Raw genomic sequence first — 72089 nt, 5'->3', positions numbered from 1 at the left:
CATCATGTTTTTGAAATCTTCCCAGTTCATAGCATTTCCCAATTCCAACCCAAGAATCTACACATTAGAGTTCCACCAGGTGAGGGCGGAATCTTGCAGTGTTCCAGCAGCAAACTTAATCCTACTGGCTGGTGGACAGTTACACATCTCAAAAGCTGACTCTGCCTTCCCGGCCCAACGCAGGAAACCTATGGCTCCCTCAGTGCCCTTAAATGAATTGGGTTTACAGTCCAGGTAATTCTTGAAAGTACAAACTCCGGCTTGTCCTCCGGTTCTTCTTCGGGTTCCTCCTCGGCATCTTCTTCAGATTTTTCCTCAGGATCTTCTTCAGATTCTTCCTCGGGATCTTCTTCAGGGTCCTCTACCTGTCCTGCTGCGTTTGGGGCAATTCGTGCCTCTAGTGTCTCCCAAAGAGCTAGGGCTGCTGCAGCAAGGTTTCTTACTTTCCAAACTTCGTCTTGCCAGTCTATCATCTCTGATGGAATTTTGGTCATTACTTTCATTTGCTGCACATGAGCATCCTGAACTTCTTTCATAGCTTCAGTCAGGTAGGAAATTCTCTTCCTAGCCTCAGCTCCATCTCCTATCAATCCAGTAGCATTCGCTCTCGTCGAGTGCATAATGCCGACTTCACGATCCAAACAGGAGGCGAGAGCTGCGAGAGTTGCGAAAGCATGCTCCATCGGTATGGTTAAGGGTGGTAGCGTATTGAAGGATATAGGACAACCCGGGAGAGGTAGCGGAACTTGCTCACGGTAAACCAAACGCTCGATCAGACTCGGGTACCAACTCCAGTTACCGTGGTCTTCGTACACGTCTTCGGATGGACGATGTCTCTTCGGTGCACGGGCTACTAGTGTCGAGACTACTCGAGGTGGTGATGGGTTGGGTAGCTGCGGTTCCTTTCCAGGGGCATGAGACACCGGGTCGGATGATGATGATAGCGTTGACATCCCTATAGGATAAGTCGTGTATGGTTTACGCGCGTATGAGTGAATGAGGTAAAGAGATAAAGAAAACGAATAACTAAATATATAATACATATATATATGCGGTACGTAAAATTATAACTAATGGGTCGTTGCGGTTATAGACTAGTATGAATGCAACTCTAGTTCGCTAAACCAATGGATCTGATACCAATCTGTCACACCCTCAAAATCCACTAACGAAGTTTTACCGTCAGAGGATGTGAACTAACAGGATCGAAATCATTAGTTATAATCAAACACCATATTTAAAGTTTTCAAAACCAACAAGACATCAAGTATTAAATGAAATGCGGAAGCGTAAATTGTAAACCAAAAAGTTGCGCCACACAGGACGACATAAAACCCAAGTTATCAAGATAAAAATTAAAATAAGTTTTTAAAGCAATGGTGTTTAGCGAATGCATGTCCTATATCGCGCGTCCGCCTCGGCTACCTGAGATAAACATAATTAAAGTGTCAACACAAAGGTTGGTGAGTTCACAAGATTATACAAATAAAGCGCTTACGTTTTAGCGTTTCCAGATAGTGTTAAGTCAATTATATATCAATAGGTAGCTAACCTATCAAGCATGTATTACTAAGTGTTCGACACCGAAGCTGACTGTTTATCAATTGCCTTGCCACCATGTCAACCACGACCATGGTAATGTGTTAGCCATGATTACACCCACTCGACCTACAGTCGAGTTTAGAGTTGGGTGGGGTTTGTCAAACCCAGTAGTACTACTCAACAGTGACTCGCTATTATACAAATATTAACCGGTTCTATGTTATGAAGGACTTTGGTTGGTTTGTTTGCCACTTAGCCTTACAAGTGATATATAAAAACAAAACAAAATCTACAACGTTGGAGTATGTTATCTCCCCCTAATAAAAGCGTTTAAAAAGAGTAAAAAGGGGACGTGAAACTCACTGTTTGCAAAGATAACAAAAAGATCCGAGAAAAGCGTGCGTCACAGAAAACCTCACTAGTGCTCTAAAAAATGAGATTTTCTAAGTATTTATACTATGAGTGAGTCCCTAGACCCAACACATAAAACTTATGCAAGAGATACGTTTCGTGTTTCGTTTGTGAAATAAGTGCGACCCGACTAACACGTTGGTGATAAGCTACGACTCGTGAACAAATATCGTGTCAAGTGTTACTATTGTAAATTTATTAGTAAACTAACTCCCACAAGGGCAATTAAGTCATACACATTGCAAACATCGATCAACTATGCACTATTCATGTTAACTTAAGTAATTTAGCAGCTATTTTATCCAGGCAGATTTTCACTCGACAAGATTACTCTATTTTATAAATCAATATACGTCCAATAAATCACCAAATATCATCATAGAAGAAAACTTGAGTTAGGTTTCTAAAAATATTTTTATTATATTTTTATCATATACGGCTTTCTCACAATGATTAAAATATCACAGTAGACACACTGCAGACATTATCATGCACAACAGAATGTTATTTGTTATTCCCGTTACATGGCCCGTTACATGGCAAATCCAGTTAATGCTAGACCAATTGGGTTAGATTCCTAACTCAAAATATTTACTCCTAGAAGTGGAATCAACCCCATTGGTCTTGTCATTTTTGAGATATCTTAATCGCAAAACATCCTACCAGCAGGCTTCCCGAATCAAACTTGCACAACATATTTGTAAAATAATAAAAACTAACTTTTACTCATCCAAAAATTTCAAACTCAGATTCTTTAGAAACTAGACTCGATTTACTACATCATAGAATTAACAATCACTTCTAAATACAATATTAACATCGAGTTACAGTCGTTTAAACACGAATTCAAGAATTTGTCCAGCATCATTTTTCATCAAAACTCAACATATTATTAACCTATGAACTAGAAATCATGCATACAACCCTAGCATATCAAAAATCAACATATATAACAATTAGGGTTTATGCTTAACATGTTTAATCATGCAATTAATTGGTAGAATAGATTAGATATGGTGTTTATATTACCTAGTAAGCTTCTTGGATCTTCAAAACAACTTTTAATCACCTTGTATGTATGTGTGTGTGCAAAATCGGTCAAGGGAAGGGGGAAGAGGGGGCTGCCGTCGAGTGAGAGTAGGGTGAGAGGGAGAGTTAGGGTTTTATGATAATTAATTTGTTTAAATATTACATAGTAAGCTTCTTGGATCTTCAAAATATTAATTTGTTTACAAAACTCATCAAACTCTTCTATATTTTCTTTTGCATACATTCCTATATTTTATCTCTCTTACTAACCCTCGCACTTAAACCCAAATCTTGGCTGTTTTTTTAACTTTCAATCAAATGGATTTTCTTTAAAAATGATTTATTACCTTTATTACTTTTATTATTATTATTATTATTATTATTATTATTATTAACATCATTATTAATATTACGACTGCCATTATTATTAGTATCATTATCATCATCATTATTTTTATTACCACCATTATCAATATTATTAATAATATTATTATTATTTGTATTATCGTCACCACTTATAATAATGTAATTATTTATTCAAACCATATTTAATGTAAACGTTTTGTTCCAAACAAGTCTTAAGCCCTTTAAGGCTATTTTTCATTCAACAAGTCAGATACCTTGACAATCATTTCTTTCCTTTCTACCTATGCCGCAGGCCAAAAGAAAACATTTGTCTTATGTGAAAGTGTCATAAAATTTGCAAGTCTTTGCGATAGCTAAAAACTTTTTGTCTAAATAAATTTTATTTCACAATTAGATTTAAAAGCATCACGATTTATAACCGATTTTCGTAAGATTAAAGTTCTCTTTTCATTCCCCTTCATTAACGCCAATGAGTTTCGGCTAGGAAAGCATGCACCACCTTCAACGTCAACCTCTCCTACCCAAATAAACCGACATTCGAGAAGACAAGCGTCACAAGCAACATTTTCGTTTCTTTAACTTCTCCTTCACGTATTTTGTTTTTCTCGGACATACCCAAAGTGATTTTTCATTCACGTATTTAGAATATTGTTTACGAAGTTTATTTTGATTGTTCATTGATCTTTCATCCATATTCGTTTGTATTTTACGAAACGTAAATTCGTACATTATTCTTATTCGCTTTATTAAATCGGTTTACGTTTGTTATTTCGAATTCTGTGATATATGACCAATTTCACATCAACGTAACCATTAAGTGGAAATTGGGACTATGAACATGTGTGTGTACATAGTTTCCTAATAGAAACCGTATTTTCATTTTATTTCTACATTTTACTATTGGTGACCGGTTCTCTCCAAACGAATTCGTTTACTTAGAACCGGTACTGTGTCCCATGTACATGCCGAGTTTATCTGATGTTATATTTTTACACAAATTGTTTTCTTTATTCTTGTACTTCTCTTCCACTCAATGTTTTATTTGAACATTTTATTATTCTTGATTTCATCAATTTAAGACAATTACTTTATTTTAATTTCGAAGTTCTAATTATATACTTGACAAGCACAAAGTTACTATTCAAAATTTTTCTTTTCACAAACTTAATCGATTTAAATATGTTAATATTAAAATTTCGTTTATCCATTTCATTTCAAGTTATTATCAATTTACATGTTTGTAAGATATAATTGTTTATTCATCTCAATGCTGCCATCGGTCACATCAATGTTCTATTGGAGATTTTCATTTTTTTAAACATCATGATATTTCGATACTTAAAAGTTTCGTTCATTTAAACTATTCTCGAACCCAATGCGTTAACAAATTACATGTTCATATTTCGTGGGTTAAATGCTACGTTTACTTAGCACGTTATTCTCAACCCTATTATTTCAATTACATGTTACGGTGTTCATAATTCAAATGTTTTCATTCTTTAATTTCATTACCTCTTTTATTTTGTTTTCAACATCGTTTACTTGGTTCAGACTACGATGATTTCATTTATTTGACTTAGTGTTTTTGCGTTATCCTTGGCCTGAATGGTATAACAATGTGTTTTGTAATGTTTTACCCTTTTAATTCATTATTTTTTTTTATTTTTAATGATATATATGAGAATATTATTTATATATCTAAGGTCTATGTCTTAAAACCACACAATATGAGCACATTATATGGACCATCCAACGATAGGGGTAATTATGGGTCGACACGTAATTATCAAAGTCCTCACATGGAAAATATAATAAGTCTTGTTGTATGAAATAACTCGGAAGTTGAAATGATTTTGGGGAACGGGACAAATACTATATGATAAGAGCATGGTGGATACGCCGCGGGTACATCCTATATATAAGTGTCATTGTTATATTTTCTATTTGTGGCGTTCTCTTGAGTCATTAAAAGATAGGCGTTATTTTATTTTTTTATTATGTATGCATAAAATTATTTAAACTTCGAACAACTCCGTATATTAGTTGTTCTCTTTTAAAATTTTATTTTTAAAACTAATTTCGGGACAAAATTTTCAAAAGTTGTAAGTCCTGTAACATTCGTTACTTTTCAAACCCGAAAATCCGACCCGTTTAAAATTTTTGGTTTATTTATAAATAAATATATGTATATATATTTCAAGTTTCGTCTCATGTATTTTTATTTACATTCGTTAAACCGACAGGTTATGACGTTTCGATGCCATCGTAATTTTCGTTTATTATTTATATAATATTCTAGAAAATTCAAGTAATTAATCAATCGTTTTCTATTCAATTCATTTAATTTATTAAACTCCGGAATTTAATGTTATACTTAAACGAGACCCGAACTATCCCAAGTATAATACGAAAAATATCTAACTATATAAACTTTTATTTCATTTATAAGAAAGTACAAGGTTCAATTTGTAAACATTCTATAAGTTCAGTTTTAATATAATATGAAAGTACAAGGGCTGAATATGTAAATTATATATAATATAATAGTAATAATAAAAAAAAAAGATGCAGTAGCAGCCCGTCCCTTTATCCCGTATTTCCGGCGGCCGGAAAACGGCGCCGGAGATAACGCAAACGCCACTTTTAATCTCCGTTGGATCCGTTAATCCATCCCAAACGACATCTCCATTAATTCTAAACAATAATCTACGATTTATTTCTTCATTAACAATCAAATTAACACTAACGAATCCTCGGAACCGTCGGCCTTAATAAAAGTCGCAATAACTCGAAATAAACACGAAACGATTCAATTGAACATATAAACATTACCTTAATCGCCATCTAAACCTGTTGCAGACATAAGTTTGCACAAACATATTCACTATAACCAATAATTTGTTCGATTTATTCCGAGTCCGGCCAACCATGGTTCCCCGTCAATTCGTAACAAAACAAGGTAACTTTTATATTAATTGTTATAGTTTTTACCCGATTAACAAAACCCCTAAGAAATATTGAACAAACAAAGAGCGGATTGGGTAATTGAATTTCTAGGGTTTGTGAGGACCAGGGTTCAAACCCGGGTCAGAATGTTTTTACTTGTTTTATATTTTTAAAAAGCCTTTCTCTCTCTTTATTTAATTGAAATCCTCATAATAAATTACTACATGATATAATGTTAAGATAATAATAATAAAAAGTCAACTTACCATTAACATCAAAAGTCCCGTAAACATTATTATATTCAAATTTAATATTAATCTCGTGGGTAATATTATATTAATAACTATTATTTCGTTAAACTTATAACACACTAACATAATAATTTTCAATGCTAAATTCCTAAGTATATTATCAAAAAACTCCATAGATTGATAAAATATACATTAAAAACTTATAATTCCCGACAACCCAATTTATCTACTTTTTATAAGTCGTTAGTTAATATTGATTTTGTACTTTTAATTCTAGTTTGTGAAATTAAATTGCTTCGGTTTCATTTACGCACTTTCAGTTTTATTTCAAGTTTGTCTTCAACTTCAAAGTGAGTTTCTCACACACTTTTTCTACCCTTTTTAACTATTATGGGGGTAACATATATATCCTATCAACAATTCAATTTCGTTTATTCATTATCTACAAACTACAATTCGTTACATGGACTTATGTGTTTACTTATTACTTGCTACAAATTACTTGCTCATGGATTACTTCAAGATAGTATGATCATACGCCCCCCCTTGCGCTCAATACATTTGTTGTTATGAGTGGAAAATGGCCTCATTATCCGAGTACGTTGGTGCACAATACCAACTGGAAAGGACCTTATTTGCGCTTATCTAAGTACGCTGGTGCACAATCCCAGTTGGAAAGGACCTTATTTGCTCATTTATACTTGTTCATGGAATTGTATGATTTTTATGTACGTAAATCAAAAATTTGAGTGAACTCACCAACTATTCAATTAGTTGACTTTATTTTATATATATGTTACATGTACAATTATTAGAGGATGAAACGAAGAAGACACTAGAAATTAGGTTATATTAATAAATGGACAAGTTGTTAATTGCTCTTGTATTTTCCTTGTATTTCTTGTTATAAACTTGTGTACTTGATGTTTAAATTAATTAATGATAATATTGTCACTTAATAGTGTCACAAGTGTTTTGGGCAATCTGTACGTCACACTCGGGCGTATTCCGCTTTAGCCGGAGTGTTACACTACCCAATCTCTGGCAACCACCATTACCTCTCTCCCGGTACTGAACCACTACCATAGTCACATTGTAAGGCCCCGTTACCGGTGCCCTACATTTGGTGTTGGATTTACTCATAAACGCAGTTCTAAATATCAGAGTTAATTAAAACCTTCGCGGAATAATATAAAACATCAACCATTCGTTACAAGTATCCATAATTTGTCTTTTAAAACATAAAATAAAACATAACATTCAAAACATCATGACGATCTCCAGATGTCAGCCTCTTCAATCCTGCCATGGGTCCATCTCAAACCAGCTGTCTAAATCTGTTAACTTGCGTGCATACTAAAAGTCAGCTACGCTGAGTGAGTTCTAGTTAATCACACGTTATACCATACATGCACTTACCTTCAATTATGCATCCGAAGACACATAATAATTACTTTACTATTTTACTTTCATTACATAAGTACATACATACGTTCATACTTTATTACTTTCATACTATATAAATTACTGTCCTTTTCTATCTCGGATATTATTAGGGTCCGATCCCTTCCTTTTCTATCTCAGATATTATTAGGGACTGATCCCTCTTTCCTTTGTCTATCTCAGATATTATTAGGGTCTGATCCCTTTCTTGTCTATCTCATATATTATTAGGGTCTGATCCCTTTTTACTTCTCTATCTCAGATTTTATTAGGGTCTGATCTCTTTCTTCTCTATCTCAGATATTATTAGGGTCTGATCCCTCTTTCTTCATCTTCGTGCATACTGTCTTTACATACCCATAACATGCATACTTTCTTTAATCATTCATACATTTTCATATATTGTACATATATCTATCATACACATTCATCTATCATATAACTACCTCTCTTGATAGCACGTTCAATATCCGAAGATCGTTCACATACCGACAAGCTTTCATTCACAATTAAGATATATGTACATAATATATAAACCATACAAGACATACACTCACCTGAATGCGGTTACGTTCACCGTTAATAGTTATTCCCTTCTTGAGCTGCGCACGGCTAACTGTATAATATTTACATGTATCAATTAACTAGTACTTCTCATATCATATTTCTATCTTTATATAACCCACAACGAACGGAGGTCCGGGGGGCAGCGCCCCTCGCAGCGGGGTTCTAGGGGCGGCAGCCCCTAGCGGGGTCCAAGGGGCAGAGCCCCTAGCTGGGGTTAAGCTGTCTTAACACATTTTCCATTAGGATTTTAAATTATTTTCTAATTCGTTAATCCATTATCTATAACGAATTAAGTCTAATTCGTTAGCTAATTCGTTACTTTTCATCACGATTCGTTATCCTTGTTCGTCTTTGATAACTCCCCATTCGTTAACCTGATTCATCATCGTATCACCATCTGACTGGTCTGATTCGCTACTCTAGTTCGTTATCTTTAACGTGGCCTGATTCGTCACCTTAATATAACGAATGGGCAGCTAACGAATTAAAGGTCCATTCGTTATCAATTCGCACGAATGAGTCCCATTCGTTATGCACCCGTAACGAATTGGTCCACCATAACGAACTATCAAAAGTTCTTATCCCGATCTTTGACTCTAGGGTCAAAGTCAAAATTTATAAGAACAAGAACAATCAAACTTCTTCAGATCTGCGATTAAACCTTCGATTCTCAATGAAACAACAAGAAATTGGTATCAATGGATTCGTATTCATCTCGCCTAAAAACCCTAGGTGTCCAATCAACCAAACATATGCGTTTAAAGGGTGCGATTTGCGTATATATACATACGGCTCGTTTATCCAATAATTAAACCATCTAATGCTATCGAATTTCAGTAAGGTTTGATGTATTGGGTTCGTTTTTACCATGTGTATACAGATCTAAGATTTCCTAGATGAATCTGAACCTAGATACACGATTTTCAATTATAAACGTACCTTAAACGAGTCGAACTACGAGCACGAGCTGGTCTTTGATGTACGCTCGGTTCGTCACAACGTTCTAGCACCAACAAGCTCGGGGTTTCGCCTTCGGATCTTGGTTCAGGTTTGTGTGTGTTTTTCTAGGTGTAGGCTCTGGTGTAGAGATAGATAGAAATGGAAAAGATTAGGGTTTAAGGGGTATTTATACTCCCTTAAGCCCATGGACTTAAGGCCCATTCCATCTTTTACTCCATCTTCTAAGGTCCAAGCCCACTCTCTCAAATTTTATTATCTAAACTGATGAACGACACACTATCAAATAAACGAAATCATTTTATTTATTCTTATAATCGAAAACAGGATGTTACACGCATAATCGCGGAACCCTAGCTGCCCTAGGATTCTTTGGAATCAGCTTCAAATGCCCCGACGTGTGGCTAATATGCATAGCCCTTAAAAGGTCGGAGCTTTAGAATGTTACCACCGTCGTCTAATCTTGATGTCGTCACTGGCGTCGTTGCTGTTAAGGCTAACCTTAGCTGCCGCCTTTGTTGTTAGGGCTAAACCCTAGCCGTAACGATTAACACCACCGCTATCCCCAAATCTTAACATCGGAGCTCTCAGTCATCGGATTTTATGGCCATTAAACATATAAAAAGTTGAAGGTGAGCGATTACCACCACTGTCACCAAATCTTAATATTGCCTTTTTCCTAATTACCACCATCATTGTCGATTCCACTGTGGTAGAGGCTCTTCTGCTTTATTTTTTGATAAACCCAAATTAAATATTAATGAAAACCCCTAATTTGTAACACAAAAGCAATCAAATCGAGTATTTTGAGCTTCATTACATTATTTTATTTACAAATAACACTCTATAGTTAATGTGTAGGAGATGGTGGTGGTGGTGGTTGTCGGAAGTTGGTTGGTAGTGGTGTAGGGGTGGGGTGGTGATGGTGGTGGTAGACTTTTGGTAATCTGGTGGGTTGGTGGTGGTGATTATGTATAATTATTTTAGTTTTAATTTGTAAAAAGTTTTTGTTAAAAAATACTAATTTGTCCTCATGTTCAAGGAATGAGAAAAACTAACTGAGTTAGTGTAACAACTCGGATTTTTTTTATATTATTATTTTAATAATCGTTACCTGACCTGTATATATGTTTGAGAAAATTTATCAATAAAAATTATCGCGTTTATCGAGTAAGTTAATTATTATAATACTATTTTATTTACTTGTGTAAAATATATATATACCTTAAAAGATATGGCAAAAACTACCCTAAACTAAACTTTAATCTCATCCTGTATCCATACATAACATTCAAGGACTAATATGTAATTAAACTAAAATATTATATTATACCCTTAACCAAACCTGGATCCATTACAAAACCCATGACCCATATCGTATACCTGTTTACCCAGTTACACAAACCCGACGACCCGTTTATCAAGCTTGCACCACAATTATCGTCCTAAACTTGGAATCGATATCAAGGGATCATCCTACGCGTTATAGCGACTCCACCGACGTTCTTAATTTAGAAAAACCAATCTCGTTAATACTAAATTGCTAACAAACGGCCTGTCAAGTATCGTAACATTAATATCCTATTATCTAATGTTAAACAATACAATTAATCACATGCACACCTCTTAATCAAGACGACGATCGTTAACCCCATCGTCGATTAAATCATACTGGCCTGCAATTATCGATTTTTGATGTCGAGTTGCCGTCGGGTTTCGTTGCTGTTGTTCACCATCAATACCTCATCGTTTCGGGTAGTTCTTTTATGTCACTGGTTCGTCTTCAGTCACTGATTATTAGCCCTAACATCAATTAAACAATCAATTAACGATTTGATCAATTGAATCATCTAGGGTTTTATAAATTGAATTGGGTTTGAGAGGCTGTAACATAAAAGATTTTGTTTTCGTGTTCTATACATCACAGTCGCTTGGCCTGGTGGTTGTGTGCGTTGCTGTGATTTATTGTAACGGCTAGGTCTCGGGTTCGAGACCCTGGATGCATGTTTTTTTTTCTTGTTTTTGCAGTTCTTTTCTTTTCCATTGTTTTTGTTTAGTTAAGGATTTTGTATATTATCATAATTAATATTTAATATAAAATAAACATTATTTTACTTAAACCGACCTCATGAAATTACGTCTTTGGACAAGATCTTGTTACAAGCTTTCGTTTATGTATATATATATATATATATTTAAATGAATACATATAAATATGTAAGTATTATAAGTATATTATAATAATAGTAAACCTTATTCTTTTTATTTAAAGGCCGACACTTTAATCCACGTTCTTCGTCGTTGAACATTTTTACGAATTAGATTACATTAATTTTGTGCATAAATATATATATATATTATCTATGTATCATTCTTTAAAAATTGTAACAATCGTATATTTAAACGTTTTAATTATATTTATAAAATTTGTTTTCCTTTAAATATTCCAAGATATAAATTGTATAAATATATATTTTATGTTCGTATTAAATTATTTAATATATTATAAGTTATATTTATATATGTACACATTTATAATTGTATTGTATTTAATTAAATATTATATAAATAATCATATAATTATTTCAACTCATATTTATTTATTTCAATATAATGATTTCACAATAACAATAACCGTAGAGTTCAATCGATCGGTTAATAACCATTCTAATCCCAAACATAAGTTAATCACATCGATATCTTAATTCATTAAATTATGTTATATTACTTATAATTAATTCATATTATTATTATTATTTAACTATGAATCCTTGTCGATGTATCCCGAAGGATTTTTCTTTCTCACACCATCACTTGTTTTTCGTTCATCCGATCAGGTGAGTTATCACCCCCCCCCATTATACTTATATCTAACCTTTTTGGAGACATATGCGTATCGTATCATATTTACCTATTATCTAGTATTCAAAATCTCAACCGTTTAATCCTTTTGTGTACATCAGTTTATGCCTAACTTGCTATTTGCTTACTTGCTTTATTTGAACCGCATTCGGAGAGGTCCAACATATTCTCATTATAGTATGATCATACGACTGTCGTAGTGGCCGGCGTCCGACGCATTGACAATGGTTTCACCGACACATAATTTTTTGTAACCAATGCCCATTCGCATGGCAATGGTTTAGCCCTTTCTTTATGTTTGATTGTTTGGTTGTGCTATGGTTTAACTGCTTATCTCACAGGAATAGTTTGTATCTTTCTTTATATATTATATATACTATTACTGTTGTGTCTTAAACTGGTGGTTTTACTCACTCAACATGTGTTGTTGACAAAAATATATTTTATACGCATTTGCAGGTTATCATCTTGGTTGTTTAGCAAGATGAAGATCACGTAGAGATGCTTTTTAGGTTACAAACTAAATTAATCAATGTTGTAATTTAGTTATACTTGATGTACTTAACTGTAATTGTTTTATTTGAAATTATTAAATAGGTATTGAAACTTATAATGTTGCATGATAGTAACCTTGAGAGCCGTGACAATCAGCTCACGCCCCGACATTTCCGCCTTAGGTTTGGGTGTGACAGATTGGTATCAGAGACGAAGGTTTAAGATAGGTCGTTAGTGGTGCCTTAGTAACATGCTTAGGAGCCCCATACGTGCTTACTTGTTTACCTGATGTGTTCTATTTTATTGTTTACAACTTACGTAATTACTTGCTAGATTAAATACTTATTTAACAGTTTAATTAATTGTTTATTTTATCTGCCATGCACACACACACGACTCCGAAGCTATGTTTCACACACAAAATATTTATTACTCCGAGACTATGTCTCATTCTCAAAATATTTTTATAACTCTGTGGCTACGCCTAAATATTAAAATATTTCTATTTAATTTAGTAGATTGCCTTTTATTGTCGTAAATTTCTTTCCGAATTTCCTAGCTTTGTTTTTGCTCCTTTTTACTTAAAACTAGGGAGTGTGACAAGATTCCCCGCCATAGTGGAAATTGTCATGCGACCGACACTTTAAGCGTTTAACGTAATCGGCTAAACGATTACACCATTTATTGTGTTTTATTGTTTTTAAAATGTCTAGTTGGGTGTAAAACCCATGGGACGCCATGGACATGCCAACTGTACATTTGCACAATTCGTTATACTTGCGATATTTTGTTGGAACATTATCATCCGTGGTGATACACGAGATGTTTCAACTATTTATGCTTGAGTTTGTTTATTCGTTATTTATTTTGGTTGGTCAAATCGCCATGTAACACTCATGGGCCGACAAACTCAATTGATTAGTTTATTAGGTTGGGCCATTCATATTGCCATGTAATGCTCATGGGAGGCCGACTAACACATTTGTTTTGGTTTTGGTATGCTAATAAGTTGGGGAAACTGTTAGTGCACGGTTTGCGTCTAGAGTCTTTGTATTTATCGTTAACGTTTTTGTTTATTAATTAATGTAATAATTAATGTTTATTATTATCTAGTTCGTTAAGGTTAAGTCTAGTTCGCTAGGGGATGTTAGCGAACTAGCTAAGTAATGTATACCTTCATGGTTCGTTAGAAATGTTAACGAATCAGGGGGTGCTTCGTTATGGTTATTTATGTAACGAATGGGAAGCTGGTTCGCTGGGGATGTTAGTGAACCAGATCACCTTCTATATATAGTGAACTACTGTTCACTTTTAATGTAAGTTTTTGAAGAGAAGTTTTGAGAGTTAATTAACGAATTGTTGTCCAAACTCTCTCTCAAGCTTCACCTAAGATTATGCAGATAATATATTGATAATAGATACACATATTTATAACACTGAATCGATGTTAATCATGAGCTAGATCCGAAAACGTATTAATAGTATATACTCAGATCTGAGATCTGTTAGTTGCTAATTGTTATTGATACGGGATCAAACAAGTGGTATCAGAGCCGTTGGTGCTCGATTTACACTTGATTTGGTTTAATTGTTATCGTTTTATTAATTTTTTTTCTGTTTTATAGTTTTTGAATCGAATTTGGTTTGAATTGGTTGAATTATGGACGAATTGAATTGAATTCGTGTTGGTTAAGGTATTGTAGATGTTCGGATTAGAGGAATTGAGGTGTGGTTTGGATTTGTGTTGTTTGGTATTGATTTCGGTTTAAGTCCGAAACAGGGTTGTGTTTTGGTCAAAATTGGTTTGGCTATTGATGTTAATTGGTTACGAGATGATGTGTATTGGATTCGGAATTTGATTATGAGAAGATTGATAGGTTATTTGTGCATTTTGGTTGAGAAACGAAGTAGTATTACAAGTATGGTATTTCTGGGTTTCTGGGTTTGATCTTCAAAATTTCTGGAAAATAGCTTTGAATGTTTGAAGATTTGAAGATGAACGTAATTCGCTATCATCTGTATGGTGATTCGCTATATGTTTATCTGTGATTCGTTATCAATTTTGTTACTTCGCTACCTTGTTCGTTAGCCAATTCGTGTGAGTTATTGATTCGTGTTATCTAGTTCTTTAACTAGATTAACTGATTCGTGTGACACGTGTTCTTCTTGGAATTTGTGTCCTAACAACCTTTGCCACGTGGCATAAGGTGTCAGAGTTTGTTACAAACGGTTGTAACAACCTGATTCGCTATAGTGTGATTCGCTAATCCACTGTAGCTGATTCGCTAAGCATTCCTAAGTGATTCGCTAAGTTTATTTTGGCGATTCGTTACTGATTATCATCTGATTCGCTAAAACTAATCCTATCTGATTCGCTAAATTAATCCTTTGTGATTCGCTAAATTAATCCTTTGTGATTCGTTTGGTCAATTCGTTAAGTTGACTTGTGATTCGCTAAACCTTCATCTCATTCGTTATCTGTTTCGCCATTTGGTCAATCTTAACCTTGTTAAGAGTTGATTCGTTAAACACTGTTCACAGTTCGCTATAACTGTTCACAGATTGTTAAATTTTATTTGTTACACCCTTTAAATTTTTGAAACTTTTCAAAAATGGCCGGTATGTATGCATTAGCTTCTCAAAACATGTTGATGCAACAGATGTTGCAACTTGATACCGAGATAGGTTCGCATTCTAAATGTCCAAGATTGATGAAGTTCAGTGACTTTGCCAAGTGGAACCTCGGTTTCGTGCTCATTTGGGATCTGTTCATCCTGACTGCTCATATTGTCTTGATGAAGTTTATGTTGCACCAATGATTGGTGATGATACTATTGGGTATACTCCTAAAGCTGTTTCTCAATATTCACAAGAAGAGAAGAAAGCTTTAGAAATCGAAATAAAAGCCTATTCTACTCTTACCATGGCTTCACCCGAGAATATCTTTCATCAAGTTGGTAGTATCAAGAGATGTGCGTCTTTATTTCAACATCTGCGTATGAGACGCATGGGAAACACAACTGAGAGTAAGAAAGTGATGCTCAAGTTTCTGTTTCGAAACTTTAATCTATTAAAGGGAGAAACAGTTGAAGAGAAGACTACAAGATTTAGTCATTTAATCGCTGAAATGGACAAGATGAAAATAGAAATTTCTGAAAGGGATAAAATTGACACTATTAAAAGTGTACTTCCAAATTCTTACTCAACATTTCTAATGGTTTTGAAAGAGAATGACTATTTTGTGAATGAAGATTTGACGGCACTTGAATTTCTACAAAATATCGAAGATAGAGAATACAATCTTAAGTGTCAAAAATCCTCCAAAGAAAATCAAGATCCAGCTTTCTATGGTGGAAGTATGCCTCTTAGTTCAACGATCTCTCCAATCACTGCTTTTCTTACTCATGCTGCAAGTGAAAAAGAATCAACTATGTTTAATGATCCAAAAGTTTGTTTCTACTCTACTGGTAATTCGGGTGGTTCTGGAAGTTCAACTAATACAAATCCATTTGCTACACCACCTAGTGTTAATATGAAGGAAGCTGAGCAAAACTTTGCTTTTCTGACAGCTTTTATGTCTTCATATGAAAACTTAGTGAGTAGTAAGATTGCCACAAGTGATTTAACCGATGAGGACTATGATCAGATAGATCCAGATGATCTAGAAATCATGGATTTAAAATGGAACATGGCTATGAACGTTCGTAAAGTTAAAAGATTCATGCAGAGAACTGGAAAAGATCTTCCAGCTATAAACAAGAAGTTGGGTTTTGACAAATTAAAAGTAAAGTGTTATAATTGTCAAGAATTTGGGCATTTCGCAAAGGAATGTGACAAACCAAGGAAAGAATACACTGGTCCTCATGGTCAAAGTCAAAATGCTTCTACACCTCGAAGAAGTGATGCTGAAAAGAAACCATCTTCTTCTACAACACAAGCAATGTTAGCTGATGGAACTGATTGGTCACAACGGTTAATATGCAATGATGTTCAAGAAAATTTGGCTATGTTTGGGTTACATAAAGATTGTCAAGATGTAACTGGTAGTGAGATGTCTTCCGATAATGATTCTGGATCTGATTCTGACGACTCTTGCGACAAGCCTTCCGAATCAATGTTTGCTTGCATGGCCAAGATCAATGAGGTTAGTAACTCTATTTCTGCTACTTCATTTGTTAAAGCATCATGTGTTGACTGTGAATCTAACAAATCTAAGTTAGAAGCATTGAAAATCAAAATGATAGTCTAATAAGAGAAATTGCTTCTCTTAAGGATAATTATCGAAAATCTCTTGAGTCTCAAAGGAGATCTCGAGAAAATATTGAAGCATTGTCGACAAGTAACCATGATCTCAAAGCTGAGTTATCGGTGAAGATGACAATTAATGAACAAAAATTTCAAGAGATTTTGAAACATCGATCAAAGATAACTGAGCTTGAGAATGAGGTTCTTGAGTTGAAGAACAAATTGGGGAAATTTAGAAATTCATCTTTTCTGTTGAATAAAATCATTGAGGTATTTGGAAAACAAAAGGATTCCAAGAAAGGTATTGGTTTTGTTGAAATTCCACCACCTTTCCATAGTGATTATAAAATTAATCATTTTGCAAGAAAAGAAGAGGATTTGATTCAAAAAGAATCTGTGATTTCTGAAAAATCTAAATTGGTTAAACCTGAAATTGTCAAACCCCAAGTTGCTCCTCAAAAACCTCATGTGGAAAGTAAAAAGGTCTTTGTTGAAAATGTTGACAGAGTGATTATTGAAGATGTCTTTGAACCTGAGATAATACACAAGAATAAGAACATTCCTAGTTCTAATCATATTCTTTGCGAACCTCAAGAGTTTGAGGAAGCTGTGTATGGTTCATTCAAATCTCAAGTGAACAAGGAAGAAATCGTGAAAACCAAACCAGTGAGGGCAAAGAAGTCAGTTAAACCAAAGATTTCTAAGTCTTCATCGGCTAGAGTTTTTAAGTTAAAAGAAAAGGATACGATGTTCACTGAAAAAGATATTCCAATAAGTATTATCAAACCTGAACTTATTGAGAGTGTTTTTGTCAATGAAACTTCAAAAATTCAAGAACTTGAACGTGTGTATGCTCAAGCAAAAACATCAGTTCAATCTGACCCATTGACTAAGGCAAAACAACTTATAAAACAAGCTAAGAAACTTAACTTTGTGAAGTCAACTGGGACAGATACACTAAAAAGTTTTTCGAACTATTCTAATTTAGATTTTTACTTAAAGAAGAAATCTGAATTATCTGATGAGTTTACTAAGAGCATGACTAAAAATGTGAATCATCAACAAACTTCTGGGTCATTCATTCCAAATACCTCGCAACAACATCGTGTAGACATGCGAAGGTGTTTCTTATGCGATCAACAGGGTCATGTTGTGAGGAATTGTAGTCAGCAGAACTATCAGAATCTTCATCCTTTTATCAAGGAAAAATCTAAGCCAATTCCATTGGTCAAGGAGATCCTGAAATGACCTGTGTCGTATGCTGATGATACTCATAGTTTGTTCTCTAATGTGAATCCTCGGAAGGTTCTTCATGTCAATGAGACACATGGTCAAGTGAAACCAAAATTCATTCCCACTGAACCCATATGTCAGAACAAGAATTCAAACATTGTTCAGGCAGCTTACTTAAGATGAAAGTCTAGGAAGCCGGTAACTTATTCACAAGTGGCTGAACAACAGTTGAAATCTGTTCAAGTTAATGATCAAAGAGAAAACCAAAAGGTGCCCAAGACCGAGGCCTGGACTGCCTTTTTGAACTAATCACTTTTGTTTGTGTGTAGGGTTCATCCAATACCATCTCTGGTGAAAACTGGATCATGGATAGCGGATGTTCTCGTCATATCACTGGGAATCTCAACCTATTAACCAACGTAAGAAATATTCAAGGGGGTTATGTAGCTTTTGCTACGAATTCTGGGGGCATGATCACACAAGAAGGTGAAGTTTCAAATGGTCACATTATGTTTGAGAAAGTGAATTATTGCGACAAAGTTGATCATAACTTATTGAGTGTATCGCAGATTTGTGATAAAAAGTACACTACGTTATTCACTGACAAAGAATGTCTTATCTTGAAACCGGGTTATGTTATTCCCAAGGACATGGTTGTCATGCGATCACCACGATCAAATGATATTTATGTCTTAAATATGAGTTCTAAGGTATCCACATTGATCGAAACATGTTTTGTCTCGAAAGAAACCGAGAAAGACTCGATTCTATGGCATCCTAGAATAGGTCACATTCATGTTCGAATCACTGTATAATCAAAAGGTGAGGAGAATCCGAAGTGATAATGGTACTGAATTCAAAAACACTATATTGGATTTCTTTTGTATTTAAAAGGGAATTCACCGAGAATATAGTGCACCTTATGTACCTCAACAAAACGGTGTTGCTGAACAGAAAAATAGAACGCTGATTGAAGCTGCACGCACAATGCTCGCTGATTCTAAGCTTCCTGTCCAATTCTGGAATGAGGCAGTGAATACAGCTTGTTATACGCTTAATCGAGTTCTAACTGTGAAACGACTCAAGAAGACAAGCTACGAGCTCTTAAATAATAGAAAACCTAATTTAAAAGTATCTGGAACCTTTTAGGTGTCCTTGTACTATGTTGAAGAAGGATGTGGGTAAATTTGAAGAAAAAGCTATCGAAGGGTATTTCTTGGGATATGCATCTCCAAAGAAAAGGGTATTCAATTTTACATCTGGTTGTGTTGAAGAATGGTACCATGTGGACTGTCAAAAGTACACAACTCCTCCTCAAGGAAAAGGTCCAGCCTGGATGTTTGACTACGATAGTTTATTTAATTCATTTACTCCTTCGACTGAACACATTGACGAAGATCTGGTTCGAGCATACTTTGCAGATCATTTGACCATTCCAAGATTTTCAAGTTCTAATGATGTTGAAGCTCAACCAGATGCTCCAACTGAAGAATCTCAGGTTGTTTCTCTAGTTGCTATTGATAATGTTTCTACTTTTTCTGATGATGACCAAGCTGAAGATCAAGTTATTGATCTTGACAGTGATAATGTTTCATCTCCCGAGTTAGGTGAACATTACACTAACTTATTTGATAATGTTGTTGTTCCTGAGAATCCCACTCTTCGGATTCATGGATATCATCCACAGGAAAACATCATTAGAGAACTTGATGTGGGCTTTCGTACACGTCATCAAGTTGCTTCATCAAGTGATAATAACATATTGTGTGCTTACACTAACTTACATTCTTCGGGAATTGTAAATCTTGCTAAATTCTCTTGCATTCTATCTCAAGTTGAGCCAACAACAGCTCGTAAGGCACTTGAAGATCCTTCTTGGGTAGAAGCTATGCAAGAAGAATTACAGCAATTTGCACGTTTGGGTGTTTGGGACTTAATAGACAAACCTGCTAGAGTCAAGAAAGCCATTCCGACTAAGTGGGTATTTAAGTGTAAGAAAGACGATCGTGGGGTGAATGTCAGAAACAAAGCACGTCTAGTGGTGCAAGGTTTTCATCAGCAAGAGGGTATTGATTACACAGAGGTATATGCTCCAGTTGCTAGATTAGAGTCGATTCGAATCTTCCTGGCATATGCAGCATATAAGAATATCAAGGTCTATCAAATGGATGTTAAAAGTGCTTTTCTCAATGGTGAATTATACGAGGAAGTGTTTGTTTTACAGCCTCCTGGTTTTGAAGATCCTGATTATCCGGACCGTGTTTACCGATAAAACAAGGCCCTGTATGGTCTACATCAAGCCCCGAGAGCTTGGTATGGCACGCTCGCCGACCATCTGACTGATAATGGCTTCAAACGAGGGACTGTCGACTGCACTTTATTTCATAAAACTGTTGTTGACGATCTTCTCCTAGTCCAGATTTATGTCGACGATATTATTTTTGGGTCAACAAACGACACATTGTGTAAGGAGTTCGAGAAGTCCATGCACACAAAGTTCGATATGAGTTCGATGGGAGAGATGAATTCTTTTTAGGGTTGCAGGTTCACTAGTCTGCTCACGGAATTTTTGTTCACCAGACTAAGTATGTGAACGACGTCTTGAGCCGATTCAAGATTTCTGCCGGAAAAATACCTTCTACTCCTCTTCCGGTAGGGCACAATTTATCACTGGATGAATTGGAGGATTCCGTTGATCCTACCCTCTATCGTGCCATGATCGGTTCTTTAATGTATTAACGGCTTCTCGCCCTGATATTATGTTTGATGTTTGTCTTTGTGCTAGGTATAAGCAAGTCCACGAGTGACTCACCTAGCTGCAGTCAAGAGAATTCTTCAGTATTTGAGGGGAAATCCAGACATCGGGTTGTGGTACCCCAAGGATGATACTTTCGATCTTACTGCCTATTCAGACTCAGATTATGGAGGATGCAAGATCAATTTCAAGTCTACTATAGCGGGATGTCAATTTTTAGGAAACCGGCTTGTTTCCTGGCAGTGTAAGAAGCAGACAACGGTCTCCACTTCAACCGCCGAAGCTGAGTATGTTGCAGCCTCGAGTTGTTGTTCCCAGGTTTTGTGGATACAACAACATCTTCGCGACTACGGTTTGAAGTTTCTTACTACTCCTATCCTGATTGATAATTCTGCTGCTATTAGTATCACCAAGAATCCCGTACAACATTCTAAAACGAAACATATCGAAATTCAATATCATTTTATACGGGATTGCTATGAAAAAAAAATTAATCGATCTTGAGAAAATACATACTGACTTTCAGAAAGCCGATCTGTTTACTAAAGCTTTTGACAAAACGCGTTTTAAATTTTTGCTTGATTTAAACGGAATGAAGACCCTCGCTGATATCCTTAAACAAGGATGACTATCTTTATTTTCGGTCATATTTTTCTTTTAAAATTTATTTTGGATTTAGGGGGTGAAAATCTAGAAAATACAAAAAGAGTGTGTTTTTCGTTTGTATAGATAAAATCCAAAATATTGTGATTTCTGTGCTTTAATGGTTTTCTTTTAAAAATTTTGAAAAACCAAAAACATTTTAAAATTTTGAAAAACCAAAAAGAATGTGATTTATGTTTTGTATAGAAAAATCCGAAAATCCAAAAAGATTGTGAAGTTTATTTTGTTTATAAGAAAATTGAAAAAGACAAAAATATTGTGTTTTTAAAGTTTGTATAGAGAAAAACCAAAAAGATTTTTGCAGGCGTTTTTAGATTATTTTCTCGCTGAAAATTATGTCGGTTATTTAAGTTTGTGAAGCATTCTTGCATGTCTTGGTCCTATTATTCACTTGTGAATTGATGATTAGCCATTTATTTATAAACTTAAGTTAACTGGGGCGATTAAATTTATCTTTTCTTTATTTTATGCTCCTAAAAATTTTGAGTTTTTTGAAGCAAAAAGAGAAAATGATTGTACATTGATTATCTTGACTCCAAGTCAAGTAAAAAGTAAGCTTAAAAGACTGTGTGCTTAATTGCATTGGTGCATTGGTAGGTCTTAAAACAACCCAGTAGAGTAAAGTATGTGATATAAACATAAAGAAACGCCAAATTGAAAGAGTTGTTAGTCTCTAGCAAAAGTCTCGGTGAGGATGGCATAAATGTAATAACCAGTCATACTCAAGCCTTATATTTGTTGATCACCCAAAAATAAAATAAAGCAAATAACAAGTGTTAGGATTATGGACACTGTGAGTCTTTATGCGGCTTAATCATCTGGGTATTCGTATGCATGAATATTTCACTCGCTTTTAGAGCAAACCCAAAGTCATTAAACTTGATCACCGCTGTACTTCGTACAATTTAAATTACTGACTTGATCAAAATCCGTTGTTAGTCATACAACTGTTCCTCCCTTGTGCGCTTCTTAATACCATTAAGAAACGGACCCCAGAGGATACAATGTATGTAAGCCGACAGATGGACTCGTGCATACTCACTCACAGTAAAGGAAACTTGATGCATTGCTCAAAATTTTAAAATTGGTATAAAAAATTTTGATCAACAACATAATGGTTTAAGTCAAGTTGGGGTGATTTGGCAAAAATCAAATTAAGCTTGAACCGAGATTAGGGGCTGATAGTTTCTGATATTCTGTGCTTTAATTGAACAAACTAATCATATCACAAAAATACTTGAATGTGTGTTATTAGATTTATGTGGATAACAATACCAATGACCGACTTATCGCCAATCAAAATATCGCTGAAATATAAAACTGTGATGGAAGGGCACTTTGGTCAATATGATTCTCTGTTCAAACTCGACAAAAATACAAAAATATGTACTGTTTTTGATAAATCATTGAAAAACACAAAAAAATTGTCTATTTTTAATTGTTCGAATATTCTTTTGTAAATACATTCTTTATTTTTTTTTATTTTTTTACAAAATTCCAAAAAGATTTTTCTCTTTCTCTTTTCAAAATATTAATTTAAGTTATGTTTCGGAAAACTGAAACGTTTTTAAGGTATTTGGTTGTAGGGATAAAAAGATTCTCGATAACCTAATTTATTTATTTTATTTAATTATTTAATTCATTTAATTATTTAATTTAAAATTAAATAAAAGATTTCTTAATTAGAATCTAATTCGTTATTTATGGATAACGAACTAGGTGATTCTTTAGCGAACTAGCTTCTGGTTCACTCACCTAATTCGCTTCCGCACTCTGTAACGAATCATCCCTTCGTTATTCATATTAAACGAATTATGACACAAATCATGTCTTGATTCGCTACCTTTAATTTAACGAATCAAGTAGCGATTCGTCAACATAAGGTAACGAATTGAATTAGCGAATGGGCTAATTCGTTAACTTTAATTTAAACGAATCGTCTGATTCGTACAAGTTGTACCTCGAGTTGCGTGCAAGGTCTATATAAGACAAGAATAACGAACAGTCCTCCACTGTTCGCCTTCTTCCGTCACCTTAATGTAACCTTATTCAAAATTTTCTCTGAAATTTCAATCGTCACGTTTTGATATTTCTAAGACATCTTTGGATTTCTAAGGTATAGCCGATCATGGCGATCTAATTTTCATCAAAAATGGCTAAGATTTGATAGTTAAATTATGAACTGTTAAGGGTTTAAGGGTTTCCGAGTTTATAAACCCTATTTATTTATGATTTGTTTTGATAAACTTGATGAATTAGATGTCATTGTGATCGGAATATGATTTCGATACCCTTGGTGGACTCTAATCAACATTTGATTATTGTCTGCTGGGTTAATTGATGATTCATGTTCTCCGTGTTTATAGTTGGTTCGTTTAACCCTCAGTACATCTAGGTGTTGAGTCTCAATCTCATCCACCTAAGCTTACTAGTGTGATTCCGAGCTCAACGAGCTGATTATCTTGATGCCTCAACGATAGTTATGGCCTAATTGGATCTGTGATTATACTGTTGACTATTGTTGTTCATCTTAATTTTGACTTTGACCAAGGTGGTCAAAGAACAAGTCTTAATTATCTTGAACGTTCGTTAATCTTAGCGAATTGGGACTGTTTCGTGTCCAATTCGTTAAGATCATATACGAACTAGCTAAGCGAATAAGATGTTACATGAATCAGATATGGATTCGCTTAAAATATAACGAACTAGAGTTTAGTTCGTCAAAATTAAATAGTAATTCGCTATGTTCAGTTCGTTAAAGTATTTACTTGATAGCGAATCGCCTGATTCGTTATCTTATTGTAACGAATCAGTGTGATTCCCAACGAATGACATTTATTAATTAACTTAATTTCAATATTCAATTAATTTAATTAAAGAATTTAAAACGTCTAATACGCGTAAATATATTAATTATACATATTCTTTGATTACGTATATACACCATCTATAGATATGTTGATATATTTTAATATCTCTTCTCATATTCGATTTTCTTTATGCAGTAAAACATGGTTGATCAAGAACAACAAAATCAAACACCACCAGAACAACCTCCACAAGGACAATCACCACAACAAGATCAACAAGCTGAAGTGATCTTATTTCCGTTTGATAAAAAGCACAACATTTGTGCTTATGTTGATCAAGATGTATCTGATTTGGAAACATTTGGAGATCTGTTGACTTTCTTACGACGATCAAAGATATACTATGCTATAACTGCTAGACCAAAGGTGTATCTAAGTATAATCAGGCAATTTTGAAACACGGCGGAATATGTTGAGGCAGATAAATTGGTTCGAGCTACAATCAATCAGATTCCAATTACAATTGATGTTGAGGGCATTCGTCGGATACTTCAATTTGACGATAACGATGATAACTCGAGTGAATTTGACAGGACATTGGTTAGAGGTTTATTCACACGCTTGAACTATGGTGGTGATATTCGTAAATCTATGCTGAACAAGAACGGGTTGTGTCCACCATACAAGTATCTGTTGCATGTTCTACTTCATTGTATGAGTGGACGTCGCGGTGGGTTTGATGAGTGTCGCCTAAGTTTGCAGTCGGCGTTTGTTGCCCTAATCCTGAACAAGCCCTTCAACTACTCAAAACTCGTCTTTGATCATCTGAAAGAACAGGTTAAGCAAATTCTACAGTCAAAGAAGTTCTTAATGTACCCTCGCTTTTTACAGCTAATTATTCAGGATTTGATTCCAAATTTGGTGATTGATCGGACGTTGGTGAACGATGTTCTTGATATGGAACATATGAAAGCTGAAACGGTGCATCGTATGTTAATTTATAGAAAGGAAAAGCCACAGGACAAACGTATGATTGGTCATATAATCAATCCGGATTACGTATGTCCTCCTAATGAGCGCTGGATCCACGATGATTCGGATTCTGAGCGTGAAGGGGGAGAAGGTGGGAACAATGATGGTGGAGATGACGATAGTGATAATAATGGGAATGATGGTGTTGGTGGAGCTAGTGAAACAGCTCTTAAAGAACAACAAGATGCAGTCGATGCTGCGTTAGGTACCACCATTAAAGCTCAACTAGAAAGAAAACGAAAAGGGAAAGCGGTGGTAACTGGTGAGCCATCGAAAAAGAGACGTGTGTCTGAAGGAGCTGGGGTGGTTATTGGAGTCCCACCACCACGTCAATCAACTCCTCAACGCTCGGCAGTGCCGCCCACTACTAGCACTCCGATGCTTACGTTGACGACGACGTTGGTGTCACACGAGAGGCTCGGTCTTATTCCTCAAATGGCGTTAACCGAGATACCGAGACCTCCTGCTGCATTGTCTACAGTATCTCCTACTAAATCAATGAGACCTCCTCCTCCGCCAACAACTACTCATCCTCCACCTCCGCCTAGTGATGTCTCATTTATGAGAATTACTCGGCCTCAGGACCTGTTCAACCTGTTCACCCGTCCGTATACAACTTGCCACTAGGTCGTCAAACTGAAATGTTGTGGAATCTTCTCCACCTCTATGAAAATCAAATGGCAGCTGACCGTCAAAATCAAGAACGACTCATGGAGAATCAACGACGAATGATGAGTTATATTTCTTTCGGTCAGAAGGTGACTAAGTCGTTGCGTACGATTGTTGAGTCTCAGGGGGTGAAATTAAAGGAACAAGAAGAGTTGATATTACAATTAACTTGTAAAGAAGATGCCCTCAAGAAACTCAAGAATGACGATAATGATCCTGACGAATCTGGTGCAGGAGGTGAGCCTAAACAATCGCATGGTTCATCCTCTGGTGCTGGTATTAGTGGCGGTGATGATTCGAGCAAGCAGATTATTATTTATCAAGATCCAACAGCTGCCAAGCCAATTGTAATGATTGCAGCTAACACAGTGATATTTGTTGATGGATCAGGGGTGGTTCGTAGTGTGGTAAACAGATATGAGATAGAGGTTGGTGATTTTGTGGTTAGATCCTTGACATGGGAGCAGATTTCGATTCTGCTTGGGCTGAATGACGATCAGCTAAATGCTTTAGAAGCTGAGCCCGATGTTGAGGTAGAGAATGAGGAGGGTTTGAAAGTTGATCCGTCAATTCAGATGAATACGGAGTTTATTTATGAGAACGAGGATGTAGAGATGGAGGATGTGACTGCTGAAGAGTACCCGGACTTGTATCAACACGCAAACGTTGATCAAGGTGCTCCGGTATTTCATGAAGAAGTAATTAAAGAAGCTGAGGATTGTCTTGAAGTGAAGTCCAAAGGAAAAGCTTTTTATACTACTAAGCCTTATGATCCGACTGTTGATGAGATTAAGAGTTGGTTCAGGTTTAAAGCTGTGGGTAAGATTATTAAGGCACATTGCATTGTTGACCAAGAACGCAAAGACACAGCTGCAGCTTGGGTTAAAGCTAATCAAGTGACCACCTTCAAGACCGTTTTTAAGGTACATGGTGATATTGTCTCCTGGCTCTATGATTCTGACCTTAAAGTATGTATAGTCAAGTGGGAAAAGGGTGTCCAGTATTACGAGAAGATAATGGATGTTCTGACATTACCGCAGTGGGATGTTCGTACCCTCGCGAGACATCCATTTATCAATCGTGGGGGTTACCGAACAGCTGAGTGGTTTCACCAACACTTACTGTTCGAGGTCAATCATGAATTCAAATTCTTCAAGCCCCAGGTCCCAAGACGTAAGCGCATTGACGAGATTGATCCAAGGACCGGCTGGAAGAAACTTGTCTTGAAAGTGAAGCCACCAAAGACGATGAAAAAGGTTCTTGTGAAGACGATGCCTCAAGATATTTATCTGTCTTTCAACCGCTGGTACTATGAAAATCGTATTGGTGAGGCCGTCATTGATCTTGGAAGTGGACTGAAGACTGAACTCATTAAGATAATCGACCCGATGTGGTTGGTTAATTTATCAGAGACAGACAATGATGTGCTACACAGGAAGCAGATTTTGATCGAGCGCCGAGAAGATTACGACCTGGCTATGCAATTCCAACGAGTCGTTCGTGTGTGTCATGAACATGGAATTCATAGTTGCAGAGACTGGCAGTCAAAGCTCTTCAAATAACTTAAAGACAAAGAGCTCAAGACGAGGGGGGTGTCTGTTAGTGCACGGTTTTGAGTCTAGAGTTTTTGTATTTATCGTTAACGTTTTTGTTTATTAATTAATGTAATAATTAATGTTTATTATTATCTAGTTCGTTAAGGTTAAGTCTAGTTCGCTAGGGGATGTTAGCGAACTAGCTAAGTAATGTATACCTTCCTGGTTCGTTAGAAATGTTAACGAATCAGGGGGTGCTTCGTTATGGTTATTTATGTAACGAAGGGGAAGCTGGTTCGCTGGGGATGTTAGCGAACCAGATCACCTTCTATATATAGTGAACTACTGTTCACTTTTAATGTAAGTTTTTGAAGAGAAGTTTTGAGAGTTAATTAACGAATTGTTGTCCAAACTCTCTCTCAAGCTTCACCTAAGATTATGCAGATAATATATTGATAATAGATACACATATTGATAACACTGAATCGATGTTAATCATGAGCTAGATCCGAAAACTTATTAATAGTATATACTCAGATCTGAGATCTGTTAGTTGCTAATTGTTATTGATACGGGATCAAACAGAAACAAAATGTCATGGAAAGCTCATGGGAAACCCAACACATCGATGGACATTCGTTATTTGTTTATTTGTTTGATTTTTATATGAAACAATTTATGACTTGAATGAACTATTCAATTATTCAATTATTATATTATTACTCAATTCCTTACTTACTAAATCATTTTTGAATCAAGATCTATAGATTCGATCTATTCATACACTCAAAAGATTTTTATTCTCTTGATCGGATACAAATTCTTCATTCATTAAGCCACGGTTATCACAAGCCAATCAAAACAATTTACACTCTACTAGTTTCCACCTATTCATCTTATCACGTTATTATCAAAATATTCAATAATTTAAATAATATTATCGCACAATTTAAGAATCAAATGGCTTTCTTATACTCATGCTATCATATATATAACTTATTAAGCATATTTCAAGTATTCAACCTCAAATTTTAATTTGTTAAAACATATTAAACTTTGATAAAATTCATTCACTCCTCAAATTAACTCATTGATTTTCAATATTTATGAAAAATCATCAACATAGCCTATTTAAGTTTCATTTATACAATAACTCATATGAAATCTACACAACTATCCAATCTTCTCATTAAATCACATCTTTATTAATCATAAACTGTTTTCTCTAAATTAGACCACATTCATCATTTCTTTTCTATAACCGCCTCATGGCCACTTTTTTAGTCAAGGAGATAGCCTCATGCGATATCTAAAATATAAACTTAATTTCCACATAAATACAATCAACTAAATCTTGTTCATTAAACTAATTGTTGGTAATTAAATTCATTTACACTCATTCTCATAACAACAACAATAACAAACGCAAGTCTAAAAATCAATTGTACGCTGTTAAACAAATTAACAATCAATCACAACAAAATCCTAGCGTCTCAAACAAGGAAGTTTACGTCAAAATTCACTCATTACGCTTCACTTGCCACTATCACTACTCATTTCAATCCTCATATTGTTTTGTACCCAATGTAATCGTTCGATTATCTTGTTAACACTTGTCACAACTATGGAAATCTTAATCACCTACGCCATGTGTGTTCCCGATTCAAAAATGTTCATCAAGCTCAAAATCTTCCAACTTTTTCTATTAAACCCTACCTTGCGACCTAATCAAAGTATTTCAGTTCAATCAACTTTAATTATTCAAATTTTTATTGCACTATTTAATCAAGTTTTTCATAACTAAGTTTATTAAAGAGTGTGTTTTTGTCACTTTTATCTAAACATACTTTACCTTTCTCAATCGTAGATTATAACAAAACTTTATTCGATTTTTGGATTTAAACAAATTTCCATTTTAATAATTTATTAATTTTAAGAAAATATGTGCATACAATAAAAAATTTGTCTTTTCAAATGACAACCGCCTATAACACCGTACTCCTAATTTATCTTTTGTCCTCATTTATTCCAACTCGTTTCACTCTCAACCCTAAGGAATCATTTCCTTTTCGAACTTCCAAAATTTATATCAAAAGACGTTTTAGAAACTTTAATATTTTATTAAATCATCTCAAGGATTCAATTCGTTTTTAGCAATATTTTACACAATGACTATAGGCCTATTTATAAGGAATATTGGTTTTTAATACTCCAAACTTTCACTCCTTGGTAGATATCACTCCCAACTTTTTATTTGTTACTCACAACTCCAAACTTTCACCCTATTTGTTTTTGACACTCCCAAACTTAACGAACCCTAACTCCATTAGTTTTTTCGCTGACGTGGCATTGTTCTTGCTGATGTGGCATTGTTTTTGCTGACGTGGTACTTTTTAATAAAATAATAAAAAAATAATCTTAATAGTCATCACCAACTCTACCCCCACTTTGTCTCCATCTTCTTCCTCATGCCACTTCTATATTAATGACGGCAAGCTACCACCACAGACCACCAAGAAGGGCATGCTCTCCGACAGCCGCTAGAAAACTGTCAATCTTTCATCGTGTCCACCTCACCTCGCTACCAAACTCGCAGGCACCTTCTCCACCAAGTAAACCTTAGCTCCGGAGAAATCCATGGCGGCGGAGAAGTTAACAAAACCTGACCGGTTGATTTAGATTTCAGGAGCACGAGTTATTGTGTACATGACGACCGGCTGATTTCGATTCCACAAGCTCCATCAAACAATGGTGGAGCAATTATGGGTTGTTACCAAAACCCTTTGTTGTTAGAATCGTCGACGTTGATAGTAACCTTAATCAAGGTTTCAACAACATATCTAGAGAGAGATTATGAAGGTTTTCAGGTGGGGGTGGGTTATTGAACGACGATTTGCTGATGGTGGTGGGTGGAGGTGCAGACGGCGACATCGGTAGATAGGGAAGATGGTATGGGCCAGCCATGGTGGTGATGGTTTCCATCTGTGGTGGTTTTATGCCATGGTGGTGGCTGTTCACGGCAGTCTTCATCGGAGAATGTTGTGGTGGTTTGCCGGAGGGGATGGGTTATGGCAATAACAAAAGGGAGATGGGGAGGTGGGGTTGGGTATTTTTTTAATCATTTATATATATTAAAATGTTTTTAATTTTTACCAAATGACTTAAAAAAAATTTAAAAGGGTATTTCCATGTAAGCATGCCACCTCAAGCATAAAATGTCCACATCAGCATTTTCATTAACGGAGTTAAGTCCGTTAAGTTCGGGAGTGACAGAAACAAATAGAGTGAAAGTTGGGAGTGGTTGGTAACAAATCGAAAGTTGGGAGTGATATCTACCAACGGGTAAAAGTTAAGAGTATTAAAAACCAATATCCCTATTTATAACCAAAATATATTAAAATTCTTGTTTTCACTAAAGATCATGTCTTTCAAATGTTTGTAACCCACATGATGGGACGAGTTATGTGGACCATCCGACGATCTAAGTAATTATGGAGGCCTACATAATTACCAAAGTCCTCGCATGGAAATCATAATGCGTGCAATTGTGTGTCGTAATCTAGAATCGAAAGTAGTTGAGATAACGGTACAAAAGTAGAGATGATAAGGGTATGGTGGATACGCCGCTGGTACATCATATGTATAAGTGTCCTTATCGGATTTTCATTTAGAACGTTATTTTAACTATTCAAAGTTCTGTGTCATGATAAATATTTAAATTATATTTTAAAATTTTCCTTTCTTCAAAATTTAATGGTTTGTTATTGTATTCTTTAATTTCGGGACGAAATTCCCTAAAGTAGGGGAGACTGTAACAACTCGGATTTTTTTATATTATTATTTTAATAATCGTTACCTGACCTGTATATATGTTTGAGAAAATTTATCAATAAAAATTATCGCGTTTATCGAGTAAGTTAATTATTATAATACTATTTTATTTACTTGTGTAAATATATATATACCTTACAAGATATGGCAAAAACTACCCTAAACTAAACTTTAATCTCATCTTGTATCCATACATAACATTCAAGGACTAATATGTAATTACTAAAATATTATATTATACCCTTAACCAAACCTGGATCCATTACCAAAACCCATGACCCATATCATATACCCATTTACCCAGTTACACAAACCTGATATATCTCATACCCGACGACCCATTTATCAAGCTTGCACCACAATTATCGTCCTAAACTTGGAATCGATATCAGGGGATCGTCCTACACGTTATAGCGACTCCACCGACGTTCTTAATTTAGAAAAATCAATCTCGTTAACACTAAATTGCTAACAAACAGCCTGTCAAGTATCATAACATCAATATCCTATTATCTATTGTTAAACAATACAATTAATCACATCCACACCTTTTAATCAAGACGACGATCATTAATCCCATCGTTGATTAAATCATACTGGCCTGCAATATCGATTTTTGATGTTGAGTTGCCGTCGGGTTTCGTTGCTGCTGTTCACCATCAATACCTTATCGTTTCTGGTAATTCTTTTATGTCACTGGTTCGTCTTCAGTCACTGATTATTAGCCCCCTAACATCAATTAAACAATCAATTAATGATTTGATCAATTGAATCATCTAGGGTTTTATAAATTGAATTGGGTTTGAGAGGTTGTAACATAAAAGATTTTGTTTTTGTGTTCTATACATCACAGTCTCTTGGCATGGTGGTTGTGTGCGTTGCTGTGATTTATTGTAACGGCCAGGTCTCGGGTTCGAGACCCTGGATGTATGTTTTTTTTTCTTGTTTTTGCTGTTCTTTTCTTTTCCATTGTTTTGTTTAGTTAAGGATTTTGTATATTATCATAATTAATATTTAATATAAAATAAACATTATTTTACTTAAACCGACCTCATGAAATTACGTCTTTGTACAAGATCTTGTTAAAAGCTTTCGTTTATGTATATATATATATATAAATGAATACATATAAATATGTAAGTATTATAAGTATATTATAATAATAGTAAACCTTATTCTTTTTATTTAAAGGCCGACACTTTAATCCACGTTCTTCATCGTTGAACGTTTTTACGAATTAGCTTATATTAATTTTTGTAAGGCCTCGTTACCGGTATCCTACATTTGGTGTTGGATTTACTCATAAACACAGTTCTAAATATCAGAGTTAATTAAAACTTTACGCGGAATATAAAACTTCAACCATAAAACATTACATAACTTTCAAATCTTGTCTCATCAAACATTCACAGTCATTTAAAAACAAAACATAGTCTTTAAAACATCATAACATTTCCTTGAGACGCCAGTGTCTTCAATACAAAGCCATGTGTCCCCATCAAGCGAACTGCCTCATTCTACTCACCTGCGTGCATACTAAAAGTCAGCTACGCTGAGTGAGTTCTAGTTAATCACACATAAATACATACACTTACCTTCAATTATGCATCCGAAGATACATAATAATTACTTTACTAATTTACTTTCATTACATAAGTTCATACATCGATCATACTTTATTACTTTCATACTATATAAATTAGTGTCCTTTTCTATCTTGGATATTATTAGGGTCTGATCCCTTCCTTTTGTATCTCATATATTATTAGTGTCTGATCCCTTTTTCATTTGTCAATCTCAGATATTATTGTGGTCTGATCCATTTCTTGTCTATCTCAGATATTATTAGGGTCTGATCCCTTTTTACTTCTCAATCACAGATATTATTAGGGTCTGATCTCTTTCTTCTCTATCTCAGATATTATTAGGGTCTGATCCCTCTTTCTTCATCTTCTTGTATACTGTCTTTACATACCCATAACATACATACTTTCTTTAATCATTCATACATATTCATACGTTATACATATATCTATCATACACATTTAACTATCATATACATACTTCCCTTGTTAGCACATGCAATATCCGAAGGTCGTTCACGTATCGACAAGCTTTCATTCACATTTAAGATATACATACATAACATATAAATCATACATGACACACACTTACCATTTAAGGTAAGTGTATTAACTATCACATCGAGTATGCACACAGCCCCGAAAACATAACAAGAAAATGGGGCTAGAAGCTCACCTGAGTGCGATTACGTTCACCATTTATAGTTATTCCTTTCTTAAATTGTTCACGACTATCTGTATAACAATTACACGTATCAATTAACTATTACTACTCGTATCGTATTTCTATCTTTATATAACCCACAACGAAACGGGGTCCAGAGGAAGCGCCCCGGCAGTGGGGTTCTAGGGGCGGCAGCCCCTAGCGGGGTCCAAGGGGTAGAGCCCCTGGCTGTCTTAACACATTTTCCATTAGTATTTTAATTTATTTTCCAATTCGTTAACTCATTCTTCATAACGAATTAAGTCTGATTCGCTATCCGTTTCGTTGCACTGCATCTATGAGTGGGCATAAATGTAAGCCAACTTACATGTTAAGCGAATTTAACATTCAGCGGACTTGGATTCTAGCAAACTTATCAGTGGCGAACTTGTATGTAGTGAAGTTAACCACAGGCGAACTTGCTGCATGCGAAGTTAGCTGCATCGAGCTTGCTTGCAGGCAAAGTTGTCGCAGCGAGCTGCTGCTGCCAGGGTTAGTTTATCGACCCAAAACATGCGTTTTACCACTCTTAATCCGCTCGTCTATGGTTCGGCTTTAGTCCCAGCCATTCCCTAGTCCGATTGTGGCCCAAACTTGACCCGTTTGTAACATAAAGCATGAACCTTTAAGGCTAAATGTTTAATACTAGATCTAGGGTTCATTTTAGACGAGCCACACATGTTTACAAGTCCATCGAGTTCGTTTTAGCATCAAGTTCGCAACTTTACGTTTCATTTACACCCGATCTATTCTCGTTCTAAGTTTCAAGACTAAACATTTATAAAAACGTAAATTTAAGGTAAAAGACATACCTTTACGGGTTCGTTTGGTCTTGGTTTGCTTGTTTATGAACTCTAGATCTTGTATATAACTCGTATAATAACGATCTAATCACCAACTAGCGTTCGTTTGGCCTTTGATCTCTCCCTTTCTCTCCCGGCTGTATATGTGTATGGAGGTGTGTGTGTTCTTGAGTGTGTAGAGAATAAGATGGAAAGAAATGAGGATTTAGGGTTTTAGAGTGGTTTAAGGGGGTATTTATATCTCCTAAAGCCCATGGACTTAAGACCCATTACCCTTTAATCCATCTTAATTAATCCAAGTCCTTGATTCTTCTTTATTCAACACTAATTAATTATTCAACACACGACAATTTCACGCAACTCTCTTTATTTAATATTAAAATATTTAGGATGTTACAATTTTATGCATAAATATATATATATATATATATATATATTATCTATGTATCATTCTTTAAAAATTGTAACAATCGTATATTTAAACGTTTTTATTATATTTATAAAATTTGTTTTTCGTTAAATATTCCAAGATATAAATTGTATAAATATATATTTTATGTTCGTATTAAATTATTAAATATATTACAAGTTATATTTATATACGTACACATTTATAATTGTATTGTATTTAATTAAATATTATTTAAATAATCATATAATTATTTCAACTCATATTTATTTATTTTAAACTAATGATTTCATAATAACAATAACCGTAGAGTTCAATCGATCAATTAATAACCATTCTAATCCCAAACATAAGTTAATCACATCGAAATCTTAATTCATTAAATTATGTTATATCACTTATAATCGATTCATATTATTATTATTATTTAACTAGGAATCCTTGTCGGTATATCCCAAAGGATTTTTCTTTCTCACACCGTCACTTGTTTTTCGTTCATCCGATCAGGTGAGTAATCACTACCCCTTTTACTTATTTTTAACCTTTTTGGGGACATATGTGTATCGTATCATATTTACCTATTATCTAGTATTCAAAATCGCAACTGTTTAATCCTTGTGTGTATATCAGTTTATGCCTAACTTGCTATTTGCTTACTTGCTTTATTTGAACCGCATTCGGAGAGGTCCAACATATTCTCAGTCTAGTATGATTATACGACCTTTGTAATGGCCAGCGTCCGACGCACTAACAATGGTTTCACCGACACCTCGTTTTTGGTAACCAATGCCCATTCGCATGGCAACGGTTTAGCCCTTTCTTTATGTTTGATTGTTTGTGTATGTGCTATGGTTTAACTACTTATCTCACAGGAACAGTTTGCATCTTTCTTTATATATTATATATACTATTACTATTGTGTCTTAAATTGGTGGTTTTACTCACTCAACATGTGTTGTTGACAAAAATATATTTTATACGGATTTGCAGGTTATCAGCTTGGTGGTTTAGCTAGATGAAGATCACGTAGAGATGCTTTTTAGGATACAAACTTAATTAGTCATTGTTGTAATTTCGTTATACTTGATGTACTTAACTGTAATTGTTTTATTTGAAATTACTAAATAGATATTGAAACTTATAATGTTGCATGATAGTAACCTTGAGAGCTGTGACAATCAGCTCACGCCCCGACATTTCCGTCTTAGGTTGAGATGTGACAGTTAGGGCCAAAGGACAAACAGTGTAGTATTTGGAAACATAAAGTATAAATAATGTTACTTTTGAAGATAAATGATGAGCACTGAAATTCAGTACATGCATAAAGGACAATATTTGTAATTCTGTCTTTTTTTTTCTGGAAAAAAGTCATTTTGTTATATAAATAAAAAAATTATGCATAATGATACAAACATAGATGCAATACATTTTTTATATACATTATGTATTACTTTATTTGTAACCTAATTATTTAGATCTTCTTGTGCGTTACATGGGCTCTAAAGCTAGTAATGCAATATACATATGTGTTTTATCAAAATAAAGTTAAATAAATTTGATTGATAATTTTATATTGAAATCCTAATTAGCTACGGAAAATTGATTTCGTATTTTCCAAAAGTTTCACGTTAATAATTTTGTTGTTCAAGGACTCTGAAATAATGGCATAAACTAGTCTTTTTATTGACTATGGTGATCGTATAAACATTTTACTCTTGTATCTTATTAGTTAAGTGTGATCATATAAATTAGTTTTTTTTTTCGATTGTCATTTTCAGCTTGTGTTTACAATCTACAAGTCAATCATAAGTATATGCTTATGTAGTACACCCAAAGCATGTTAAATAATACATATATTATTGTGGTTAATCATATAAATTTAAAGTTTTCTTTGTATATAAATTGATATATATATATATAGGATTGATTTCTTTAGAGAACCACTTTGAGTTTTAAGAACTCAACGAAACAATTTTTTTTTCGAATTTTTTTTACACATGTGTAATACGTAGGTGTAAGTGATGTACAAAAAATTACGGTATTTTTTTACACATCGAATCGATTTTTTAAACATGTGTAACTAACGTTTAAACTTGTGTAATTATCAAAAATACTTATTCTCTCTCCTGCTTAATTTTTAATTAAATTTAATCTCAGCCACATATTTCACATCATTTAATTAAATGTATGGTTTAAAATTGAGTTCTTAAAACTCACAATGGTTCTCAAAATAACCGTCCCATATATATATATATATATATATATATATATATATAGGGGATGATTCAAGAGAAAAGTCAACTTAATGTGAGAAGTATGAGAATTGAATTATAACCATTGATTAGGTTTGATCTATGGACTATATTAATTGTGGCATTATTGTTATTATTAGGTTTTTGATTTTATGCATTTTAAGGAAAAAAGGGTAATCGTGTGATTTGTTTGTAGATCAAACTTTGAAACATACGAATCTTATTGGTAATCAATCCTTACAATATTTCCATTTTAGTCTTCCGTTAACAAATTACCTGTATTAAATAATTGTTACAGATTCATTTTGGGTTTTCGTTATTTGTAGTGCTCTTACTAACAAGATATTATATTACATTATGATTTAAGATTTTAACTTAAAGTTAATACTTTTTTTTTCAATTTGCCAATTTATATTTTGCATTAAATTCTTTATATTTTATTCCAAATTATCAAATGATAAACTTGCATGAAAAACTCTATTTTCAAGGATGTTTAATTTACAAACTTTTATTATTTACATGATTTAACATAAATAGCCTACACAATATTTTTACATCCTAAACAATATTTGAAAAGTTATGTACAGCTGAATGTTGCGTGAATAAATAGTTTGTAAATTCACATAATAATTAATCCTACATAGCTTACCCAATATATTTAAATCCTACACAATATTTGAAAAGTTGTGTAGGATTAAATGTTGTGTGAATATGTAGTTTGTGAATTTACACAACATTCAATCCTACATAGCCTACACGAAATGTATACTTCCTACATACAACTGGATTGGATGTTATATTTACATTATTTATTTAATATTACAGTTTTTTGTGTATTGATTTAGATGTTATGCTTGTGTGGGTATATGTGTTCATATAGTTAATCTGCGTGTATATATATGTGTTAGATTGCATGCTCATAGTTAGACTGTGTAGGATTATATGTAATTGATCATATAGTTAATTTGTGTAGGATTATTTTATTGTGTACGGAAAATTTGACTACTATTAATTCACTGTGTAGGTATATGTTGGTCTATGTAGGGTGTTGGACATTCGATTATATGTAATTGATCATATAGATATTTTTGTTAAGGATTAAATGAAGATCAACTAATAATAACATAAGTTTGAAACCATGGAATTGTGGAAGATCAATTACGTTAAATTAAAATAAATTACGATAAAAGTGTTAGGAAATTAATATAGGAATAAAAATGAAGAAATTACGTTGAAAAGAAAAAAATTAAAATAGGAAAGAAGAAACATATATACGATTAAAATAAAAAGAGTGATAAGTGTTTCTTAAACTTAATTTACAAATAAAGAAATTAATAAAAAAATACAAATGAAACTTCAAAAATTTAATAGTTATCAAAATTATAATTATACTTCTTTACCATCATACCCCTAGATTTAACTAAAAGAAAAAATTTTGATTGGTTAAAATGACTTCTCTCACTTCTTACAATAAAACGATTTCTCTCCTGAACTTAAACATATATATATATATATGGGGGTGAGATCTAAAGAGAACTCCTTATAAAGAAAGAACTAGAGAACTACTAAAGAATTATTTTATTAATGTGTATTGCATATATAAAATAGTGTTTTATTGCATACTATTAGGAGTGCCTGTGCGTTGCAGCGGGAAGACAGCGGGAATTCGGATGATAGCATTTCGGATCGTTATGGTGCCAACATTGGGTATGCAACTTTTTAAGATATTTGGTTACAAAGTATCACAACTTACATACGCTGGGCGGAACACTAAGCGCCAGGATATCATTGACGCCAAGCGTAATACATGGCGCAGAGAGTATAGCCCAATATTACCTTTCCTGACACCTCGGGAATGCAAAGGTCCCACCAGCATGGGACAAAAAGATGGTAACCCGCATAGGGATAAACACCAAACCAATGGGGATTAAACAACACATAAAGGATGGTACAAACAGTCAAAAGGCCATGATGCCCACCAACTTCTACCAACCACCACGACCACACGAATGAGGAATGTTATTGGTGGAAAGCCTGACATGGTGGTTAGTCACACTCTCTCTCATCTGGCTATAAATACCAGTAAACCTCCAAACGGTAAAGGATATACTTTCTCCTCCTATCACTATCATATTATACTACTTCGTACTATCAAGTACAGATTCTCACGTCGGAGGGTGGTTACGAGAGAATCCCCCCCCCCCATTCCTCGTGACGAGCTCACGGTGTTCTATTTTGCAGGTTACACTTGTCTGCGCCAAGAAGGTTTTATAACCCCTCGTGTAGGATACGTAACCATTACCCTCGGAGTAACGTGTTAGACCTTGAGGGGTGCATCCGTGTTTCTTCATTGGCGCCATCCGTGCATATAGCTAGAACTGTAACTCACTCCGTTCTTAACTCAGATGAGTGACAAGATTACACCAAAGGAGGTTGGCCAAAAATCCAACCTAGAAGGGAACGTAGAAAATCTGGACGTAGAGGAAACAGTTGGAGGTCTTTTAAACGCCTCCACCATTCACCCTACCGTCACAGATAAAGAAAAAACAAAGACACGTTCCAAAGCAACCATGCCGCCAGACATCATGGCATGGCTCGAGGCTGAACAACAAAAGCTAAGAGACAAAGTACAAGAGAAAATGGTGTCCGTTGTGAAACCTAGATCGCTGTTTGATACAGATTCTAGTAGCAGCGAAGGAGATGAATCTGAAGAAAACTCAACACCAGCTCGTGCGAAAACGCCTTTCGCCAAAACATCTCCTGCCAAGCAAACCAGCAAAGAAGGAGACAAGTCGCAACGGTCAAATCTAAAAGCAGACTCACGTTTAGATGACCCAGACTATGAAGAGAGCTGGAAAGAGCCAGACGTAAAGAAATTGGTTAAATACCATCCAGAAGCGGCCGTTGATTTTTCCAAGCCGTACCGGCCAACAACATCGGCGGGAAAATCAAAGTTCGTAGTATGAATAGCCGAAGCAAAGCTACCAGAAAACCCAAAAATCCCACCAACGGTGGGCCAGTATGATGGTATCTCCGATCCAGACGATCACTTGCAAACCTTCACGGCTGCGGGTCTAGTATCCGGATGGACTATGCCGTCATGGTGCCACATCTTTACGCTAACCTTGGTGGGAGCCGCAAGAGCATGGTTTGAAAGGTTACCAGACGGCTAAATCACAAGTTGGGAAGACCTAACAAAAAAGTTCACACAACAATTTAGCCAACAACGGCGACACATCAGTGACCCGGCGGACATTTTGAACATCGTTAGAAAAGATAACGAGACGCTGGAAGACTTCATCACGAGGTTCAACAAAGAAGGGCTAAACATCGGCGGCGTAAGTGAAGAGCTTCTGCGGGCAGTCTTTCGCCAAAACGTAAAGTGTGACGATCTTATACGTAACCTTACGGGCAGAGATGGCATGCCGCAGCGATGGGATGATGTCATGACCACGGCCAAGAGGTATGCACGAATGGAAAAAAGTTTGGGAAAAGAATTGGCAAAGAATGATGCCAGAAACGACATAAATCGGGCCCGCCAGGGCAAAAGAATGTCTTCCGTATGGTCAAGATTAGACAACGAAAAGACTCCACATTCGATTCATCCAAAACAAGACAGAAGGGCCAATCGAGTACGCCCCAAACGAACGGAACAAGATGGACCCCGCTGACTAGAAGCCCAGCCCACATAATGTACAAGAAGGGATCCAGCTAAAAAAGCCGGCACCAGTGAAACAGGGGCCAAAGCATAGATATGAAAAGTTATTGCGACTTTCATGAGCAACATGGTCATACGACAAATCAGTGTATCAACTTGAAAGACGCGATCGAGGAATGTGTCAAAAATGTCAAAATGAATCACCTTGTCAGAAACATACGAGGTAAGTATAGACGCCCACCTCCAAGAGATAGCGGAAGATCAGAAAAGAAAATCAAAGACCTACACGCCAACATGATCTCAAGCAAAGTTCAGAACAAGAAAAGGAGGACAGAATGGGCGCCATGGAAGGAAGAACAGGTCATATTCCCAAGAGTTATAGGAGGGGCGAACAAAAAGGCACCCTTAGTAATCACAGCCGTTTTCTGTAGTTACAGGACACCCCACTTCTTTGTTGACACAGGGGCAACGTCCAATATCATGTACCACCAGTGTTTCGACCTGGTGGACGAAGAAGACAAACGACGGTTGACAGCAGTGAATGCTCCAATCGCAGGGTTCAACCAGAGTATCGCATACCCGTTAGGACAACTGACATTCCCAGTCGAGCTAAGCGATGGAATCCACTCCCGAACAGAAGAGGTTGATTTCCTAGTAATAGAAACTTCTCACTCACAATATGATAAAATCTTGGGAAGAGAAGCCATTGGTGACTTCAACGCCACCCCGTCAACAACACATGGGATAGTCAGAGTACCAACACAGACTGGGATAGAAATGATCCACGCCAACAAAGAATGCAACATGGCGGAAAGGAAAGCGCCGAAAATGCAAAAACGAACAAGATTAGAGAAGCGGGAAGATGGGTGCTCAACAAGAAATTCCCAGAGCAAAGCATAACCATTGGCCCAAACATCTCAAAAGGAGCGTGTGGGGCGCTCAAAACCTTATTACTCAAAAACATCAATGTCTTCGCTTGGACCCCAGAAGAACTGACGGGAGTCCTAAGAAACACGGCGGAACATGAATTTAAAGTTAACCCAAGTTTCTTCCCAGTAGTACAAAAGCGAAGAAAGATGGGGCCAGAGCAAGCAAAAGCCTGTGATGAGCAGGTCCAGCAGCTGAATAACGCGGGCATAATCAGAGAAATTCAATACCAAACTTGGGTGGCAAACCCAGTAATGGTACCCAAGGCGAATGGACAATGGCGCATGTGTATCGATTTCAAAGATCTAAACAAGGCGTGCCCAAAAGATTGCTACCCTTTGCCAGAAATCGACCTTAAAGGTGATGCGCTTGTACCTTTTCAGTTCAAATGCTTCATAGACGCTTACAAGGGGTACCACCAAATCCACATGGTATCAAAAGATCAAGACAAGACGGCTTTCAGAACAAACAGCGGAACATACTGTTATAAAATGATGCCATTCGGCCTCAAAAACGTTGGGTCCACTTACCAAAGGTTGATGGATAAAGAGTTCAAATACCAAATTGGTCGGAATTTGGAAGTCTACATGGACGATCTCGTCATTAAAAGCAAGACGGAAGGAGCCATGTTAAAAGATATTGAGGAGACCTTCAACACGCTAAGTTCAATCAGCATGAAGCTCAACCCGGGAAAATGTTCCTTCGGCATGGAAGAGGGAAAATTCCTAGGGGTAATTATGACGAATGGTGGCTTCAAAGCCAACCCAGAAAAATTGGAAGCCGTACGAAAAATGCCATCGCCAAAAACAGTCAAGTAAGTGCAAACGTTGAATGGCAGATTAGTTGCATTAAACAGGTTTTTATCTAGTCAATGCAGAAAAATCATTCCCGTTTGTCTCGACCCTGAGAAATTGCCTCAAGAAATCTCAATTCAGATGTACGGATGAAGCGGAAACGGCATTCCAAGAAATTAAGTCACGTCTGGAAGTGCTGCCAACACTCACGACGCCATTAATAGTACACTTAGCAGCATCAGAAAAAACAGTCAGCGTAGTCTTGATGGTGGAACGGAAGGGTATTCAAACACCTATTTATTACATAAGCCGAACTTTGGCGGATGCAGAAACAAGATACTCCACTTTGGAAAAGTTAGTCTTATCCCTGGTCCAGACGGCGCGACGTTTAAGAAGATACTTCCAAGGCCACCCAGTACATATTCTCACCAACTATCGCTTACAAAATGTACTGAGTAAGCCAGAATTGTCTGGGAGGCTTGCCAAATGGGCGATAGAATTGGGAGAATATGCTATCGAGTACAAACCAAGGCCAGCAATCAAAGGCCAGGTTTTGGCCGATTTCATCGCAGAAATCCCTCAAGAGAAAGAAGAAGAATGCAAAAGAGAGATCGAAACCCCCATAGATCAAAAACAAGATGAAGTCTGGAAAATGTTCACAGACGGAGCGTCCAACGACGAAGGCGCTGGAGCGGGCCTAAAGATAACCAACCCAGAAGGACAACACTTCACGTACGCACTACGCCTAAGGTTCAAAAGCACAAACAATGAGGCGGAGTACGAAGCGCTATTGGCTGGGTTGAGAATCGCTAAGAAGCTAGGGGCACACCACTTGGAAGCACATGTAGATTCTGTTGGTGCATGATGTCAGTAGTTAAGTATCTATTGTCTGTAATCGAGTTAGTATGTTTTGTATTTATGATTAAGCGAAGTTGTCTCACAAGTTCGCCTGATATAGGCGAACTTGTGGAACAAGCGAAGTTAGTGACAACTTCGCCTAGCATGTTAGGCGAAGTTGTCGAATGATATAAGAGTTAGGTTACGGCTTGTTTGTAATCAGTTGTTCAGTTCGTGTAATCGGTGATTGATATATCACGTGTTATTAGTTGCAATACAACGTGTTCTTTGGTTATTGTAACGTGTGTTTGCTTGTGTTTAACGTATATCGATTCTACACTCGTATCGTCTTACGTAGGGATTCCGCACCTACGTAGAACGAGGTATTTCCGTGTAGATCCGGCTGGGAACTTACAATTGGTATCAGAGCATTTGCTCGTGATTGTGTGGTTCGGGATTATCACACGGGTGTAGAAATCGTTCCGTTCGACTATTCGCGGGACGAGTTTACGTTGTAATACCGAGTTTTTGTGTCCTACTCACCTCACTCCACCAAAAACAACCCATTACACCTTCGCATACCTCGCAAAACATCAAAATCAAACCTGCAAAAACGTTGTGTTCATCAGGCGAAGTTGCCGCCACTGTTTGTAGGGTTTAGGCGAAGATATAAGGTTAAGCGAAGTTATTAACAACTTCGCCTACCTCACAAGTTCGCTTAACTTAAGCGAAGTTATCCACAACTTCGCCTAATCAGGCGAAGTTGAGAAGAAAGCGAAGTTGAAAAATCAAGCGAAGTTAAGTTTAACTTCGCCTACTGGTACTGTTCAGAAAAATTAAAAAAAAAATTTTTGGGTGTCTTTGTGTTTTCGTTTCGTACTTCTATGAAAGATGACTTCCATAAATATTACGGAACTGGTAAAAATGGAGGTGGAAGCAGGTTCAGCTACTAAGGCACCGAAAATGCTTAAGGGAACATATTTCGTGGCTTGGAAAGATCGGTTTGAGAAGTATGTGAAATATCAAGATGCTAAGATGTGGGTGTGCATTCAAGATGGATACATTCCACCAACGGCCTTGTTTGAGGATCGTGACCAAATTAATAAGTACAATAAAATGGAAGAGGAAGAAAAGAAGATGTATGAGGCTGAAAGCAAAGCTCATGCTGCGATAACAATGGCTCTTCCACAAGAGATTCTTCACACCTTCAGAAAATATAAAACCGCCAGAGAGCCATGGGAAGCGCTTGAAAACCGATATGAAGGTAATGTGGGGATACGTGCATCCAAGATTAAGCTACTCAAAACCCAATTCTCGGTGTTCAAGTATTTGAAGAATGAATCACTTGATGATATCATCACAAGATATTATCACCTGATGACCGAACTCAGCAATTATTCCATTGTTTACAAAGAAGAGGAGATCATAGAAAAACTTCTTGATGCTCTCCCACCGAAATGGGAAATGTACACTGTCTTGATGAGAGAAGATAAAGAGTTTGCCAACATTGACTTGGAAACAGCAGTCAATAAACTACGAACTTTTGATCTTAAAATGGTTCGAAAAGAGACACCAACTGATCAGGTTCAGGATCCGGGAATGTATGGTGCGAAAGTTAATTCAAGTTCAAGTTCAAAGTCAGAATCATCTGCTTACTACTCAAAGGGAGACTCGAGCGCTAACTCAACTCATGAAGGTCATGTAACTCTCAACATGGATGGTGATGTGTGTTTCGTAGCTGGTGGAACAAATGCTTCTAAACCTCAAGCAACAAAGGGTAGTTTTTCCTCAAGTGTTTCGAACAACAAATACTCTCTGATGCCCATGAATGTTAAATCTGCTGAACAGCAGTTTGCTCTCTATGCATCTTTCATTGCTTCTTATGAAAACTACATCAAAGGAAAAATAGTCGATCCCGCAACTTTGGATGAAAACTATGATCAGATTGATGCTGATGATCTAGAAGAGATGGATCTGCAGTGGCAGATGGCAATGATAGTAAGAAGAGTTAAAAGGTTTATGAAGAAGGCTGGTAGAAAATTCGTTGGTGAAAGACCAGGTTTTGATAAGTCAAAAGTCCGGTGTTATAACTGTCAACAGAATGGCCACTTTGCTAAAGAATGCACAAATGACAGAGTAGAATGCAGTCAAAACAGGTCTACACAACAGAGTGGTGGTGGTAGTGAAAATAAGGCTATGGTATATAGACACAATAGCGGGTATAACTGGAATCTACAAGTTGAGGAAGACTTCGAACAGGCAAATTTGGTGAACATCGAAACTGCAGGAAGTGAGAAAGTGACTGGAGAAAATCAAGCTTACATGGCAGAAGTGAACGATCAGCTTTCTGAGGTAAGTTCTAAACTCCCTTGTACGAAATGTGAAAATCTGTCTGAACAATTGAAAACAATAACTGATCAGTTTGTTAGTTTGGATGCTCAATTTAAAACATTAAAAGAAGATCATCATTACACTAAAACTAGAGAAAACAGTTACTCGGTAAAAATAAAAGCTAGTGAAAAAGATATCAGAAGTCTTAAAGCCAGTCTAGCTGAAAAAATACAAGTAATTGATCTTAGCTATGAAGTGTTAGAAGAGAAAACCAAACTAATTGCTGAAAGGGATAAACAGATAGCTGATTACCAGGTGAATGTGGTGGAACTAAACAGAAAGCTTGAGCAATTTAGAAATTCCTCTGCTATACTTAATCACCTCGTAAGTGATCAACGTTCCCCAGTTAAAAGGGGAGGAATTGGATATTCTGAAGTTCCACCACCTTATAATCATAACTATACGTATGATCCTAGTAATCAGAAATCTGTTGATGTTGAAATTGGTCAGACAGTTCCTGTTAAGGTTACGATTAAAGATCCAGAAGTTAGTAAAAGCGAAACGAGTAAGCCTGTTTCGAATGTTAAGATTTCTGTTCCTAGTTCTGTCTCATCAAATTCGGACAAAACATCCGAGTCTAGTGAGACAAAAGAAGAGGTAGTGTTACTAAAACGTGGAGAGGACCATAAACCAACTGAAAAGAATTCTCTACTAAACCCGTATGTCCCACCATATGTTAGACAAACGGGCAGTAATGCAACCTCAACATCTAAAACAACTGTTGAGACGAAAGTTGAACACAGGAGTTGTTTCAGATGTAATCAAATAGGACACCTGATTGCTGATTGCCCTCTAGATCAGAGATTCAGAGGTATGAGGCATCCGAAAACTGAGAATAAACCAAACCGTAATTATTATAATAGACAGAACGCAAATTTACCAATGTTCAGACATTGGACTAAACCAAGATTTCAAAGATGTTAATCTCAGTTTTTCCCTGTTAACAACCAAACCATTGGGTACAATTCATTTAATTCACGAAGGTTTGGATGGCCCCATAGTCAATCTACAAGAAGGTATCCTTTTAGGACTTACATAAATCATACTAATACTAACTTTGGACAGCCAAAGTACGGGATGCCTTTTAACAGATTTAATCGACCCAAGACCAATAGGTCTTGGGTCCCTAGATTTTAATCCTTTGCTTTAATCGTGCAGGAACAGTTGAACAGGGCTGCAAACAATCTATGGGTTGTGGATAGCGGCTGTTCCCGGCACATGACTGGTAACAAGAATTTGTTACACGAATGGAAACCTGTTCAGGGAGGTAGAGTAAGTTTTGCTGGAGAGAGTGGTGGTAGAATTACTGGAATTGGGACGGTGACTAATGGTAAAATGAAGTTAGAAAAGGTGAATTTCGTTGAAGAGCTGAAGCATAATTTGCTAAGTGTGTCTCAGATCTGTGACAAAGATTACACTGTGCACTTTACCAAAAATGAAGCGATTGTACTGTATCCTGGTTTCAAGATACCAGAGGCATGGATAGTGATGAAGGCTCCAAGGGAAAAGAATACATATGTAATGGACATGAGGTCGACTGAGATAGCAACAGAAGAATCATGTCTTCTGTCAAAAGCAACTGAATCGGAGTCCGAGTTATGGCATCGAAGAATGGGGCATATACATCTTCGAAAAATGAACTACATTGTCAAGAATGGGCTGGTGCTTGGTGTTCCTTTAAAAAATTTCAACTTTGAAGACCAATGCTTATCGTGCAAAAAGGGAAAGCAACACAAGAAACCTCATCGCACCAAGAAGATCAATTCAATAGTCAGTACCCTAGACCTACTTCACATGGATCTCTTCGGTCCCGTGAATGTAAAAAGCCTAGGTGGAACATCGTACTGCTTGGTGATAACTGATGATTTCTCTCGATATTCTTGGGTATATTTCCTGAAGACAAAGGATGAAACGGTTCAGTTGGTAATTAACTTGATTACCAAGGTTGAGAATATTATGGGGAGAAAGGTTAAATACATCAGGAGTGACAATGGGACAGAGTTCAAAAACTATCAGATGGAGATATTCTGCTTACAGAAAGGGATAGACCACCAGTACAGCGCTCCGTATACTCCGCAACAAAATGGGGTGGCTGAGAGGAAGAACAGAAAGCTAATTGAAGGAGCCAGAACCATGCTGGCTAATGCTAAACTTCCTGTGGTGTTCTGGGCTAAAGCTGTTGCAACAGCCTGTTATATCCTTAATCGAGTTTTAACTGTTAAAAGATTGAATAAAACATGTTATGAACTTATGCATCGTAGAAAACCTAACTTGAATGGTCTCGAACCATTCGGGTCCCCGTGTTCGATATTAAAGACGAACTCAAAATTTGGTGAGATAGCCGACGAAGGTATTTTAGTCGGATATGTTGTTGGGACACCCAACAGACGAGTCTTTAATTTATCGACCAGCAAGGTTGAGGTGGTGTGTAACACTGACATCACAAGTTACAAATCACCAAAACCAAGCACGGGACCCGCTGGGGCTTTCGATTATGATAAGCTTTTTAAAACTTTTAATTTGCCTTACTTGGATTGTGCAGAAGTTGATGAGAGAATAGCTACGAAGATTCTTTATGATGAGGAAGAAAATTTTGTGCAACGACCGCAGTACGATGATGTCAACCTTCCTCGTCAACTGCTGTCAACACTCTTGCTGCCTCTACTGAAGACGAATTCTTCAATCCTTTTCACTCTCAGCAACAATCGCCCATTGATGAACTATCTTCGAACCTGGAAGACAATCTGCAAGTCAGTTCGGTTCCGACTACAGGAGTTCATAAATATCACCCTTTGGAGAACGTGATAGGTGATCTATGTGATGGTGTACAAACAAGACGAAGCTTGAATGAGAACACTTGTGTTTACACAAGTATTAAAGAAACAGGTATCATTAACGAGTGCTTGTACACCTGCTTCATCAGCCAGATTGAACCGAAGAACTATCAAATGGCTCTAAAAGACAACTCGTGGGTCGAAGCCATGCAAGAAGAGTTAGCCTAGTTCGAGAAGATGGAGGTTTGGAAATTGGTTGCAAAACCGAAAAATGTGCATGCGATTGGCACAAAATGGGTTTTCAAATGCAAGAGAGATGAAAAAGGGATAATTATCAGGAACAAGGCGAGGCTGGTTGTAAAAGGTTTTAATCAGCAAGAAGGGATCGACTACAATGAAGTGTTTGCTCCTGTTGCGAGATTGGAAGCGATTCGTTTGTTTTTGGCATTTGCGGCACACAAGGAGATGAAGGTGTTCCAGTTAGACGTGAAAAGTGCGTTTCTGAACGGTAAAGTCGATGAGGTTGTGTACGTTGAGCAACCTCCGGGTTTTCCTGACCCAGACTTTCCTGATCACGTGTACTAGCTAAGTAAAGCGCTATATGGGCTACATCAGGCCCCTCGTGCCTGGTATGCAACTTTATCCGATTACTTGCTTGAGAGTGGGTTTGAAAGGGGAAAGATCGACAGCACACTGTTCGCTAAGAGAAAAGGAAGAGACTTTCTTCTGGTTCAAGTCTACGTGGACGACATCATCTTTGCTGCATCAAAAGTCGCCATGTGTCAGGAATTTGAAGCCGTCATGAAAAAGAGGTTTGAAATGAGTGCTATGGGTGAACTAACTTTCTTTTTAGGACTGCAGGTTGATCAGAAGAAAGATGGGATGTTCATTCATCAGACTAAATATGTCCAAGACGTTCTCAAACGCTTCAAGATGGAGGACAGCACTCCATTTGATACTCCAGTTTGCGTCAACCATAAACTGGGTGCTGATTCAGACAGTGATGCAAACGTGGACCCCACCCAATATCGGGCAATCATAGGTTCTTTAATGTACTTAACTGCATCTAGACCTGATATTATGTTTGCAGTTTGTCTTTGTGCTCGCTTTCAGGCAAACCCAAAGGAATCTCATATGAAGGGTGTGAAGAGGATATTTCGATATCTCAAGGGCAAGCCTAAGCTGGGGTTATGGTACACGAAAGGGGAGACTTGGAGTTGGTCGCTTACACGGATTCTTACTATGGTGGATGCAATCAGAACGGAAGTCAACAACCGGAGGATGCCAGTTTCTTGGAGGCAGATTAGTGTCATGGCAGTGCAAGAAGCAGACCTCAGTCGCCATTTCTACATGTGAAGCAGAGTACATGGCAGCATCGAACTGCTGCTCTCAGGTTCTTTGGATACAACAGCAATTACGCGATTACGGTCTGAAGTTCTCTCATACTCCTATTTGCATAGATAACACTGCTGCTATCTCAATAACTAACAATCCCGTAAAGCATAGCAAATCTAAACACATTGACATTCGTCATCATTTTATACGGGATTGTGCTGAGAAGAAATTAATTGTGCTCGAAAAGGTTGATTCGTTAGATAATTTCGCTGATTTGTTTACTAAAGCGTTTGACAAAAATCGTTTTCAAAACCTTGTTGAGCTAAATGGGATGATCAATCCCGAGTAACCGTGTTTTTCGTTTTTGCTAAAAAAAAAAACGTCACTATCGCTTATAATTATGTCGGTTGCTTCAGTTTGAATATGTTCGGTCCTCATCTCTACCTGTAGAGTATGAGGATAGCCATTAACCAGATGACTGAATGTGACCGGGGCGGTTTATGATGTGTTTTTATTCTTTTGCTGAAAATTAGTCGTTCATACTCAGTTAGAAGGACACATACTTGTATGTGGTCGGTCCAGCTGATCCATTGGATCCTCAGGATAGTCGTTTACCTGAAAACTTTGACTTGATCGGGGCGATAGAATTTAAAATATTTTTTAGGGAGATGAAATAATTTTTCAAGTCTACTACTTCGTAAGAAGTTTCTTTACTATGTTTAAAAGAAAATTGATCCAACCTTGGAAAGTGATAGACAAACTAATTCTGTGTGCTTAACTAGTGAAGTTATTAGGCCTAAAAGAATTTAGAACAGTCATTGTATGTCATGGTAGCTTTTTATGGTGCGTAAAAGTAGAAGTGATACTAACAAAATCTCCTTGATCTTACGTGGAAACTCCTTAAGAGTTGTGCATGTCTCCATATATACCTTTCCGAATGATAGGCAGAAAAGCGATTACCCAGTCATACACGAGCCCGTGAGTGTTCTGATTCCCGTGAAGATAGCGTGTCAAGAAACTGCAGTGATCCAGATTCGGGACTTGCAGTTGTTTACTACTCTGAAGCTGTGTAAAAAAAAATAAATAAATAAATAAATAAATAAATAAAATTTTGAGACATTCTAAAGCTTATAATGTTAATACTTCTCAATCAAGATGCAAGACAGAGAACGGGAAGAAGACTCTAATAATCGAAGTGCACATATGATTTAATCAGACACTACGGGTCGAGACCAACTCGGGGTGACTAGGGGAAAGCCAAATAAGCTTTGAGAATAGATAAGAGGCATCACAATCTCTGATGTGTTGCCCATTTATATTTTGAGCTTAATTGAACCTAACCCGTATCACAGAAGCGATGAAAACCATACTAAGTTATTTACCTGCTTACAACCTGTTTCTTTATGTCATAATACAGCTGAACATGGATCTAAGTGACAGTTACTTAATTAGTATGATTCCTGTTCGGATCTTTTCTAAAACATGTAAGTCCCTGTCAAGACTGAAATTTGATCCCGAGTATTCTATCTCAATGTTTGATTTTACTTATGTCGTATTATGGTTTAATACCTGGTTACCTGGTCGTTGATCATATTTAGTTTAACGCTTTAAAGGAGGTTTTAAAAGTTAATGGAAAAATGTTCAATTTATAAGGGCTTGTTGTGTAACTTTTAATATAAGCGAAGTTGTGAAATTATAGGCGAACTTATTAAACAGGCGAAGTTAAGGGGTAAGCGAAGTTAACCCTAACTTCGCCTGTATAATATTGAAGGTATATAAAGAAGTCTTATAGTCAAACTCTTTTTACTTTTACTTTTCATAAACCAGCGAACTTATCAACTGTTAATCCTCGGCGAAGTTATCTTGTGAATCAAACCTTCATATTAATCAATTTCAATCCGTGTTAAGGTGTGTAGGTGTTGTGTAGATGATAATCTATGTCGATTGCGTTAATAAGAGGTTGTTTTGGTCCGATACGGGACCCCGGTCAATCAAACCCTCAACACCCACTTTTTAAACTCATTTTTACGTGGTCGTAACCGACTTGATCGTCTAGATCTTCATAAAAACATGTTTCTTAGTGTCCACAATCGACAAATTATCCAAAATACACTTTGTTTAGCCTACTGAACTGTTGCCGCTTCAGTTTAGGCGAAGTTATAGTTTAGGCGAAGTTATTCCTAACTTCGCCTAAGGTTTAACTTCGCCTTATCCTTTAATTTTAATCAATCAGAGGCGAAGTTGTTTAAGGAGCGAAGTTGTGGTTAGGCGAAGTTAACATTAACTTCGCCTGCCTTTTTATATATTATTTTAGCTGTAATCAGGCGAAGTTGTATTAAAGGCGAAGTTATTCACAACTTCGCCCTTTCTCTAACTTCGCCTATACAGACACAATCATAACTTCGCTCATGGTAAAAGGCGAAGTTGTGATTTGCTTCGACGTTTCTCTAACTTAGACAGTTTGTGTTACAGATATGGCAGCTGTAGCGGGAGCATGTGGTGCAGGTGGTGACGAAGGAGGAGATAACAATCGGCAGTTTTTCCCTGTGGCATAACATGTACATAACTCTGGACCCGGATGCGAGCGGTGTTGATGATTTTCGCGAAATCATCACGTTACTTATCCGCTCGCGTATCTTCCACGCTATTACTACAACACTGCCTATCTCTTTGCCAAACATAGAAGATTTCTGGCAGACAGTTGAATATGATTGTCGAGTCGAGCCCCCAGTTATGCGTGTAACGGTTAACAATCAGGTAGTGCAGTTCTCGTCTGAGCAGATCAGGGTGGCTTTGCAGTTTGGGGATGAAACGAGAAATGACCCTACAGACTTCGTGGCTCCATTCAGAGATGGTGCTTTTCTGAGAATGGGCTATTCTGGTCCTTTGGGGGATACTCAGAGACGCAAGGGTTTCTTGTTAGATCAATGGCGCTTTCTTATGCACGTGATGATCGTGTGTATGTCGGGGAGAAAGGCCGGTACGGATGGAATGGGTGCGACCATGCAGTCGGCAATGACTGCACTGACTTACAACAAGCGTTATAGCTTTAGTCAGATGGTGTTCTACGAGATAGACCGTCAAAGACAAGCGGTGGCGCGTGAGAGATTCTTAATGTACCCAAGATTCCTTCAAATGATCTTGAATCACGTGGCCCCCTCGTTACCTCAGCGCCGTCCGATTCGGTATGTGGAAAGTGTCAGCAAGCGAATCTTCGCCCAGTGCAGATCATCAGGTGCGAGGAGTAAACCTGAGCTCCGTCCTCGACATACTCCATTATTTGGGTACTTGATCAACCTAGAGTATGTTCCAGCTCGTGGGGACGAGTTTCGGGATACGGCACCACAACAGGCTGGAGCACCTCAACCACCGCCTGAGGTACAACAAGCTTTACCTGCTGCTCCTGTTGTGGCACCGGAGGAACACGTTGATCTTGAAGCTGCTTTTGGCGGCCAAGGATTCTTTGATATGGAACGTGTTGATCCAGAGGAAGATGTACAGGTCTCAGTTGCACGTGTTACTAGTGTGGATGTGGAAATGGCAGCTACGACGGAGGCTGACTCTGATTCCTCAGATGATGATGTGGCTGAAGCTAGACGGATTTTAGTTACACAAGAAAGGATTCATTGGAAGAGAAAGAGAGACACCGATGACAGTGATTCGGATTTTGAGGAAGATTTACATCGTTTGGTTCGTAGAGCGAGAAGTGAAAGGGCAGGTGCAGGTTCGGGAGCTGGTGAGAGCTCAAGAGTGGTTCGTTTCACTCCACCCGCACTGTCTGGTATGACCATGGTCCCTTCATCATTGCCAGTTACAGTGCCAAGCGCCACGGATGTTCCCGTGGTGACTACCTCATCTTCTTTTGGCATACCACCCACTACATTTAAGATCCAGGCTCCGGAGATTGTGTCCTTGCAGGGTTGTCGGTTACGATACCACTTGCGGTTACGTTTCCACCTGTTTCTGAGGTGCCAGCAAGGTTTGTTGAGTCGACGGTTGTTGCCACTGCAGGGTTGTCGGTTACGATACCACCTGCGGTTACGTTTCCACCTGTTTCTGAGGTGCCAGTTACATTGGGAATCCCTCCTCCGTACGCTCAAGACATATCACATATGAGGTTTGATTTCAATGCAACCTTATCCGACTCGGAAAGAATAGCAGCGCTTGAAAGGATCGTGGCAGAACAATCAAGGGTAAATCTAATCCAGACTCATGCTATTCAGCGCCTCGTTGCGGAGAATCAAATTCAGTCGTCCCTCCTGATCGAGCATGGTAAAATATTTGATGCCTTGAAACAGTTCTTGGCATCTCAGGGGGAGACGAGCTGTAAGGGTGACGAGCTGAGGACGAAGAAGCATAACGATCGAGACGATGATCCCAATGCATCGAAAGATGCAGGTGGAGAGTTGCCAAGAACTAAACAAGCTCTTGGGGCTTCCACATCTCAGGGGGAGTCAATGAGTGCAGCTGGTGGTTCATGGGGTGATGATGTGGTGGTTGTGGATGCTGAGGATGATGATGTTATAGGTGATGATGATGTGTTACTGTTGGAAGAGATCGAGAAGATAGGAGCTGAGATCGTGATTGACAATGAAGCTGAAGAAGGAGAGATTGTGGAGGAGAACATTGAGCATGAAATTCCGGCAGTTGAAAAGACAGATCTGGGTCAAAATATGGAATGTGATGAGACTGAATGGGAGGAGCAGCCAAGATGGAAAGAAGGCTACGCTCAGTGGTTCGTAAAGACTAAGAAACCGGCGGTCCCTACTATGTTCAAGAAAAGTTACAACATCAAGGGTTATGCTGAAGCGAAAAAGGGGATTATTTGCTGGTTATATGATGAGCAGTTGAGGCTCTTTGTGATTAAACGGTATGATGGGGTTCAGTATTTCAAGAGGTTGTTGAGATCGTTGAATACGTTGCCTGAGTGTGAAGAGAAGGACTTAGCCAGGTTGGGGTTGATAAACAGGAGTGATGATAACATGGCTAGGATCATTGGAAAGATAGTCTGGAAGGAAAGCATAAAGGAGAAAAAGTTCGAGCTGTTGAAACCGCAGAAAGGAAAGCTCGTTGAAGACAGAGACAGAGGAATGAGAGCAGATGGCAAGCCTTGGATGATAATGAAGTATAAGCCGATCCGGTGCTTAAAAGAAGTGCCGATGAAACAAATGCCCAAGGACGTGCTAAAGGATCTGAAATGGTGGTACGTTGATAGTGAAACGGCTGAGGCGGTAATGGAGGATGAAGATGAACAGGAGCTGATGAGAGTGTATGATCCAATGCACTTAGTGAATTTGTCTCAAGCTGATCTGCAGGTGCTAAATGAGAAAAAGATATTTTATATTCCTGCCTGGAAAGAAGAAGCAAAGAAATATCAAAGAGTAGTTTCAGTTTGTGTACGAGAAGGCGTTCATGCTTGAAGATGGAAGATACAAGATTTTTGGGATTACGAGACACGTGTTTGAAGATAGAGATATGAAGCTACTGCCAAGGGGGAGTCTGTTGGTGCATGATGTCAGTAGTTAAGTATCTAGTGTCTGTAATTGTCACACCCCGGCCAGAGGCGGAATGCCAAGGGCGTGGACGAAGTCTCAGATTGAATAAGCCATAACACAGGTTAAGAGTCTAAATGAAATGCATACATAGATAATCAAGTTACATTGTTCAAAAGATACAAATAAAACCACAATAGTCCAACAGATACTAAGTCTAGTACTACGCCTTCAGTCATCTCCTAAGGCCATCTAGAAATCCCTGTTCTTCATCTATTAGCATTACCTGAAAAATATGCAAGAAAGCGTCAACTACAAAAATAGTTGAGTGAGAACATAAGTTTGTTGTAAAAGGAAAAGGCTTCATACACAAGCATGTTAGACCAAGTTGTAGGGGTTTATATATAGGGTGTACCAGCGGCTAACCCACCACTCCTACAACTTGTTCTACCATGTTTGGGTATGATCCCGGCTATTAGAAAAATAGTTTGAAAGAGAACAAGCGCACCAAAATAGGTTGTTGGGGTTTATATATAGGGTGTACCAGCGGCTAACCCACCACTCCTACAACATATTTTGCTGTGCTTATTGTTTTATGAGTTTCAAAGTGAGAAGACAGTTCATAAGTAAAAGCGTAGTGTATAATACATGGTTCGGTACAGTTCATAATAGTGTGTGAAAAGCGTGTACGTGGATCATTGAGTTACAACGTGTATAAGGCAATACAATAGTTCACAATTCTTGAGATAAATGCACATAACAGATAGACCAAAGAGCAAGTAATAACACATAGTACACATAGAGGTCACGCGAGTGTGAGGCGAGACTTACATGGATTCACACAGAATCCAAGGCCGTCGAGTATGCGAGACTTACATGGATGCCGCAGTATCCAAAGCAGTCGAGTGTGCGAGACTTACATGGGTGCCGCAGTACCCAAAGCAGTCGAGATAGTGACCGTGGTTCATAGAGCAACAGTTCATAGAGCATATAGTTCATAGTGCAACGGTTCATAGTACAATGGTTCATAGTACAATGGTTCATAGTGTAACAGTTCATAAAGTGATACAAATTTATAGAGTAAGTAAAGTAATTGTGATGGTGTTTACATTACGTTAAGTTATAAGTGAAAGCGAGTAAAAGCAGAGTAAAACAGTGTATAAAGGTTTGAAGTAAAGTGTTTTGCATATTTCCACCCCGTGGTTTGATAAAGTAAAAACAGTTGAAAAGGGGTTTATGAACTCACCTTGATCTCGGGTTAGGATGGTGCTACAGAAGATCTCCTTAGCCTAGAGTTGGACATACGTATAAGGTTAACAACGTGCTATAAGTCTAAGAAAACGAGTTTACGCGACCTCGAGCAAAAACTGGGTTTTTAAAGATGAAAACAGCTTGGTTCTGGCTTGATTCGATCGAACAAGAATACATTCGATCGAATTAGAATACATTCGATCGAATAGGAACACGTTCGGTCGAATAGGCACACATTCGATCGAATAGACACACATTCGATCGAATCTGAGGCACACTCGATCGAACCAGAAACACATTCGGTCGAACCAGTTTGGGAAAACTCGTTCGGTCGGACATGGAACTTGTTCGATCGAATAGACACTCGTTCGATCGAATACGAAGCTCATTCGATCGAATGAGTTGGAGACCATTCGGTTGCTTTCCTATTCGGTTGACTGGACTGGTTCGATCGACTCCTTCGATCGAATGAACTGGTTCGATCGACTGGTTCGATCGAATGAGTCTGATTCGACTCCTTCAAGCTGGGCGACGGAGAAACCTACGGGTTTTCCAGATTTTCCAGATTTTTGACCCAAAATCGAAGTTTTTGACATGGAAATGCTCGGGATTGAAAGGGGTATCGATTTTTAGTACTTTTAAACACAAAAGCTTGCATTTTGACACCAAAACAAGTCGGTTTTTGACCCGAAAACTCAAGTTACGAAAATGGGAGTTTTTGCTCGATTTGAGGCCGAAAATGGTTATGAAAACGGATGATTTTCGAAAGGGACTTACCAAAAACGATTAGGAACAAGATTCCGGGCTCGGATTTGTGATTTGAGGACTTTCTCTCTCTAGCTTCTCTCTCTAGAAATGAGAGAGTTTGGGTGGGTGCAAGTGAAAGAGTTGGGTGAAAATGGTGGAAGTGTCAAGAACTTTCGTTTATATACTACGGGTTTGGTTAGGCGCGGGTTGGCTACCTACGGGTCGAGATTAGCCGAGTCCATAAATTTTGTAAAACGAAACATTTTTCTATAAACTTTTATGAGATAACTTTGAATAAAATATCTGAAATCTTTTTAAAATAATGAAAATATCATTTATTTACAAAAGATAGATTTTTGGTCACCGGGTTAAATTTCGGGATGTTACAGTCTCCCCTACTTTAGGGAATTTCGTCCCGAAATTCAAGCACACGGTCCAACTTATGAAATAGATTCTACCAAATCAATACAGGTTATTCGTTTGATGTGCACTTCCAGGGATTCGCAAATTAACGAGGAGGGGGGCTTATATATAGGGGGTACCATCGGCTAACCCACCACTCCCTCATCGTAATTTGAGAATTTCCCTTTCCTTGCATAACGTCCAAATGGCCTATATTAACTTTTAAATATTATGAAATTTTGAGCATGAGATAACTTAGTTCGAGATAGAGTAATCAATCCAAGAGAGAAAACAAATTGCGCATAGTGGTTCTAATAGTGAGTTCATGAGCACAAATAGTTCATTCGCGATTCTAGTGATTAGAGCAACTTAGTTCATTCAAACACAAAGCTATGAGCATTCACCCAAGACTTGCTTCGGGCGCATTCATGTACTGCTGAAGGGGTTTATATATAGGGTGTACCAGCGGCTAACCCACCACCCCTTCAACTTTACCCGAATGCTCCTTTCCGCTGATCTTGGACTAGGGCTCACAGTGACACTCCTATCCCCTCACAAGCCCTAAATTCCAATTTTTCGTATTCGATCATATTCAATTCCAGTTGTAGGAGTTTATATATAGGGTGTACCATCGGCTAACCCACCACTCCTACAACTTTCCTTGAATACTCTCTCAACTGCCATTGGGTTCAAGACTTGCGACACACTTTACTACCACAAGTCCCTACCTCCAATACCCGCTTCAGAACTACACACGCCCTGCCGAAGAGGTTTATATATAGGGTGTACCAGCGGCTAACCCACCACCCCTCCGACATTCTTTGAGTAGCCCTTACTCCACGAATATTGGGCTCAGGACTCATAGTACCATGATGGAACATTTGCATACGTACGCACCTGTGACTTAACAATTATATTCCGGACTATAATTGTTATTTCACCTTGCGTCGTCCTTGCAATTGTCACCCCATCGCGTAAGTGCTTAAGGGAAAACTCTACACATAATCACATAATCAGGCAATCACATAAGTAGCAAATGTATAAATGCGTAAATAGTTCAATCGGTCGTGAAACACATTTGTTCGTTGGTCGTTGCGTAAGGGATACAAGAGCATTGCGTTTGTGCGTGGTTCGTGTAATAGTGCTTAGTGTACAAAGTGTAATAGTGATAATAATAGTGGAAAGTGTGTTGATCATAAGTGGTGTTGTCAAGAATTCGAGTTGAACTAGTCGTGCGGGCGTGTAGAGGTTAAAGGCGAGCAGTTCCGGCGAGGGTTAAAGTCGTAAGAAGAGAGTAAGGAGAAAAGGGTTAGAATCGTGACGAAAGGAAAGGAAAAGAACATACCTGGAGCGGCGTCTTGATCTAGCTGGGCTGCGGCGGCTCCGATCCTGTAAACGCGTCCTGTTGCAGGAGGAATCTCGACGGTGATGCGGGGGCAGCGATTTCTGAGGTGATCGGTGGCTCCACACTCGTAACATGCTCTCGCGTTGGGGGCGGCGTTGTTGGCGACGTCAGGTGCAGATCTGCAGGTATTAGCTAGGTGGCCGAGTCGTCCACAATTGGTGCATCTGTAGCATTGGACTCCCTGGGGGTGATGTCGTTGGCACGTGTGGCATTTGGGATGGGCACCGGCGTATCCCGCTCGGGGTCTGTTGGAGGCATCAGGAGCAACTGCGTTCAAGGGAACAGCTTGAGTGGCAGTAGTGGTGGCGGCAAGGACCTTCTGCTTCTTGCGATTCGGCTCGTCAGATAGTTGACCGGCTTTGATTAGGCTTTGGGCCACAAGAGCGGTGAGGTGAACAGCGGCTTGGACCGTCTGGGGATCAGCTGCGATGAGGATAGCGCGCATGCAATCGGGAAGGCCACGGAGGTAAGCTTCAACAGCACGTTCTGCGGGAGTAACCATATGTGGTACCAAAAGGGCGAGCTCGTGGTAACGCTCAGTGTATTCTTGGTAATCAGCTCCTTCCATCTTATGTTCCCAAAACTCGGCTTCAAGCTTCTGCTGCTCGCTACGGGGTACGAACTCTCGAGTGACGACTTCCCTGAATTCGGTCCAGGACAAAGCGTTGGCAGCTTCACGGCCACGAGTTCTGACTTCGTTGTTCCACCAGTTCAGGGCGCGCTTGAGAAACATACTTGCAGCAAAACGGACTTGCAGATTTTCCGGGCAAGCAACGATATCGAACGTAACTTCCATCTTTTCGAACCATTGAAGAAGACCAGCAGCGCCTTCGAATCCTTCGAAGTTCGTCGGTCGGGCACTTTGGAAGGCCTTGTAGTGTCGATCGGTTGCATTAACGTTCGGGTTCAGGTCTTGGTTTGCAGCGGGTTGAACTCCCTCTCGCATGGTCTGAGCGATTTGAGTCACCATTCCAGGAAGAACAGCAGCTATCTGTTGTGCGATAATGTTGGCTAGCTCGGCAGAGTCAGAGTTATCAGCGCGTCGGGGAGGCATTCTGGGAATAGACAAAATGAGAGACAAGTGCAAAGGAGATACATCGAGGATATAGCAATAGAGTAAGGCGATCACAAGATAAGCGAACAATGTGTAGGTGTGATACAAGAGGCGATATAGTGATATGTGGCATCATGCTCGAACATAGATCAGGGTGGAGAGACAAGCGTTAATTAAACAGATAAACAGGTAAGCAAGTAACACGTAAATATTTGGTAAGTAAGCAAGTAGTACGTAAACAGTTAACAAGTATGCGAGTGTGATATGTGCAAGTGATGCATGATACTATCCAGAGTATGGTCCCTAAGTTATAGTCTAGGTCATACCTAATTCTCTATAACCTTGGGCTCTGATACCAATCTGTCACACCCCGGCCAGAGGCGGAATGCCAAGGGCGTGGACGAAGTCTCAGATTGAATAAGCCATAACACAGGTTAAGAGTCTAAATGAAATGCATACATAGATAATCAAGTTACATTGTTCAAAAGATACAAATAAAACCACAATAGTCCAACAGATACTAAGTCTAGTACTACGCCTTCAGTCATCTCCTAAGGCCATCTAGAAATCCCTGTTCTTCATCTATTAGCATTACCTGAAAAATATGCAAGAAAGCGTCAACTACAAAAATAGTTGAGTGAGAACATAAGTTTGTTGTAAAAGGAAAAGGCTTCATACACAAGCATGTTAGACCAAGTTGTAGGGGTTTATATATAGGGTGTACCAGCGGCTAACCCACCACTCCTACAACTTGTTCTACCATGTTTGGGTATGATCCCGGCTATTAGAAAAATAGTTTGAAAGAGAACAAGCGCACCAAAATAGGTTGTTGGGGTTTATATATAGGGTGTACCAGCGGCTAACCCACCACTCCTACAACATATTTTGCTGTGCTTATTGTTTTATGAGTTTCAAAGTGAGAAGACAGTTCATAAGTAAAAGCGTAGTGTATAATACATGGTTCGGTACAGTTCATAATAGTGTGTGAAAAGCGTGTACGTGGATCATTGAGTTACAACGTGTATAAGGCAATACAATAGTTCACAATTCTTGAGATAAATGCACATAACAGATAGACCAAAGAGCAAGTAATAACACATAGTACACATAGAGGTCACGCGAGTGTGAGGCGAGACTTACATGGATTCACACAGAATCCAAGGCCGTCGAGTATGCGAGACTTACATGGATGCCGCAGTATCCAAAGCAGTCGAGTGTGCGAGACTTACATGGGTGCCGCAGTACCCAAAGCAGTCGAGATAGTGACCGTGGTTCATAGAGCAACAGTTCATAGAGCATATAGTTCATAGTGCAACGGTTCATAGTACAATGGTTCATAGTACAATGGTTCATAGTGTAACAGTTCATAAAGTGATACAAATTTATAGAGTAAGTAAAGTAATTGTGATGGTGTTTACATTACGTTAAGTTATAAGTGAAAGCGAGTAAAAGCAGAGTAAAACAGTGTATAAAGGTTTGAAGTAAAGTGTTTTGCATATTTCCACCCCGTGGTTTGATAAAGTAAAAACAGTTGAAAAGGGGTTTATGAACTCACCTTGATCTCGGGTTAGGATGGTGCTACAGAAGATCTCCTTAGCCTAGAGTTGGACATACGTATAAGGTTAACAACGTGCTATAAGTCTAAGAAAACGAGTTTACGCGACCTCGAGCAAAAACTGGGTTTTTAAAGATGAAAACAGCTTGGTTCTGGCTTGATTCGATCGAACAAGAATACATTCGATCGAATTAGAATACATTCGATCGAATAGGAACACGTTCGGTCGAATAGGCACACATTCGATCGAATAGACACACATTCGATCGAATCTGAGGCACACTCGATCGAACCAGAAACACATTCGGTCGAACCAGTTTGGGAAAACTCGTTCGGTCGGACATGGAACTTGTTCGATCGAATAGACACTCGTTCGATCGAATACGAAGCTCATTCGATCGAATGAGTTGGAGACCATTCGGTTGCTTTCCTATTCGGTTGACTGGACTGGTTCGATCGACTCCTTCGATCGAATGAACTGGTTCGATCGACTGGTTCGATCGAATGAGTCTGATTCGACTCCTTCAAGCTGGGCGACGGAGAAACCTACGGGTTTTCCAGATTTTCCAGATTTTTGACCCAAAATCGAAGTTTTTGACATGGAAATGCTCGGGATTGAAAGGGGTATCGATTTTTAGTACTTTTAAACACAAAAGCTTGCATTTTGACACCAAAACAAGTCGGTTTTTGACCCGAAAACTCAAGTTACGAAAATGGGAGTTTTTGCTCGATTTGAGGCCGAAAATGGTTATGAAAACGGATGATTTTCGAAAGGGACTTACCAAAAACGATTAGGAACAAGATTCCGGGCTCGGATTTGTGATTTGAGGACTTTCTCTCTCTAGCTTCTCTCTCTAGAAATGAGAGAGTTTGGGTGGGTGCAAGTGAAAGAGTTGGGTGAAAATGGTGGAAGTGTCAAGAACTTTCGTTTATATACTACGGGTTTGGTTAGGCGCGGGTTGGCTACCTACGGGTCGAGATTAGCCGAGTCCATAAATTTTGTAAAACGAAACATTTTTCTATAAACTTTTATGAGATAACTTTGAATAAAATATCTGAAATCTTTTTAAAATAATGAAAATATCATTTATTTACAAAAGATAGATTTTTGGTCACCGGGTTAAATTTCGGGATGTTACAGTAATCGAGTTAGTATGTTTTGTATTTATGATTAAGCGAAGTTGTCTCACAAGTTCGCCTTATATAGGCGAACTTGTGGAACAAGCGAAGTTAGTGACAACTTCGCCTAGCATGTTAGGCGAAGTTGTCGAATGATATAAGTGTTAGGTTACGGCTTGTTTGTAATCAGTTGTTTAGTTCGTGTAATCGGAGATTGATATATCACGTGTTATTAGTTGCAATACAACGTGTTCTTTGGTTATTGTAACGTGTGTTTGCTTGTGTTTAACGTATATCGATTCTACAATCGTATCGTCTTACGTAGGGATTCCGCACCTACGTAGAACGAGGTATTTCCGTGTAGATCCGGCTGGGAACCTACAGATTCCATGCTAGTGGCGAATCAAATTGAAGGATCGTATGATGCAAAGGATGATAAGATGGCGTCATACCTAGCGCAAGCTAAAACGCTAATGGCAACATTCGACACATGCAAGGTGAAACACATCAAGAGAAGTGAGAACAAACAAGCTGATGCCTTAAGGAAACTTGCAGCCGTTGGTTTCGAACACCTAGCGAAAGACGTCCGCATCGAAGTCCTAGCAACACCTTCAATAATGAACAAAGAAATTCTCGTTTGCTCAGAAGCAGAAAACAGTTGGATGACACCGATCATCAACTACCTCGCAAGAGGTATTCTGCCAGAAAAGAAAGCAGAAGCGCGGAAGATTCGCCACGAGGCATTGAATTACACAATCCAAGGAGACATTCTCTATAGGCGATCATACTTGGGTCCACTTCTCAGATGCGTGGACCCGCAAGACGCAAATTATTTGCTCAGAGAAATCCATGAGGGAATATGTGCGTACACGCAGGACCAAGAATGGTGGTCGCAAAAATCATGAATACAGGGTATTATTGGCCAGACATGCATGTTGACGCCGGGAAAGAATTGAGAAAATGCAGCGCTTGTCAACGCCATGCGCCAAACACCCTGCGCCCGAAGAATGCCATGATACCGGTAACACCCTCTTGGCCATTTCAGAAATGGGCAATTGATATAACTGGACCATTTCCAGAAGCACCGGGGCGGGTGAAATTTTTGATTGTGGCAATCGATTACTTCACAAAGTGGATCGAAGCAAAGTCAGTCGCAACAATCAACGCAGCCAGCATCAAAAAGTTTATTTGGGAATTCATTATTTGTCGTTTTGGACTACCCATAAATTTAGTTAGTGACAATGGAACACAATTTACTGACCAACATATCCAAAATTGGTTAAAAGAGCTTAATGTCACGCAGACATTCACCTCTGTCGCTCATCCGCAAGGGAATGGCAAAGTGGAACGCGCCAACAGAAAAATCATGGGCGGAATAAAGAAAAGGTTAGCAAACCACAAATCAGGATGGGTCGATCAATTACCTCATGTACTATGGGCCATAAGAACGCATAGAAACACAAGTAATGCAGAAACGCCGTTCAGCCTAACATATGGTACTGAAGCAATGATCCCCGCCGAAGTCGGAGTTCCATCGCCAAGAGTCACATTACAAAGTGACAACGATGCGGAAAAGCGGTTAGATTTAATGCTTCTCGAAGAACGTCGAGAGTTGGCCGCAATACGAGAACAAAATTACAAGCGCCAGCTGGAAAAGTATTACAACACCAAAGTAAAGATATGTGAGTTCAACTCCAGAGATTACGTCCTTCGCAACAACAAGGCATCAAGAGCGCATGCACAAGGCAAATCGGCGCCGTCATGGGAAGGCCCATATCAAATTAACAAAGTGTTGGAGAAAGGCGCCTACACGCTGATGCATCTCGATGGCTTAGCGATTCCGAGAACATGGAACGCAGCGCAATTGCGAAAATGTTATATGTAAATCGATTCCAACTGTAAAAACAGGCCAAGGGTCAAATTTGAATGGAAACGATACTCCGCATTTCACAAAAACATTCATTTATATACAAGAAATTACAAACGAGTACTTATGCCCGCACACAAAAAAAAACTAACAAAAATACAAGCCAAGATGATATAGCCTAATCTACATCGTTGATACTCTTCCCAGAGTCAACGGCATCGCTATCTTCTTGACTACCGGCAGGAGCGGAGGAAGGCCCAGCTTGCAAAGGTTCAAGCAAATTCCTCAACAGCTGCACGCCATTTTCTTCCTTAGCATACACAGCAACTTGCGAAAGAATAGGAAACGTAAGATAATCATATTCCGTCTCGGCGGCAGTATACTCTTTATCCACATCAACGGCGTGAAGAGCGTAGGCCTCGAGCGGAAGGTTCTCACGCAAATGCGTAAGGGCTTCCTGAAAACCAGCCTTGTGACCAGGCTGTTGGGAAGCAGTGACAAGGACTCCAACACAGCGAGTTAAATCATCATCGCTAATAATGCGTTGGGCAACCTACATAAAAAACAATTGTTAGTAGGATAAAAAAAATCAAAGAAAAGGGGACTAAGGTAATACCTTGCGAATGGCATCCTTCAGCAACCAGTCGGGGTCAGCAACAGCGGCAGCAAGCTCAGAAGTCAAAACTTTAATAGCTTCCTCATTGGAAGCCAATGTGTCAGCCAGCTTGCCAGCATCCGCTTTCCTCAACGAAGCTTCCGCCTCCAAATCTTCAATACGCTTACGAAATGAAGCGTTTTCACTCTCGAGTCGGGCGGAAGCCTCCTTCGCAGCAAGAGCGCGACCGCGTGCCTCTGCAAGATCAGCGTTGGACTTCTTGCACGCAGTCTCAAACTCCTTATAACGGGCAGCGCGCTCGCAGGCAGACTCTTCAAGATCACCCTCAGCCTTCGCCAGTTTCGCCTCCACAGCGCTTAACGCCTGGCGATGATCAGACGACTCTTTGCCGGCTTTCTAGACGCCGGCCTCAGCTTTCTTCACCATTTGTTCCATTTCTCTAATACGAGTACCAGCTTCAATCTTGTCCTCATGGAGGGCACGGTTCTCGCGAAGCAACTCCGCGAAACAAGAAAAAGCCTGGACTTGGTGAAAAGCGGCGTCAGAGTACAGAGTACTCCGAGGCTGGATCTTACGAGCGATGCACTCACCAGGAGGAACAGCATACTCCAAATATTCGGAGCAAGTAGCAGGATCCTCAAAGTTAGCACCACAGTTAATGGTCCAGCGAGGGCGGAAGATTTGGTTGGCCTCCATGGAATCGCGGGGATCCATATACACATCAAGGACGCCCCCGCTCAATCATCCGCTAAAGACGATTTAAACTGAATTATCCGCCAAACCAGGTGACGTCAAAAAACGATTTAGACTAAATCATCCGCCAAACCAGGCGACATCAAAAGATGATTTAAACTGAATTATCCGCAAAACCAGGCGAAGTCAAAAAACGATTTAAGCTAAAGTATCCGCCAAAACAGGCGACATCAAAAAACGATTTAGACTAAATCATCCGCCAAACCAGGCGACGTCAAAAGACGATTTAAACGGAATTATCCGCCAAACCAGGCGACGTCAAAAAACGATTTAGACTAAATCATCCGCCAAACCAGGCGACGTCAAAAGATGATTTAAACTGAATTATCCGCCAAACCATACGACGTCAAAAAACGATTTAAGCTAAAGTATCCGCCAAAACAAACGACATCAAAATACGATTTAGACGAAATCATCCGCCAAACCAGGCGATGTCAAAAGACGATTTAAACAGAATTATCCGCCAAACCAGGCGACGTCAAAAAACGATTTAGACTAAATCATCCGCCAAACCAGGCGACGTCAAAAAACGATTTAAACTAAAGTATCCGCCAAAACAGGCGACGTCAAAAAACGATTTAAACTAAATCATCCGCCAAACCAAGCGACGTCAAAAGACGATTTAAACTGAATTATCCGCCAAACCAGGCGACGTTAAAAAACGATTTAAACTAAATCATCCGCCAAACTAGGCAACGTCATAAGACGATTTAAACAAAATTATCCGCCAAACCAGGCGACGTCAAAAAACGATTTAAGCTAAAGTATCCGCCAAAACAGGCGACATCAAAAAACGATTTAGACTAAATCATCCGCCAAACCAGGCGACGTCAAAAGATGATTTAAACAGAATTATCCGCCAAACCATGCGACGTCAAAAAACGATTTATACTAAATCATCCGCCAAACCAGGCGACGTCAAAAGATGATTTAAACTGAATTATCTGCCAAACCAGACGACGTCAAAAAACGATTTAAGCTAAAGTATCCGCCAAAACAGGCGACATCAAAATACGATTTAGACTAAATCATCCGCCAAACCAGGCGACGTCAAAAGACGATTTAAACGGAATTATCCGCCAAACCAGGCGACGTCAAAAAACGATTTAGACTAAATCATCCGCCAAACCAGGCGACGTCAAAAAAGGATTTAAACTAAAGTATCCGCCAAAACAGGCGACGTCAAAAAACGATTTAGACTAAATCATCCGCCAAACCAAACGACGTCAAAAGACGATTTAAACGGAATTATCCGCCAAACCAGGCGACGTAAAAAACGATTTAAACTAAATCATCCGCCAAACCAGGCAACGTCAAAAGACGATTTAAACAAAATTATCCGCCAAACCAGGCGACGTCAAAAAACGATTTAGACTAAATCATCCGCCAAACCAGGCGACGTCAAAAGACGATTTAAAATGAATTATCCGCCAAACCAGGCGACGTCAAAAAACGATTTAAACTAAATCATCCGTCAAACCAGACGGCGTCAAAAGATGATTTAATCTAAATCAACCGCCAAAATAGGCTTCGCCATGAGATGATTTTATAAAAATTATCCGCTGTAATAAGTTATGCAATGAGATGATTTATGAAAAATCATCCGCCAAAGCAGCTTACGCTATGGGATGATTGAGATAATCACCCGCCAGGCTAAGCTACAATAGGAGATGACTAAACACCAGTCAATCACCAACCAACAGTTACGACTATTGAAGTCGCCCGCGCAATAAGCGAAAATACCCGCGAAAACAAGACCAAACCAGCAAAGACAAAGGTGAAAATGAAAAGCCCATGATAAGTCCACAGCCCCCACTTTTGGAAAGAAGGGCGACTATGGACTAGGGGACATGTAGAGGTAGGGTATGAAACCCACCATTTGACAAAGTATCACAACTTACATACGCTGGGCGGAACACTAAGCGCCAGGATATCATTGACGCCAAGCGTAATACATGGCGCAGAGAGTATAGCCCAATATTACCTTTCCTGACACCTCGGGAATGCAAAGGTCCCACCAGCATGGGACAAAAAGATGGTAACCCGCATAGGGATAAACACCAAACCAATAGGGATTAAACAACACACATAGGATGGTACAAACAGTACAAACAGTCAAAAGGCCATGATGCCCACCAACTTCTACCAACCACCATGACCACACGAATGAGGAATGTTATTGGTGGAAAACCTGACATGGTGGTTGGTCACACACACTCTCCTCCGGCTATAAATACCAGTAAACCTCCAAATGGTAAAGGATATACTTTCTCCTCCTATCACTATCATATTATACTACTTCGTACTATCAAGTACTGATTCTCACGCCGGAGGGTGGTTACGAGAGAATCCCCCCCCCCCCCATTCCTCGTGACGAGCTCACGGTGTTCTATTTTGCAAGTTACACTCGTCTGCGCTAAGAAGGTTTTATAACCCCTCGTGTAGGATACGTAACCATTACCCTCGGACAAACGTGTTAGACCTTGAGGGGTGGATCCGTGTTTCTTCACTATTGTTTTCAAACTGTGACATCTGAGTACTTTGCATGTATCTCTTTCCATTTTTAGGGAGAAACAGAGTGATAGTGGGGTGTTGTCCCCCGGTTGCAGTCGTCCATGGCGGCACAGACATGTTACGTGCAGTGCCTTACTTCAATTATAAAGTTGGATGTGCTGCATATGAGGTGTTCGACAAAATGAATGTATGTCTGTAGCGGGGTGTTGACCCGTAGCTGCCAGCGGCTTCGGCCTTTGTGGCGATGGTAGAACTACAATGTGCTGTGCCTTGCGTCCATTGTGACGTTACATGAGGTGTTTAGTGAAATGTGTGTCTGTCCATTTGGGCGGTTATCTAAGCCTATGTACTGTACGTTGCACAGAAGGTGATTTATTGAATTCTTTGACGATTATGCTACACCATTTGGGTTCTTGGGCGATGATGATGACTGACTCTTGGCGTGGCGACTGCTGTGCTTGGAAACAAGAAATTACAATTGTAGCCATGAATATGATCTAAGCCTAAAGTTAGATTGTTGACATGCAATTTTAGTCGGCGGTTTCTGGTCAGCGCCACATCTTTGACGGTGGTTCATCAGTGAGCGTTTCCGGTGGCTTGGTTGGCGATTTATGGTGGGTATCATTAGGTATGTGTACTTTTTTGGGTTAGTATCGTTAGGTTGTTATTGATTTTCGCTTGGTTATAGGTGTATTTGAGGTTTAATTTGGTTAATATTCTGATTTTGAACTTTGATTTCTTGCGTTGATGATTTTGGGGAAAGTTTTTTTTTTTTTTTTTTTGGTCCTTTTCTGATTTAAGGCTTTTGTTTTGTTTGTTGCAGGTTTGATTGTATGATTTTAAAACTGGAGGAATTGAGTGGAAACACAAAGATTTACATGTCAAGAGATGTTTGTTGTGTTTTGTTGGTTTGGACATGTTAAGAGAACATGTTCTTTTGTTATGTAATCCGCTTATGGTTTGTCTTCCTAAGTAGTTTCTTTACATCTTATGCCATATTGTTTTGCCTTTCAAACGACTTAAAAATGGTTGAAGGTTAAGGAAGAGGCGATGATGATCCCAAAAAACTTTTATGAGCCTTCTAGGACTTACTTTAACAAAATTACGGTCACCACCCCCCGCAACGCGGGGGGTCTTAATGCTAGTATTTTCTTAAAATAGCAACTTTTTTAACGTTTTCGTGTCGGTTTTCGCGACATGAACCGTTTAGGACTAAGTTTTATCATCTTGTCCTTTTCTCATGTATTAACTTATGTTATACATGAGTGTTTTACCACTTTAGGGGCTGTTCTAAAACAATCCCTAATAGTTATGTCGGTTTCGTTCGAAAAACCGATTTTTCAACCGTTTTAGTTACCGACGAGTTAAATAAATTGTATAAGTCTATATTAATTATCCTATGAACTAAACACACATATAATAACATATAATTTACCATAAATTGCAGTTTTGACTATATATGTTCATAAAATGCTTTAATAGAGTTTTTGGTTCCTAGTTCGTATTTTAGATTACCTTAACAATGTTACTAGTTAAGCTTGCTATTATATATATATATATATATATATATATATATATATATATACAATTATCATTAAATATATTTAGAAATCCAGATCTTTAACCTCTTTTCTAAGCTTCTAATAATTCCAAAATATTACTTTTAAGAAAAGGTTTGTATTCTATTTTAGAAGATTCTATGTGTTCATGATCCAAGTCTTTGTTCTTTTCAACAATTATCATGTTTTAGCTTTTTAGAAGTTTCTATACCTTTGTAACTAGTCATTTTTATGTCATTTCCATCATTATTAACCTTTTAATCAATATTTCAAATCAAAGGATCATGGATTTTATAAATTTTCTAATTGTTGTTCTTAACAAAGTTTCCCATTTTAGTAACTTTATTATTTGATAATTCTAATAAATCTAATTCTTTCACTTTGATTAAATATAATTATATGTTTAATTCATTCAATTAGTTTGATAGGGTTTCATGCATCCTAAGTGTTCTATCCAATTTTGTTCTTTCAATTTATCATTCAACAAAGTTTCCTTATTTAGTAAGTTGTTGTCCATTTTAACCTAGGTGTTAACTAATCCATGCTTCTAATTATGCACCCTATCTTAGTTCAAAGTTGTTATTAATCACATATTGATCACATTCATCACAAGTATTCACATAAAAATCCAAATTTCAACTTTTCTTAAACTAAAGTTTCCTTAATTAGCAACTTTAACAATTTTTGTTAATCTTCAAGTACCAACTATTGATTCTAGCATATGATTAGGGTAATGATTGGAGATGAAAGGTGTGTGGATGATAATGATACAACACATTTACTTCTAGAAGGTTTAATCATTGGATGGGTGTGTTGTCAACAAATGAAGCCTTCCAAGTGTTATGGTATGATTATGGTAATCATTACAAGTTCCATGTGTGGTGTTGGTTTTGAGAAAACAATGGATGGTGGCACATGGGTTTGAGTTAGTAAGTAGGTATTTAAACAATAATCTTAAGTTTCCGTTTTAACGTCTAACAAATTTTGGCTAATCAAACGAATCCCGTTTTTAATAATTTTTGTCAGACTTTGAACGAAATTGGATTGTTGATAATACAAGTCTAAGAAACTATTTTTTTAGAAATTGTTGACATTGGGTCCTTACCGGGTCGTCCACCGACACTCAGGTTACTTATTTTGCAATTTTTGCGATTCGAGCCTTCTAAAATTAAGTTTATACATTGTCTCGACTACTTTAATATGTATTTTGAATTTTCGAGATCATTTAGCCTCTTTAAGGATTTATTTACTTTTTGACTCGTTACCCGAGGTTATTCCACGTCAAGCTCGTTACGTGGCGATTTTTGCACTTTTTGTTGACTTTGAAACGTCTAGATCACTAATAATGAATATTTTTCTCATAATGACGAAATTTTATTGCTAATAGAGATTATATTAGTCGCGGTTTAGGCTATTTTTTAGTCGGGTGTCACATTCTCCCATCCTTTAAGAATTTTCGTCCCGAAAATTTAAGAGGTAGTACTCGAGTATGATCTTACCAGAGATAGATGATGGTATATTCATCTGTTGTAGATATTTTCAAGTGAACTCAGGACCAAGTCTTGAAATCCACTTGACTTTGACTAACTTGATTAAATTTCGCCTAAGCTTATGAATGTTCTTATTCATAACTTATGTAGGTTCTTC

The 72089-nt window shown here is 37.8% G+C and overlaps 2 protein-coding genes across 2 annotated transcripts; both read left to right on the top strand.

The window, feature by feature from the left end:
* Positions 1-63522: 63522 nt before the first annotated feature.
* On the top strand, positions 63523-64038 carry LOC143594194 (uncharacterized). Its single transcript, XM_077073569.1, has one exon. It carries the CDS (start codon positions 63523-63525, stop codon positions 64036-64038), a length of 516 nt encoding a protein of 171 aa, XP_076929684.1.
* Positions 64039-64499: 461 nt separating this feature from the next.
* On the top strand, positions 64500-65018 carry LOC143594193 (uncharacterized). The gene has a single exon (XM_077073568.1). The coding sequence runs from the start codon at positions 64500-64502 to the stop codon at positions 65016-65018; it is 519 nt and encodes a 172-aa protein (XP_076929683.1).
* Positions 65019-72089: the final 7071 nt, after the last annotated feature.

This window comes from Bidens hawaiensis, unplaced genomic scaffold (assembly GCF_021521415.1).
Source record: "Bidens hawaiensis isolate Kalapana, Puna unplaced genomic scaffold, B.hawaiensis_p1.1 tig00043297_1, whole genome shotgun sequence".
Lineage (NCBI taxonomy): Eukaryota > Viridiplantae > Streptophyta > Magnoliopsida > Asterales > Asteraceae > Bidens > Bidens hawaiensis.
Note: the sequence above shows the minus strand (reverse complement) of the source record. Positions and strands in the feature narration are given on the sequence as shown.

What these genes read in the sequence shown, in the direction of transcription:
- LOC143594194 (XM_077073569.1), top strand. Translation starts at nt 63,523, where the DNA reads ATGCTAGTGGCGAATCAAATTGAAGGATCGTATGATGCAAAGGATGAT.
- LOC143594193 (XM_077073568.1), top strand. Translation starts at nt 64,500, where the DNA reads ATGGGCGGAATAAAGAAAAGGTTAGCAAACCACAAATCAGGATGGGTC.